Consider the following 72,089-nt stretch of genomic DNA (forward strand, 5'->3'; position numbering starts at 1 on the left):
GTTATTTTTTGAACCGGAAACGTAAAAGAAAACATCTAAGCATAATTGGATAGAAAATTTAATTCTGAGTAGAATGATATAAAAATATTCAAAATTGCATATAAGATGTTAGCCTTTTCCCTTCCAACGTTTTTACCACAAACAAATTTTTAAAATTTATTTTTTGAACAGATAACTTAGAAAATTATATCAAAGCATATTTAGATAGGATATTTAATTCTGAATTCAATGATATAAAAATTTATAAAATTAAACTTAAGATGTTAGCCTTTTCCCTTAAAACATTTTCGCGACAAAAATGTTATTTTTTGAACCGGAAACGTAAAACAATACATCTAAGCATAATTGGATAGGAAATTTAATTCTGAGTAGAATGATATAAAAATATTTAAAATTGCATATAAGATGTTAGCCTTTTCCCTTCCAACGTTTTTACCACAAAAAATTATTAAAATTTATTTTTTGAACCGATAACGTAAAAAAATACATCAAAGCATATTTAGATAGGAATTAATTCTGAGTTCAATGATATAAAAATATTCAAAATTGCATATAAGATGTTAGCCTTTTCCCTTCCAACGTTTTTACCACAAAAAAATTATTTAAATTTATTTTTTGAACCGATAACGTAAAAAAATACATCAAAGCATATTTAGATAGGAAATTTAATTCTGAGTTCAATGATATAAAAATTTATAAAATTAAACTTAAGATGTTAGCCTTTTACCTTCGAACGTTTTCGCGACAAAAATGTTATTTTTTGAACCGGAAACGTAAAAAAATATATTTAAGCATAATTGGATAGGAAATTTAATTCTGAGTAGAATGATATAAAAATATTCAAAATTGCATATAAGATGTTAGCCTTTTCCCTTCCAACGTTTTTACCACAAAAAAATTATTAAAATTTATTTTTTGAACCGATAACGTAAAAAAACACATCAAAGCATATTTAGATAGGAAATTTAATTCTGAGTTCAATGATATAAAAATTTATAAAATTAAACTTAAGATGTTAGGTTTTTCCCTTTGAACGTTTTCGCGACAAAAATGTTATTTTTTGAACCGGAAACGTAAAAGAATACATCTAAGCATAATTGGATAGGAAATTTAATTCTGAGTAGAATGATATAAAAATATTTAAAATTGCATATAAGATGTTAGCCTTTTCCCTTCCAACGTTTTTACCACAAAAAAATTATTAAAATTTATTTTTTGAACCGATAACGTAAAAAAATACATCAAAGCATATTTAGATAGGAAATTTAATTCTGAGTTCAATGATATAAAAATTTATAAAATTAAACTTAAGATGTTAGCCTTTTCCCTTCGAACGTTTTCGCGACAAAAATGTTATTTTTTGAACCGGAAACGTAAAAGAATACATCTAAGCATAATTGGATAGGAAATTTAATTCTGAGTAGAATGATATAAAAATATTTAAAATTGCATATAAGATGTTAGCATTTTCCCTTCCAACGTTTTTACCACAAAAAAATTATTAAAATTTATTTTTTGAACCGATAACGTAAAAAAATACATCAAAGCATATTTAGATAGGAAATTTAATTCTGAGTTCAATGATATAAAAATTTATAAAATTAAACTTAAGATGTTAGCCTTTTACCTTCGAATGTTTTCGCGACAAAAATGTTATTTTTTGAACCGGAAACGTAAAAATACATTTAAGCATAATTGGATAGGAAATTTAATTCTGAGTAGAATGATATAAAAATATTCAAAATTGCATATAAGATGTTAGCCTTTTCCCTTCCAACGTTTTTACCACAAAAAAATTATTAAAATTTATTTTTTGAACCGATAACTTAGAAAATTATATCAAAGCATATTTAGATAGGAAATTTAATTCTGAGTTCAATGATATAAAAATTTATAAAATTAAACTTAAGATGTTAGCCTTTTACCTTCGAACGTTTTCGCGACAAAAATGTTATTTTTTGAACCAGAAACGTAAAATTACATTTAAGCATAATTGGATAGGAAATTTAATTCTGAGTAGAATGATATAAAAATATTGAAAATTGCATATAAGATGTTAGCCTTTTCCCTTCCAACGTTTTTACCACAAAAAAATTATTAAAATTTATTTTTTGAACCGATAACGTAAAAAAACACATCAAAGCATATTTGGAAATTTAATTCTGAGTTCAATGATATAAAAATTTATAAAATTAAACTTAAGATGTTAGGTTTTTCCCTTTGAACGTTTTCGCGACAAAAATGTTATTTTTTGAACCGGAAACGTAAAAGAATACATCTAAGCATAATTGGATAGGAAAATTAATTCTGAGTAGAATGATATAAAAATATTCAAAATTGCATATAAGATGTTAGCCTTTTCCCTTCCAACGTTTTTACCACAAAAAAATTATTAAAATTTATTTTTTGAACCGATAACGTAAAAAAATACATCAAAGCATATTTAGATAGGAAATTTAATTCTGAGTTCAATGATATAAAAATTTATAAAATTAAACTTAAGATGTTAGCCTTTTCCCTTTGAACGTTTTCGCGACAAAAATGTTATTTTTTGAACCGGAAACGTAAAAAAATACATCTAAGCATATTTGGATAGGAAATTTAATTCTGAGTAGAATGATATAAAAATATTTAAAATTGCATATAAGATGTTAGCCTTTTCCCTTCCAACGTTTTTACCACAAAAAAATTAATAAAATTTATTTTTTGAACCGATAACGTAAAAAAATATATCAAAGCATATTTAGATAGGAATTAATTCTGAGTTCAATGATATAAAAATATTCAAAATTGCATATAAGATGTTAGCCTTTTCCCTTCCAACGTTTTTACCACAAAAAAATTATTAAAATTTATTTTTTGAACCGATAACTTAAAAAAATACATCAAAGCATATTTAGATAGGAAATTTAATTCTGAGTTCAATGATATAAAAATTTATAAAATTAAACTTAAGATGTTAGCCTTTTCCCTTCGAACGTTTTCGCGACAATAATGTTATTTTTTGAACCGGAAACGTAAAAAAATACATCTAAGCATAATTGGATAGGAAATTTAATTCTGAGTAGAATGATATAAAAATATTTAAAATTGCATATAAGATGTTAGCATTTTCCCTTCCAACGTTTTTACCACAAAAAAATTATTAAAATTTATTTTTTGAACCGATAACGTAAAAAAATACATCAAAGCATATTTAGATAGGAAATTTAATTCTGAGTTCAATGATATAAAAATTTATAAAATTAAACTTAAGATGTTAGCCTTTTACCTTCGAACGTTTTCGCGACAAAAATGTTATTTTTTGAACCGGAAACGTAAAAATACATTTAAGCATAATTGGATAGGAAATTTAATTCTGAGTAGAATGATATAAAAATATTCAAAATTGCATATAAGATGTTAGCCTTTTCCCTTCCAACGTTTTTACCACAAAAAAATTATTAAAATTTATTTTTTGAACCGATAACTTAGAAAATTATATCAAAGCATATTTAGATAGGAAATTTAATTCTGAGTTCAATGATATAAAAATTTATAAAATTAAACTTAAGATGTTAGCCTTTTACCTTCGAACGTTTTCGCGACAAAAATGTTATTTTTTGAACCAGAAACGTAAAATTACATTTAAGCATAATTGGATAGGAAATTTAATTCTGAGTAGAATGATATAAAAATATTGAAAATTGCATATAAGATGTTAGCCTTTTCCCTTCCAACGTTTTTACCACAAAAAAATTATTAAAATTTATTTTTTGAACCGATAACGTAAAAAAACACATCAAAGCATATTTGGAAATTTAATTCTGAGTTCAATGATATAAAAATTTATAAAATTAAACTTAAGATGTTAGGTTTTTCCCTTTGAACGTTTTCGCGACAAAAATGTTATTTTTTGAACCGGAAACGTAAAAGAATACATCTAAGCATAATTGGATAGGAAATTTAATTCTGAGTAGAATGATATAAAAATATTCAAAATTGCATATAAGATGTTAGCCTTTTCCCTTCCAACGTTTTTACCACAAAAAAATTATTAAAATTTATTTTTTGAACCGATAACGTAAAAAAATACATCAAAGCATATTTAGATAGGAAATTTAATTCTGAGTTCAATGATATAAAAATTTATAAAATTAAACTTAAGATGTTAGCCTTTTCCCTTTGAACGTTTTCGCGACAAAAATGTTATTTTTTGAACCGGAAACGTAAAAGAATACATCTAAGCATAATTGGATAGGAAATTTAATTCTGAGTAGAATGATATAAAAATATTCAAAATTGCATATAAGATGTTAGCCTTTTCCCTTCCAACATTTTTACCACAAAAAAATTTTTAAAATTTATTTTTTGAACCGATAACGTAAAAAATTACATCAAAGCATATTTAGATAGTAAATTTAATTCTGAGTTCAATGATATAAAAATTTATAAAATTAAACTTAAGATGTTAGCATTTTACCTTCGACGTTTTCGCGACAAAAATGTTATTTTTTGAACCGGAAACGTAAAAGAAAACATCTAAGCATAATTGGATAGGAAATTTAATTCTGAGTAGAATGATATAAAAATATTCAAAATTGCATATAAGATGTTAGCCTTTTCCCTTCCAACGTTTTTACCACAAACAAATTTTTAAAATTTATTTTTTGAACCGATAACTTAGAAAATTTTATCAAAGCATATTTAGATAGGAAATTTAATTCTGAGTTCAATGATATAAAAATTTATAAAATTAAACTTAAGATGTTAGCCTTTTACCTTCGAACGTTTTCGCGACAAAAATGTTTATTTTTGAACCGGAAACGTAAAAAAATACATCTAAGCATATTTGGATAGGAAATTTAATTCTGAGTAGAATGATATAAAAATATTTAAAATTGCATTTAAGATGTTAGCCTTTTCCCTTCCAACGTTTTTACCACAAAAAAATTAATAAAATTTATTTTTTGAACCGATAACGTAAAAAAATATATCAAAGCATATTTAGATAGGAATTAATTCTGAGTTCAATGATATAAAAATATTCAAAATTGCATATAAGATGTTAGCCTTTTCCCTTCCAACGTTTTTACCACAAAAAAATTATTAAAATTTATTTTTTGAACCGATAACTTAAAAAAATACATCAAAGCATATTTAGATAGGAAATTTAATTCTGAGTTCAATGATATAAAAATTTTAAAAATTAAACTTAAGATGTTAGCCTTTTCCCTTCGAACGTTTTCGCGACAATAATGTTATTTTTTGAACCGGAAACGTAAAAAAATACATCTAAGCATAATTGGATAGGAAATTTAATTCTGAGTAGAATGATATAAAAATATTTAAAATTGCATATAAGATGTTAGCATTTTCCCTTCCAACGTTTTTACCACAAAAAAATTATTAAAATTTATTTTTTGAACCGATAACGTAAAAAAATACATCAAAGCATATTTAGATAGGAAATTTAATTCTGAGTTCAATGATATAAAAATTTATAAAATTAAACTTAAGATGTTAGCCTTTTACCTTCGAACGTTTTCGCGACAAAAATGTTATTTTTTGAACCGGAAACGTAAAAATACATTTAAGCATAATTGGATAGGAAATTTAATTCTGAGTAGAATGATATAAAAATATTCAAAATTGCATATAAGATGTTAGCCTTTTCCCTTCCAACGTTTTTACCACAAAAAAATTATTAAAATTTATTTTTTGAACCGATAACTTAGAAAATTATATCAAAGCATATTTAGATAGGAAATTTAATTCTGAGTTCAATGATATAAAAATTTATAAAATTAAACTTAAGATGTTAGCCTTTTACCTTCGAACGTTTTCGCGACAAAAATGTTATTTTTTGAACCAGAAACGTAAAAATACATTTAAGCATAATTGGATAGGAAATTTAATTCTGAGTAGAATGATATAAAAATATTGAAAATTGCATATAAGATGTTAGCCTTTTCCCTTCCACCACAAAAAAATTATTAAAATTTATTTTTTGAACCGATAACGTAAAAAAACACATCAAAGCATATTTGGAAATTTAATTCTGAGTTCAATGATATAAAAATTTATAAAATTAAACTTAAGATGTTAGGTTTTTCCCTTTGAACGTTTTCGCGACAAAAATGTTATTTTTTGAACCGGAAACGTAAAAGAATACATCTAAGCATAATTGGATAGGAAATTTAATTCTGAGTAGAATGATATAAAAATATTCAAAATTGCTTATAAGATGTTAGCCTTTTCCCTTCCAACGTTTTTACCACAAAAAAATTTTTAAAATTTATTTTTTGAACCGATAACGTAAAAAATTACATCAAAGCATATTTAGATAGTAAATTTAATTCTGAGTTCAATGATATAAAAATTTATAAAATTAAACTTAAGATGTTAGCATTTTACCTTCGACGTTTTCGCGACAAAAATGTTATTTTTTGAACCGGAAACGTAAAAGAAAACATCTAAGCATAATTGGATAGGAAATTTAATTCTGAGTAGAATGATATAAAAATATTCAAAATTGCATATAAGATGTTAGCCTTTTCCCTTCCAACGTTTTTACCACAAACAAATTTTTAAAATTTATTTTTTGAACCGATAACTTAGAAAATTATATCAAAGCATATTTAGATAGGAAATTTAATTCTGAGTTCAATGATATAAAAATTTATAAAATTAAACTTAAGATGTTAGCCTTTTACCTTCGAACGTTTTCGCGACAAAAATGTTTATTTTTGAACCGGAAACGTAAAAAAATACATCTAAGCATATTTTGATAGGAAATTTAATTCTGAGTAGAATGATATAAAAATATTTAAAATTGCATATAAGATGTTAGCCTTTTCCCTTCCAACGTTTTTACCACAAAAAAATTAATAAAATTTATTTTTTGAACCGATAACGTAAAAAAATATATCAAAGCATATTTAGATAGGAATTAATTCTGAGTTCAATGATATAAAAATATTCAAAATTGCATATAAGATGTTAGCCTTTTCCCTTCCAACCTTTTTCACCACAAAAAAATTATTAAAATTTATTTTTTGAACCGATAACTTAAAAAAATACATCAAAGCATATTTAGATAGGAAATTTAATTCTGAGTTCAATGATATAAAAATTTATAAAATTAAACTTAAGATGTTAGCCTTTTCCCTTCGAACGTTTTCGCGACAATAATGTTATTTTTTGAACCGGAAACGTAAAAAAATACATCTAAGCATAATTGGATAGGAAATTTAATTCTGAGTAGAATGATATAAAAATATTTAAAATTGCATATAAGATGTTAGCCTTTTCCCTTCCAACGTTTTTACCACAAAAAAATTATTAAAATTTATTTTTTGAACCGATAACGTAAAAAAATACATCAAAGCATATTTAGATAGGAAATTTAATTCTGAGTTCAATGATATAAAAATTTATAAAATTAAACTTAAGATGTTAGCCTTTTACCTTCGAACGTTTTCGCGACAAAAATGTTATTTTTTGAACCGGAAACGTAAAAAATACATTTAAGCATAATTGGATAGGAAATTTAATTCTGAGTAGAATGATATAAAAATATTCAAAATTGCATATAAGATGTTAGCCTTTTCCCTTCCAACGTTTTTACCACAAAAAAATTATTAAAATTTATTTTTTGAACCGATAACGTAAAAAAACACATCAAAGCATATTTAGATAGGAAATTTAATTCTGAGTTCAATGATATAAAAATTTATTAAATTAAACTTAAGATGTTAGCCTTTTCCCTTTGAACGTTTTCGCGACAAAAATGTTATTTTTTGAACCGGAAACGTAAAAGAATACATCTAAGCATAATTGGATAGGAAATTTAATTCTGAGTAGAATGATATAAAAATATTCAAAATTGCATATTAGATGTTAGACTTTTCCCTTCCAACGTTTTTACCACAAAAAAATTTTTTAAATTTATTTTTTGAACCGATAACGTAAAAAATTACATCAAAGCATATTTAGATAGTAAATTTAATTCTGAGTTCAATGATATAAAAATTTATAAAATTAAACTTAAGATGTTAGCCTTTTCCCTTCGACGTTTTCCCGACAAAAATGTTATTTTTTGAACTGGAAACGTAAAAGAAAACATCTAAGCATAATTGGATAGAAAATTTAATTCTGAGTAGAATGATATAAAAATATTCAAAATTGCATATAAGATGTTAGCCTTTTCCCTTCCAACGTTTTTACCACAAACAAATTTTTAAAATTTATTTTTTGAACCGATAACTTAGAAAATTATATCAAAGCATATTTAGATAGGATATTTAATTCTGAATTCAATGATATAAAAATTTATAAAATTAAACTTAAGATGTTAGCCTTTTCCCTTAAAACATTTTCGCGACAAAAATGTTATTTTTTGAACCGGAAACGTAAAACAATACATCTAAGCATAATTGGATAGGAAATTTAATTCTGAGTAGAATGATATAAAAATATTCAAAATTGCATATAAGATGTTAGCCTTTTCCCTTTGAACGTTTTCGCGACAAAAATGTTAATTTTTGAACCGGAAACGTCAAAAAATACATCTAAGCATAATTGGATAGGAAATTTAATTCTGAGTAGAATGATATAAAAATATTCAAAATTGCATATAAGATGTTAGCCTTTTCCCTTCCAACGTTTTTACCACAAAAAAATTATTAAAATTTATTTTTTGAACCGATAACGTAAAAAAATACATCAAAGCATATTTAGATAGGAAATTTAATTCTGAGTTCAATGATATAAAAATTTATAAAATTAAACTTAAGATGTTAGCCTTTTCCCTTCGAACGTTTTCGCTAAAAAATGTTATTTTTTGAACCGGAAACGTAAAAAAATATATTTAAGCATAATTGGATAGGAAATTTAATTCTGAGTAGAATGATATAAAAATATTCAAAATTGCATATAAGATGTTAGCCTTTACCTTCCAACGTTTTTACCACAAAAAAATTATTAAAATTTATTTTTTGAACCGATAACGTAAAAAATACATCAAAGCATATTTAGATAGGATATATAATTCTGAGTTCAATGATATAAAAATTTATAAAATTAAACTTAAGATGTTAGCCTTTTCCCTTCGAACGTTTTCGCGACAAAAATGTTATTTTTTGAACCGGAAACGTAAAAAAATACATCTAAGCATAATTGGATAGGAAATTTAATTCTGAGTAGAATGATATAAAAATATTCAAAATTGCATATAAGATTTTAGCCTTTTCCCTAATCCAGTACTCACAATATCGTTATACTTACTATCAATTTAGTTTTGAAAAAAAACTTAAATAGAATATACATATAATTTTAAAAATTCCATTATTTTAAAATAACCAAATATAATTTAATTAAAAATATAAATTAAAAATTAATGAAATTAAATAAAATTATAATCGCAATTTATTTCAAAGAATTAATAAAAAAATTGAAATATTATAATCCATTTTTTTAAAATAACCAAATATAATTTAATTAAAAATAAAAATTAAATAAAAATAAAACCGCAATTTATTTCAAAGAATTAATAAAAAAATTGAAAAGATCTTAAAATTTCCATTTTTTTAATATATTATATTCCATTTTTTTTAAATAAATAAATATAATTTAATTAAAAATATAAATTAAAAATTAATAAAATTAAATAAAATTAAAACCGCAATTTATTTCAAAGAATGAAAATTGAAAAGATCTTAAAATTTCCATTTTTTTAATATATTATAATGTAATATTATTATAATATTTTTCTCGTAAAAAAAGCAATAAATCAATCAAATTACACATTAATCATTTTCTTTGTTATTTTTATTTTCAATATTATTTTTTAGCCTTTCGTATCATGCAGCCTTTCGACTTATAGACCTACCCATTTTTTATGATATTTTATGATATTTTTTTTTGATATTTTTTTATGATATTTTTTTATGATATTTTTTTATGATATTTTTTTATGATATTTTTTTATGTTATTTTTTTATGATATTTTTTTATGATATTTTTTTATGATATTTTTTTATGATATTTTTTTATGATATTTTTTTATGATATTTTTTTATGATATTTTTTTATGATATTTTTTTATGATATTTTTTTATGATATTTTTTTATGATATTTTTTTATGATATTTTTATTTTATCAATTTTTTATTTTTAAGTTATATTTTTGAGAATTTTGCATACAAATTTAATTTTTTTGTGGTAAAAAATAGGAATTATTAATTCCGCATATTTAAGTTATATTTATGAGAATTTTGCATTCCGCATATTTAAGTTATATTTAGGAGAATTTTGCATACAAATTTAATTTTTTTTGTGGTAAAATATAGGAATTATTAATTCCGCATATTTAAGTTATACTTGGGAGAATTTTACATACAAATTTAATTTTTTTTGTGGTAATATATTTAAATTATTTTTATAGGAGAATTTTGCCTACAAATTATATTTTTTATTTAGGTCTACAAATTTTTATTGACCTCCCTTTGAAGTTTAAGTGATTTTTAGGAAAATTTTGCCTACAAATTTAATTTTTTTTATTTAAGATATTTAAAAAAGCTCTTTCTTAAAATTTTTATTTAAGATATTTTGAAAAATTTTTTCCACAAAATGTTGTATTAGGGGTAAAAAAATATAGAAATTCTTAATTCCGCATCGTTTATATATCAGGGAGAGAGGGGGTAGGTAATGGGTGAATTATTATCGAAATTTTGTTGATCCTAATGACAGATCCATCCACACCCAAAAAGTCGAAAGGCTGTGGCGGGATCTAAAAACAAACTATAAAAGACATGGGGATCGCGATAATATTCATGAATATCTTCTTGAATATAGATATTTTAGAAAATATAAATTGTTAAATCGTTCTGACATTTTATTCATTTTATAAATGATTGTATTAACTTTAATAATATATTTATTCAATGAATAAAATTGAGTATTTAATATTATATATCGTGTATAAATTTGAATACTATATTTAATTGCGTCATTTAATACTATATTTCGATTTATCATTAGTAGAAAGGTTAAAAATCACTTAAACTTCAAAGGTGGGGTCAATAAAAATTTGTAGACCTAAATAAAAAATATAATTTGTAGGCAAAATTCTCCTAAATATAACTTAAATATGCGGAATTAATAATTCCTATATTTTTCCACAATAAAAATTAAATTTGTATGCAAAATTCTCCTAAATATAACTTAAATATGCCGAATTAATAATTCCTATATTTTAAATTTGTAGACCTAAATAAAAAATATAATATATGCGGAATTATTAATTCCTATATTTTACCACAATAAAAATTAAATTTGTATGCAAAATTCTCCTAATTTACCACAAAAAAATTAAATTTGTATGCAAAATTCTCAAAAATATAACTTAAAAATAAAAAATTGATAAAAAAAAATATCATAAAAAAATATCTTAAAATAATAAATAAAAAAAATAACATTAAAAAAATAACATAAAAAAATAACAAAAAAAAATAAAATAAAAAAAAAATAATATACCCCCCGAGAGTGGCAATAACCTAATATTTAATAGTCAGAAATCTTTTAATTTTGATCATAAAAATTTTTATTGTAGATTTTTCGAGCAAAACTGGGTCAAAAATCTTATGTGAGCAATAAATAATTTTTCTTCAAATATTTGTTGAGAAATTTGCATCCTTAAAAATAATTTTTTTAGGAATATATAAAACCCTAAATGAGCATTTGAAGATTTATTTACCCAAAATTTAGGGAAAAATATTTGAAGATCAACAAAATTGAAGATTTTTCTAAAATAATTTGTGATTTCATCATGAAAAAATTTTTGTGCGCAAAAATCACTAAAAATTTGTTTATAATAAATTTTATACAAAAAATTCTTAATTTTGGGCAAAATTTGATAAATCTACTTGGACATTCTATATCATTATTTTTAACTATCTTCGATTATGAGCAGTTTGTAAATTTTGTTGAAACTATTTATGTTATTTGTTAGATATCAAATTAGTAAATAATGGTGACATTTATAAATAAAAATATTTTGTCGAATAATTTTTGCAAGTCATTTTTATAGTACCACTAAAAAAAATATTATTTAAATAAAAATTTTATTTTAAACCATTTTCTAAAATTTAAGTAATTATGTAAATATCATCATATCAAGAATAGTTCAATTATATTTTATCTGCAATGAGACAACCATAAATAATATATTTATTGCAGCAGCATATCAAATAAATTATGTTTTAAATACAAATATCATTAATGGTACAGTTTTATTGAGTATTATAAAATATAAATTTTACAAGGATGGGCAAATTAAAAAAACGTATTTAGATTAAGATATAAATACTCTTTAAATAAAAGTATTTAACATGATACTTTTTCTAAAAGTTCAATAAGATTTAAGATACATATACTTAATAAAAGATTGAAAAAGGTATCTAGATACAGATCAAAAAGATACTTAAAATTGACATTGTGAAACTTTATATTTTTAGTCATCGTGTTTAAATTAAGTAATGCTAAACAAAACACTTTATTTTATATTTTCATATAGAGTGTATAATATAGTATATTACAATTATGTTATATATGAAAAAATTTTGTTTATAAATTTTAAAGTAATTTATTAGGACAATGTCATATTCGTATGAAAAATATCCAACTTCATTAAAATTTTATAAACAATTCTTATTTTTTAATATAATCAACTCTAATTTATCTGGTAATCTATGTCTATTTGACCTATTGACAAGATTTGCAAAGCTAATTAGATGTTCGACGGGCATAAAAGGTAAAAATGGTGTGATACATAAAAGAAGTTTCTTTGACGTGCTTATATTTATATAAGTTGTTGGTATCATGAACAAGATATAGTCCTAATACTATTTAATATTTCTAGTTCAATTCCAGTAATCTTATTATTTTTAGAAGGTATATTAAAACGAAAATAATCATCCACTTAAAAAGAATCGATTTAAGCTTGTCAAATGTATTAACTTTATTCTTTAAAATGGCATGTGCTTATTCAAGCAACCGATTTTGCAAATACTTTTTTGATCATCCATATCTTTTTCTTCCAACTCTTTCACGAAAGCCAAAAACACAAAGACAAACAAATATAGCAACCTTAATAATGTTTGCTCCGGTAGTTTCAGATACCTGTAGATTATTTGGACCCCAAGCCCTAAAATTATTCAAAACAATAGGGGAAAGGTTACGTTTAATCACAGGTGATCCAAAAAAGGCTTCTACCTTCGACAGAGAATATCAACTGAAATCTGTCGTTCTAACTGCATATCCATACATGGGTCATTAAGCCCCGTCGATCATACCTATTTAAATGTTTAATTATTATTTTATTTAATATAGTTTTTATATAAATTTTATTTTACAAATAGTTTACATGTTATTTTAAATATATATTTTATTTAAATAAATAAAATGAGTATTTAAAAAAAAAAAAATTGGAGTGTAACTAAACTGAGAATGGACAGGTAAATTGATAATAAGCAGGTAAAATTTATTTATGGCCTATCAATTATATTATAAAAAATATAAATAAAATGTTTTTATTATATAAATCAGATTTATCCAAAATTAAAATTATAAAAAAATAAAATAGAATATAAGAGAAAATGTAATCCATAAATTTATAATATGTATACAGATATATTCTATAGAAAATATAACACCCATAGATTTTTAAATCATTAATAAATTTCCGTTAGATGGCGTAATAGATTAAAAATTTAGTTTTTAATTAAAAATAATCTGAATTATAGGAGCATAATTTTTTGCTCTGGATAAATTTAATAGTACAAACTTATATAAACATAAAATAAAAAAATTTGAAGTTTCCATTGTTGTGATATTCAGTTCAAATTGTTTCAGAGCGTCTATGCAAATGAATATTTTAGTGTTGTTAAACGGCTCGTTTTGAACCGATTTTTTAAAACGGCTAACTCAATATTTTAGCCAGAAAAATATTGCCTAAGCCTCGAGATTTCGATAATATATGCCTAGACCTTTGTTCCTTCTATGAGCAAAATCTTGAGGCTTGCGTAATATATTTCTGGACGAAATATTGAGTTAGCCATTTTTAAAAATCGGCTCAAAACGAGCCATTTAACAACACTAGAATATTTATGGCTTATTCAAATTATTTTGATATTATTTAATTTAGCAGACGATGTAAATGAATATTTAAGAAAAGATATATAATTGAGATTTGGTGAATATCAGACGATATTTTATTTTAAAAATAATTTTGGTTTATATAAATTTTTGATAATGATTTAAAGTTAATCATAATAAGACGATATTTATTATGTTATAATCGTATGATGTTAATTTTATATAAAAGAAACAATTTTTTATAATTGAGTGATACTTTTTTTTTCTTTTTATTTTTTGTTACTTTTTCCTTTTATGTTAATTAATAATTGATTAATTTATATAGAGTTTAATAAAGGAATTGAAATTTATATTATGTTTTAATTTTCTATTTTATTTCTAGGCACGAATACCCCAATTTATCACAGTGGTGCTGGAGTGTGGATGTGTTCCTGGGCAACTTCAACTTTCAGTCTAATTCCAGGCAATGGTTGCATGGGAACAAGAATTGTTGCCAAACTGCATTCTAAGGCAAAAATTCATAAAAATAAAGAAATAAGAAAAATAGTTTGTAATAAAAACATTTCGAGAATTAGAATTAAAATTAAAAGTATTGGGAAAAACAAAAGTAGAAAATTTATCGTTTAGAATTCAATTTGTAAGAAAGAGATTTAGAGTTATTTTTAAAGATTAGGTTGAAAAAAATTTTTTTACGGTAGCTCATTTAAATTTCGAACTAATTTTTGTAAATATTGATAAGATTATGGAAACAAAATTGTGTAGGATTATAATGATATGAAAAATCATGAATTATAAAGGTAGCATTCATAGTAGATAAGATATAAAGAAGTTTGTGTTATAGTTATTTAAAGGTATAATTTATGAATTTATATTTATAAATATAATAGAAACTATAAGATATTTTAGATTTTATCTTATAAGTTATTAAATAATTGATCACTAAAGATAAGCATGACAAAGAAAATGAAAAACATAAATTGTGGAGATTAAATAAATTTATTTGTAAAAATATTTTATAATTGAAAATATGCTAAGATTAAAATTAAACAAATAGTTTGCTTAAATGATATGATAATTTAAAAAATTAGGTGAATAAGATTAGAGATTAAGACGATTATACATTTATAGTAGAAAATATTTGATGTTGTAATTAAATTCTTATTAAAAATTTACGTTTAACTTTTATTTTAAGAGCTGCGAGAGAAAAAACAACCTCAAGGATCTGATATGTGAATAAGATACGCATAAATTGATAATATTTAGTAAAATATTAGGTTGTTGAATAATCAAAAATCTTCATAAAGAGAAACGACTTTCATCATTGAAAATTTATGCCGCAATCGAGCTCAATTAGAGATCGGATTTTTATTTTGAATCATTAATAAGATTTAAGGTCAATTAGGCAACAATTCTAAAAATAGTAAAAAGAAAAACAAGAGGAAAATAGGGAAATAATAAAGAAGAAATGGTAAAGTCTATTGAAATAATTTTTTTTGAATATACGAATTATTTCGAAAGAGAAAAAGAAATTTTTTTTTTGATATTTAATTAATATAAGACTAGTTACAAGAGTGTAAAATGAAAAAAAACTAGATTTTAAAAAAGAATAATTGAGTGTAAAATAGTGATATATAATTATGAATTTAACAAGTTGTGCTAGAGTTATGAGAATCATAAATTTATGTGTTTTAAAATTGATGATAAACATAATCGATTTGTTGATGAACAAGTGACAATTATGAAAATCATAATTAGTGTTGATGATAGACATAATTGATTTGTTTTTTAACAAGTCTGCGAGAGTTATGAGAATTGATAAGTATTGACTTGTTTGTTTTGTTATTTTTTTGTATTTTTTGTAAAATGTTTATTTTCATTATTTTATATATTATGATATGAATTTGAATAACGAATAAAAGGAGATTTTGAAAAATAAAAAATTGCGATTTCGATATTTCTATAAATTACTAAATAGACACTATTGCGATTTCGATATTCCTATTATTACAAAAAAAGACATTACAAGAATCATAATTTTGGTATGATGAAAATTGATAATAAACATAATCGATTTGTTGATTATCAAGTGACAATTATGAGAATCCTAATCTTAAGTGTTGATGATAGACATAACTGATTTAGTCTAAGATAGTTATTAGATTCATAATTTTTGGTGTTGATAATTGATGATAAACGTAATTGAGTTGATTTTAACAACATGTGAAAGACTTATGAGGAGATAGTCAGTTGTTTTTCAACAACAAGAGTGAACGAAAAGAAGAATACAAAAAATATTTACTGTTGATTTTTGAACAATGGGCGTGAACCGAATAAAGGAGAAGAAAAGAAATAGATATTTTTTCTTTAAAGAACAAGCTTATACAAGGATAAATGCATAATACCACAAGAAGACAAAATTTTTTTTGGTAAAAATTAAAACTAAAATATTTTTAGATTCAAGATAATTTTAGATTTAAATTCAGCTTTAGACATGGTTGACAAAAGATGTGAATTGATAGCTAAAGGACAACTATTTGCAAATGGCCCAATGAAGGTATGGGTTTAGGCTTCATTGAGAGTAAATGGTAGATTGATTATATAATTTATTTAGCATATTTTGACTATATATTATAATTTAAAAATTTAATTTAGAGAAAAAGGGTGAGCAAATATTTCGAAGTTAAGCTATTTAATAGATTATGTAAGGAAAAATTTAGAGGCGATAACTTTATACATTAAGACGAAGCGGACATATTATTTATTTTATTGGTTAGAACTGTGTATTTTAAATCTGAGAATAAATATAAGAAAAAGTAATAAGATATTTAAAAAGTTATAAAGGGTTAAATAGAATACTTTAGATAGAAATAGATTAGATGCGATTACCTGAGACATTAAGACAAAGATCAAGTGAGAATAAAGAGATCTTAAGACAAATCAATATCTCGGCAAATGCAAACTGTCATAAGACACGGAAATATAAAAGATCAATACGGTTTCAAGAATTAGATGAAAAGAACTAATCAATTACAAGAGAACGTGGAAACAAGCGACTAGATAAAACAAATGGTCAAGACGTTAATGCTACAATCGTTATTCGCTGACCAATTATCGCCAATTGTTTACCGAAACTTTAGTATAGGATACAAAGTCGGTGATCATAGAACAAGAATTCGAAAAAAATTGTTAATCGCAGATCAAGTATCGCCAATCGTTTACCGAGATAAAGCGCTAAAGAATGATAGAAACAAACAACTAGCTACGATAAATTGTAAAGAAATTCAGATTGGTAATAGAAGAAGCAAAAGTTGAATGCATCGATATTCGTTTAAAAGCAATCGTAATCAATTACCAGTTATAGTCAATTAATTCAAGAATTTCAAGTTGTAATCTGATACAAACGGTCGTTAGAAGCTAAGAATACTAGATAAGGAGCAGCTGTCGTTGGAACTTAGAAGACATTAAAAATTAAGAATAGATTTGGTGGAGATACAAGATCAGTAAAGCCCAAAATCAAAAGAAAGTTGGTCATTCGCAGAATGATGGGTCTAACTTAAGTGGCAGGATGTTGTGATACTCAGTTCAAATTGTTTCAGAACAAACTATGCAAATGAATATTTATGGCTTATTCAAATTATTTTAATATTATTTAATTTAGCAGACGATGTAAATGAATATTTAAGAAAAGATATAATATTGAGATTTAGAATATCAGACGATATTCTATTATAAAAATAATTTTGGTTTATATAAATTTTTGAATAATAATTTAAAGTTAATTATCAGACGATATTTATTATGTTATAATCGTATGATGTTAATTTTATATAAAAGAAACAATTTTTTATAATTGAGTGGTACTTTTACTTTTTTAATTATTTATTTTTTGTTACTTTTTATTTTTATGTTAATTTATAATTGATTAATTTATAATTAATAGATTCTATCTATCAATCTCAAACTCGAATTGGACAACCATGAGATCAGCTATGCTCTATGTATCAGACTAAACATTCCCTTTTCATTACCATATAAATGCAGCAAATGTCATACTAATGATAATATGACGCTGCATCCTTTACATTGCAATTGTAATCCCAGTCGGCAAACTCGAGACTTGAAGTGCAATCAAATCATATCTCTTGCACTCAGGTCAGCTGGTTTTACTACCTCAATGGAGCCTTCTATACTATTTTCCGATGGTAGGCGTCATAATGGGGTCACACGTATTCCATGGTCTCAAGGAAAGTTTCTAATATGGGATTTCTCTTGTCTGGAGACTAACTACCCTCCAATGTTAACAAGGACGCTATGAACAGAGCTCAAAATTTTAAGATCGGCAAATACAGCGCTGATTCTTCAAATTACATATTCATACCCATCATTTGCTCCATCTTAACTACATATGGTGATTTGGCTAAAAACTTTTTTAAAGACGTTGACCGCCTAATCAGAAAAAATTCTGGGGAGCCTCGCGAAGGTTTTTACTTAAGGCAGAGGAACGCAATAGCCATTCTTAGATTATGTTTGTTTTATTTATTCGATCTCTCCTGATGATTAGGTGAAGGAGGTTTTGAATAATTTTGCTGCCGCTTTTATTTATTTATTTATATTTTACATTATTTTATGATCTATGCCTCAATATTGTCCTTTTGTTATTATAAATTTTTTTTTCGCAATCGTTTAATAATTATACTAATTATATATTTTTCATTTTATAATTTATACAATTATAAATTAATTACAAGATTTAAATAAAGATTTATGTCATTTTAAAAATAAATAAATAAAGGAATTAAATTTATATTATGGTTTAATTTTATTTCTATTTTATTTCTAAGCACTAATACTCATGGAAACTTGAAATTTTTATGTTTATATAAGTTAGTTTATATAAAATGAGTGAAAAAAATAAAATATTTTTTAAATCCCAAAAATCTAAAAAAAATGACTAAATTGAGAATGGATCATATTATAACTCCAAAAATAATGATGGAAACTTGAATTTTTTTTCGTTTTATATTTATATAGTTTACACAACTAAGAAAAAATGACTAAACTGAGAATGGACATCATAACTCCAAAAATAATGATGGAAACTTAAAAATTTTTTCGTTTTATATTTTACACAAAATGAGTCAAAAAAATAATATATTTTTTAAATCCCAAAATTGTAAAAAAAATGGCTAAATTGAGAATGGACATTAAAACTCCAAAAATAATAATGGTGTAATGGTTGGAACAAGGATCATTGGCTGTTCGACCATCGGGGAGGGGGAGGAATCGATGGAATTCAATGGTCCGGGATTGTCGGAGATTAGGACTGGAGGACCGGACTTAGTGGGCATTTTGGTCATCGTATCCAACTCCCGTCGCGGGTAGACCGAAAGAAGAAAACATCATTTTATCAAACATACGTTAGTTATAGATAAAAGCGAATTTTATTAGGTTAAAAAAAAGGTTGTCGCCGTAAAACGAAAAACTATAAACTATTCATTCCATATAAGTTAAAATCAAATTTCCACGAAATCAAAAAAAATCAAAATACAAACTAAAAAAAAATCATAATTTATCAAAATATAACTAAAATAATGATTTTTAGATATTAATATAATATATGATTAATATAAATAATTATTATATATTATTAATAAAATAATATAATATATGATTAAATGATTATAAATAATTATTAGATTTCAGTAATAACCACTTCTGTCGGCAAATTACTTTTTTTTGTGGAGCTAATGTTTTGATCATTTTTATAAATGAAGGATTCAACAATTGAAAATGGCTGAATGTTATCTATAATAAAATCAGTTATTAAATCATCTAAAGTGGTCTGGGTTAAAGTCTGAGGTCCCTTGGAAAAAAGATCAATGGACGGTGAGCCTACTCCAATAATTTCTTTAATAGAATTTTCTCCTTTCCCTTTTTTATTTGGATTAAGAGTGTTTGATGTTTTCTCTAAAATTTAATACTAAAATTGTAAACATTTATTTAGTATCTATACCCTTAAATGTTTTACAATGTTGCAAGTTGAGGTAATGCTAACTAAATTTTGCACATTTTTTGCTAGACATGGCAAGCATTTTACTAATAGAGATTTGTTTTCTTTATTTTGAGTTATTATTTTAAAATATGGTCTATAAATTGGCCATGGAAGTAGTGTTTGCAATGGTCCGGTCGGACCGACGGTTCGGTTCAGTTCAAGTCGGTCCCATCATGCTCTTGGGTCCCATGGGACGGTTCGGTCCCACAACACGGTCCTAAGGTCCGGTCCGACCGAAGACCGATTAAAGAAGATAAAAGTTTACTTACTATACTCTGAATTGTTTTTTAGTTAATGTGCCATTGCCATGTACATGAACACATAAAACATGATTATTTAATGCCTAACACTTTATAATATCTCATTCACCTTTTACTTTTTATATTCTTCCGTTTCAATATTTAGTTAGTATTTTACTTATAAATGGATGAAATAATAACTATTGATGAACCACAACACTCATCATTGGAAAAAAATTCATCCAATTCTTTACAGGATGTGAAAGATCTTTATAAATTTTTCAAAAAAGATAAAGCTGGGAAAACATGTAAATAATCAAATATCTATCGCAGTATATATATATAACTAATTAATTATGTAAATCAAATGAAATAAATTATTTTAATATTCTTTTATAATATTAGACATGTATTGTATAATATAATAAAAATGATTTTGATATAATTAAAAATATTGAAATAAATTTAATGCGAAATAAACTTTTGTAGCTTAATAAAAAAATTAGATGGGATCGGACCGACCGGACTTGACTGGACCGATGGTCTCACGGTCCGGTCTCATTTGACTTAATGGTCCATCGGTCCGGTCTTATTTTAGAAAAAAGGGACCGGACGGGACCGGACCGTGCAAACACTACATGGAAGAATGTCGTCATTTTCGTCATCAATATAAATCTTAAAAATTAATATAATAATTAATATAATAAAATAAAATAAATACCAATTCCATTGCAATTGCAATTGAAAATGGCAAATTCGATGGATTGTAATATCAGAATTTGCTTGTTATTGATAACTCGGACATAATATTTAATTAATATTTATATATTCTTTTTTATATATAAGTTTTAATATTTTACATATATATATAATTTTTTAATATATATATTATTAAGTTATATGCTCATATGAAATAAAATAAATTTTACATTCAAGTATTTTTATTTATAATATAAAAAGCGTTAAATAGAAGTTTATCAAAATGTATCTTAAAAAGTATCTAAAAACAGATACAGATACCTCTAAAATAATATCTAGATACAGATACAGATACTTTAATCAAAAATCTATCTAGATACAAATACAGATATAACATTTTTATATCTAGATACTTGTATCTAGATTCTTTAACAACTCTGTTTTTTTGTTCTAATATACTACAAGTTTTGTTTATAAAAAAAAATCCATCGAAGTATCTTTATAAAGAATATATGTGTATTGCTTATCCTCAAAACTGGCTAAGACCAGTTTCAAGTGAATATCATATAAAAACAAGCTCTGTTTATAATTTTACAATCGTGTAAAACAAAGGTAAGAATACATGGAAACTTCAAATTTTTTTTATTTTATGTTTACATAAGTTAATTTACACAAAATGAGTAAAAAAAATAAAATATTTTTTAAATCCTAAAAATCTAAATATAAATGACTAAATTGAGAATGGATACCATATAACTCCAAAAATAATGATGGAAACTTCAATTTTTATTTATTTTATGTTTATATAAGTTTGTAGAAATAAGTTAATCCAGAGCAAAGAAATATGCTCATATAATTCATATTATTTCTAATTAAAAACTAATTTTTAATCAATTACATCATCTAACGGTAATATATTTATGATTTATTAAATTTATTATGGGCGTTATATTTTCTATATAATTTATCTATACATTATATTAATTTATGGACTGCTCTTTTTTCCATATTCCATTTTATCTATTTATCTATTTAGATAATTAAAATTTTAGATAAATTTGAATATAATAAAAACATTTTATTTATATATTTAAAATATAATTGATAGGCTATAAAATAAAAATAAATTTTACCCGTCAATTCTCAGTTTACCTGTCCATTCTTAGTTTACCCCAATGACATATATAATCACTAGACTGACGATTCATTCATTAAAAGTGTACGTCAATGCAAATCAGCTGGAGACGCCATCTTGGTTACACTGATAATTATTAAATTTTAAACGAGAGCCTAATTCCTATATCTAATGCAAACTTTATTAAAGAATTATCGGATCATCGAGATAATAAGGAAGCAAGTTATCAATTTAATAGTAGTTTTTAACATGAGAATAATTACCATATGTGTTACCAAAATGGCGGGTCCAGCTGATTTGCTTTTAACGACGCTTAAAAATGCATTTTAATGAATGAATCGTCAGTCTAGGTATTATATATGTTATTGGTTTACCCTCAGTTTAGTTACATCGAAAAATTGAAATGGCATTTTATATTCATAATTAAATTAAAAATATTTCCAAATCTTTTAGTCAACCTAATTTCGATGGCTTTAACAAGTGGTAGGCAAAAACCTAAATCGGTTTGAAGCAAATCATGTATATACCTCTTTCTATGACAAATAAAATTGGAACCCAATCACTATAATAATTATTTTGGGTTACCGCTTACTTATCAATAGCTATTGCTAATGGATACATTGTTTTTAGTATATTCTTCATAATTATCTTTTAAGCTATTATTGATGATGTAGAAGAAAAACTAGAAACATTTGTTAAAATCTATTTATTAAATATTATTAATAATATATCATCTTAAAAAATTTGAACAAATTATTATTTGGGGAAAGAAATCATTAGTATGTTAATAATTGAAAAATTTTAAAAAATATTTAGGATATACATACTTTTTCAAAATACATAAAAGATAAATAAGACAAGAGTATCTTGTATTTAAGATACAATTGATACTGCCCAACCCTGAAAGCATAATTATTATAGTTGTATAATATAATTAATGAATTAAAATAATATATATGTGGTTATTAAATAGTAATATATTTTATTTTATATCTCGCATTCATTAAATTATCTTTACTTTAATATTCTGATATATTTAACTTATTCAAATTGTACAAATTAAACTTTTATTTTTACTTTTCATTTTATAATTTAAACTTGTCTTATAAATTTGTGATTTATATATTCTAATTTCTAGATATAGAAATGTATATATATTATTAACATTTTAAGAGAAATTTTAGTTACAATTAATTTTTAGAATAAAATTAAATAACTCACCGTAACCATAGTTATCTTTCTATAAGATGGTGCCCCGGCTCCGGGTGGACTGGAAAACCATATTTAAAAAAAATTTCTTCTCTTAAATTTAAATTAAAGATAAACTAATAAACATAAGGTCAAGTTATAGATAATGTTGACATGATTTTAAAAATAATTCTACTCCATTTATTAAACAAAATTTAGATATACAACTTAATGTGATGACCAATAACCAATATTTAACTATGTGATGACCAAGAACCAATATGGAAGTTGGACAATAGGCTATGAATTCTATATAGTGAAACCAATGATGATTTACAAATAATTCTATATTGACGTAAGAAGAAAAGTTATTATAAATTAAAATACTATTCTAAGATAAAGTCATAACTTATAATATAAAATAACATAAACGTAAATCAATAATAATGGACATATTTAAATACATAAAAAGCCTTAAAAAATATTTACAAATGAATTAACAGTTGAATTTCTTAAGGAATTACCTATTGATATTTTTCATATTTTTGATTTCTGGAATAATGACCAAATGTGGGAATTAACTGAATTACCTAAAGATGGATTCTTAGGTATAATTAAAAAATATTATAAAGATAGACCATTTTTAGTTCAATTCCATGATCATTATAAAAATCATATTGACAAAATTCAGACTAAAAAAGGTTATAATACTAATGATACAGGTTATTATAATAATAATAGAAATCATAATTATAACAAAAGTAATTATAATGATTATAAACCTAATGAGTATTTTTAAAAAAACTTTAGACAAAATTATGTTAATAATTGTATTAGAAATAGAAATTACAATAATAATAAATTTAGATATTATGAAAATAGTAATTGTAATGACAATAACAATTATAACACTAACAACTTTAGAGGTCATAACTATAAATCCCATGATAAGAAAAATATTCGTAATAAAAATTAAAATGTTGAACACATTCTTAACAAAAATTATAATAAGGAAAATATTCGTAATAAAAATTATAATGATGAACACATTCATAATAAAAATTATGATAATAAAAATTTCTACTCTAAAAATAAAACTTGTAATAAAATTATGGAATATAAAAACCTACTGATCTAGAAAAAATGGGCTTATTCATTCCTCATAGTAATTCAGAAAATTTTTTAACATAAAAAGATAAAAAAAATAAAAAATTTTTAATAATGCAAATGTTAAAATGGACATTTATCGTGTGAAATAGATAATATGAGAATCACTACTAAAAATTTTGAGATAACCTTAATAGAAGAACTTGTGAAGAAATTAAGGATGCCAATGTTAGAAAGGAAAATAAAACTACAATTTCAAGTCTATATCAAAATGTAATTGAAACATATAAATTAAAAGATATAAATCATATAATTAAATTTAAAGAAATATTTGTGATTAAAGAAGTTAATGTTACAAATATTAAAGAAAATTATAAAATTAAAAAAACTCTTATATAAGTAATACTAAATGTGATAAAAGATTTTTGAAACTTGAAGCTTTGAAGACAAATATAAGTATTTTAAAGAGAAGTTATGTAAAAACTAAACATCTTCATTTTAGACAAATATTTAAAGATATGATGAGATCATTCTCTTAAAATTTGAGGCTTAAGAAATTTTTTACTAAAAGCAATCTTATGAAGAATTATTATTTTAAAATATTTTTTATATTAAAATTTAAATTTTTTTTAAAGAGAGGGAAATGTGCATAATATTTATTAATATATTTTAACCTCTCATGGATTGAAAACATTAATATATAAATAAAAATTATTTAACACTAAGCAACGATTATTCAATTTATCCAATTTGAATCATATTCTATACATTATCCAAATTCATATATTATTCCAAATCCATATATTATTCCAATAATTCACTTATTCTAATATCCAAGATCAATTATTATTCCTAATTATTCTTGACTTACTGATGATAACAATTTTGAAAATTGATAATAATAACGACTGAGTGAGTACTACAAGCAGGCTACATGACAAAATTGCGAACGATGAAAACAACTTAGACAAGGATAATAAAAACAATTCAAACAAACCAACGATAAACGATTTGGACAAGCCAACGATTACGATGACTTATGCAACAACTTGAACAACCAAAACGATAAATCATTTGGACGACAAGCTCTCTATGACATAGATGAACTTATGGGAAGGCTTTTTAGAAGAGGGAGAATGTTATATAATAGGAATTAATAAATTAAAATATTATATATTTGGTTATTAAATAGCAATATGTTTTATTTTATATCACGCATTCATTAAATTGTCTTTACTTTAATATTCTGATATATTTAACTTATTCAAATTGTAAAAATTATACTTTTATTGGATTTAATGGATTCCCTTTGTTGGAAGGGGGGGGGGGGGGTGGATAATGAAATTTGATATGGATATCAAAAGATTATTAAATTTTTTTGACTATAATATTAATATTCCCTCTTGGTCTTAATGGGTTGGACTTGGTTTGGGGGAAGGGATAAAAACAAAAAATTTCATATGGGTATCAATAGGTTAAGAATATTTAGATGTAATCACTCTAAGTGGGTGGGTCTATGTCTGGGGGGGGGGGGGGGTGAGGAATATTCTATAAACACAAAATATTGATATGGGTATCAAATAAAAGGTAATTAAAATATTTTTTAAATATAATATTAAATATCATAAGTAGTTGAATCTAGATATTGGAAAGTCATTAAGTATCAATATAAAATATTGGGCATCACGTCAATTAGGCAGGGAAAATTCGGCGCAGCGACAATTCGACGCGTATCTAATACAGCTGCAATTTATTATAAATTTATTAGTATTAAAAAAAAGGATGATAAAATAGAAGTCTTTGAATATTAGTCCTATTAATTATTTCTTTATATTTTTTTTACAAAAATCTCAATTTTATTTACCACATGTGTAATAACAATAAATATTTTAATAATATTAAAAAAAATTAACAACCAATATTTTTACCGATTTAATTTATAAGGTATACATATTATTTTGGCTAAAATCTTAATCGACAGTTTTTAAAAATTGACCCAAATTGGTCGTTTAACATTTTGATTTGAATTTATAAAGAGAGATCTACTATATACTGAGATTTTTCTAAATCATCTAGAATCAAATTTTTATTTAGAATAATCTTCATACAAAATAGGGCTAATCCATTTAAATACCGGTTATATTTCTTAAATAGGTTTTTAACATTTTTAAAGTTGAAAAGCCTTTAATTAGTGCAGGTGCTAATTGGTAATGTAGCTAATTATGTTTTGATATTAGTCAGGGAATCTAAACTGCAATTACATATGGAAAGGGCCTGCAGAGCATTTTTGGTCTCAAAGGATGCTTTATTCTGTCAAGATTTAAGGAAATTAGACATAACAAACTTATCATATGAGCCTTCTAAATCATCATGTAAAACTCTGAGATTTTTCTAATATCTCTCGTGTTAAGCGTAAGACTCAACCGGCAAAAAAAAGATAAAAGCTTTTTAAAATCAAATTATGACTAATAAATCTTTCCTTAAATTTAATAAAAATGTACCAATAAGGGTTATTTTATAAAAATCCTCAATCGTAGATGCATCAATATTTGAGTATTTGGATTGTCTAGAAATTAATCTAGATAAATTTCAATCCCAAGCATTATAGCAATCTCTTTTACTTTCTCATATATTTCATGAAATTTTTCATCCACATTCTCTCTGATATTTATTAATATTTCAGCAATATCCTTTGCTCTATTCATAACCTCCCTTAAATCCAAATTAATTTTTTATAGCATTTTGCTAAAATCATATGTATAAATAAATAAAAAATAAACACTAATGGATATTAAAAATTGTGGCTTAATAATAGCCTGCAAAATATTCTCAGCATCTGCTGAATCTTTTTACTTGCTTCGTATATAAAATTCTAGTGCTGAAAATACATCATATAGTTCAATAAAGAGTTTCACGGACTATTGTCTTTCAATGAATCTAGTCGGACAAAATCTTTTTGGTTTACTTTTTTATTTTTTAAGTTAATGTCATGATAAGCCACTTATATTTTTTTGTCCATGATAATTGGAATGTCAAATTTCTCATATTTAATGACACTGGAAATTTATATTTTATTTTCAAGTATATTTATAATTTCAATATCCATAATATAAATATAAAAAAAATTGCGCATTAATTCGTCGGGCCGATTTAATAAAGACCTGTATATTATATCAACAATGATTGACCCACAGTTTAAAATATCAAGTCACCTATCCAAGTATAAAAGTATAGACACTCACTCTCATTGTATACCTAACCGAAGAATATAATATTTCTAAAATAAATATATTAAATCAGCAGAATATATAAAGAACAGAAGATAAATCCAAAAAAATTGTCCTTTTATGATAAAAAATATCAAGCTAACATAGTCATAACAATAATAGTTTAGAAATAAGCAAATATAAGATTAGAGATAGAGATCCAAACCTTTCTTTTTCTTTATTTCTTTCTTTCTTCTATGCGCAAAATCTTCAGGGTTACATAATATTGGCTACTAATCAACATACCCTATAATATGGTAAATTGATCCACCAAAGAAATCGGCATAAATATTGGTTGTTAATTTTTTATTTATTATAAATTTTTTATTGATATTACACATTTAGTAAATAAAATTGATATTTTTTTAAAAAATATATAAAAAATAATTAATAGGACTAACATACAACATGACTTCTATTTAATCATCCTTTTTTTTAATACTAATAAATTTATAATATATTGCAGCTGTATTAGACACGCGCCGAATTGTCACCGCACCGACTTGACGCTGCACCGACTTGACGCTGCACCGAATTGACGTGGAACGTGGATTAGATTCGGGATGAGGGGGAAGTGGGGTTAAAAATAAAAATTAGAGTGAAGTCAATTTTGACTATAATTTTTATTATTGAAATTGCGGGGCTCCATTTACAGGTAGAATAGCTAGAGTAGGAGACATTCCCTCCAGGTGCTATTTGAGATTGAGTAGAATTTACCTTATAGTAGTGTAGTTAAATTGCTTGGTTTGGTCGAATTGGCATGATTTTTAGTCGAAAGAATGAACCAGAACCAATTCAACCAAATGGGTGGATCTGGTTAGCCAAATCTATAGACCTAAGCATCGAATCATCGAATAGCCAATATTGTAAAATATTTTGATGGTAGGCAATTTTTGGCTATATATTAGTTTGTCGTAATTTTCATTAGCGAATTATGGTTAAATAACTAATAAATACATTTCGACTCAAAATTGAACTTGAGTCAACTATTGGGCTAACTAACTGCAGTCAAATATTAGAACGAATCTAACTCCTGAGCAGACTTGAGCCAAAGCCAATTCATCTAGTCGGCTTGAGCCTAAACCAATTTTTACGACTTTAGGTCAGACCCTGAATATTATTGGTTAAATAAACATATATTACCCGCATTTTTTGATGATATATGAATTATAAATGCTAAAAATCGATAAATTCCTATAATTAATTTTTCCCGGTCTTAGAAGTTAATTATTTCGAATTTGATGTTAATTATTTAATTAATATGGAATTGAAATACTCGTCCTATAATTTTTAAATTGAGTTATCGACAACTCGAGTTCGAGATGCTAGTTTAAAGTAAACATTATACAATATTTTCAGATTATAAGAAGAGAACAATTTTTTAAAAAAGGAATCTAATATTATTAAACAAGATTATTTTTATGTATATTGAAATATTCGCCCTCTATGCACAAAAATATGATTGAGCAAAATATTCACAATGGTTTGGGATTAAGTTGGTACTCAGGTCTATAGATTTAGCCGACCAGATAGAGCCGTTTCGTTGGGTTGGTTCTAGTTCATTTTTTCTACCAAAAACTGAGGTCATGGTCCGTGTAAAACCAACTAATTAACCACACTACCTTATACTTAATAATCAAGACTGTTTAAACCAGAAAATTTAATAAACCATAAACAAAACTTTTCTATAGACTTATATTGAATTTATAAAATAATAGATTAAGAATCAATTACAAATAAAAAAATTAAGCGTACAAAAAATATATGACATCGTAAACACTGTCCCTTTTATAGGAAAAATAAAAGGCGCAATAATAAACTAATATTAATTTGGCGCAAAGTGAGAAATAGAACGCTTTTGAAAACAAGAGAACAATTAGAGTTAAATTTTTGTAGTTTAATGAGAAATAGAACGCTTTTAAAAACAAGAGAACAAAAAGAGTTAAATTTTTGTAGTTTAATGTAAAAATTTGATCTATCTCCACTTTTTGAAAAGTATAAAAACCACGTTTTTTAAGGAAACTAAAATTAAATATATGATAATTTGTTTGCGCATCACTATAAGCATAATCTTAAAGATAATTTTTTAAAAAAAATTCTAGCTCTTTCCATATTGAAAATAAGATAGATAATATTTTAAAAATGCGCTTCTGAAAAATAACAAAAAATGGACTTAGACCACTATAATCACACGATATATCAAAACTATAATAGAGATTGATGTCAATTTTATTATGTAGATATATTGATTTTACCTTTTTTTTATTAATAACAATTTTTGGCTATTAATTTGATATGAAAAAAATCATGGCCATTAATCTTCGGGCTCCCCTTAATATCTTTTATGATAATTCAATTAAAAAAATTGTCATGAAGTTGTTTCATTATTTGAATAAAGATATGCCTCTACTAGCTTTACTTGTTTCATTTTTATTAGAGACCTGCTGTGGTACCATTTGCACGGCTCAGGTTTTTTAAAATTATATTATATATTTTTGATTTTTATAGCTAATAATGGCGATTTCAAATATTTGGTTTTAAAATATACTACCCGGCCCGGATTTTTTTTAAATACCCGGGCTGGGCAAGGCCGTATTTTAATCAGGTCCAGCCCGACCCGGGTAATTTTGTCTCTGATTTTTGTATCCAAAACTACTAATAGATATACTTTTAGGCTCCTCATATTTTAATATACAGTTCAACTTTAGGAATCATGATTTAAAAATTTAAATAGGATGAACTTTGATTTGGCATAGGTTAAGTTAATTTTTATAAAAAACACCCTTAACCCTAACCAGCTAATTAGTAACTAAAATTTTTTTTTGATTTGGTTTAGGTTAAGTTAATTTATATAAAAAACACCCCTAACCCTAACCAGCTAATTAGTAATTTAAAAAAAATTTATTTTAAAATGATCAAATTGTCTTATTTAAATATTTATACACATTCATAATTAAAAATTAATCTATTTATTCTGTTGCTGACATGTCTCAAAATGATTAAAATAATATATTTTATTCACAACATTTTTTCACATGCATATCTTTATTGTTTCGTTTTAAATTATAGGTGGCAGATTTGAATAGTTCATTGTCTTCTCGTTCAATCATCATCCTTAAAATTAATTAGTTAATATATAATACCGATTATTATTGTGTCTTAATCAATCAACTTTATAGAGGGGATTCGAAAGATAAAAATTTAATTCTAACAAAATTTTAACTATAAATAGAGTTAAAATTTATAACTATAATCTATAATAATCAAGCGATGTCTCAAATAATTAAAATCAGATGAAAAATTATTTTTAAAATAATATAAAAACTTGATTAGGGATTTAAAAACATTTTCAACATTTTTCCCGGATTTTGCACTAGTTCTCCAAAATGTTGCATCGTTTTCCTTAAATATTTATTATTAATATGTATTTTGGAAATTAAATGATTGTATGTATATATTAGCGTCAATGTGGTTTTTCATTAATGTATTATTTTTTCAAATAAATCATTTTTCGAAAGTGTTCTATGATAAATAAAATGATTTTGCTAAAAATGTATTCCAACATCCTGTAGAATATTTACTTTCTGATTTTAGGAAATTTTGCCATAAAATTTTGCAGGGATGCGAACCCGGCAAAATTTTTGCCCGAGATCGGTTTGGGTTCGGTTTAAGCTTAAAAAGATAGGTGGGTTCGGTTCGGGTTCGGTTCAGGTAAATATTTTTTAACTCTGGTTTGGTTCCGGATTCAGCTCTGGTTTAAGAATTTTTGAATTGATAAAAAAAAATTCTATATTTAAATCATAATTAAAAAACTAGACATAAATTTGGTGTAAAAAATAATTTTTTATTTTATTTATAGGCAAAATATAGTTAAAAATACAAAGCATAGTCATGTATAGATTTTAAAAATTCTATTTAGACGTATTTCTTTAAATTAACAATATCCAATATAATAATTTTTACTTTGACTTGTTCACTTTCATTTTCTTTTAATTAATAATCTTTGAGAATAAGTTAAATTAAAATAAATGGCGTAAATGAATTTAGTTGTTTAAAATTTATTAACAATCCAATAGGAATCTTTGAGAATAAATTTAAAAATGGAGTAAATGAATTAAGTTATTTAAAATTTATTAACACTTCACTTAATTGGAAACTTGAAAATATTATAAAATGTCAAGTAAATTATTAATATTTGTATTTACAATTATACAAATATCTTATATTAATTTAAATAATATACTGCGGTTGAACCCGGATTCAAATAAAATTCCCGGGTTCGGTTCGGGGTTTTGAAAATTTTATAAACGGGGTTCAGGTTCGGGTTCAGATTTTTTCCCATAAACCCGGGTTTTCTTCTCCGGGTTCGGGTTCAGTTTGAACCCCTGAAATTTTGAACTTAATATTTGATAATTTTCCATAGATTTTTCAATAAATTATAAATGATTCAATAAAAATATTATAGTAAACTCATTAAAAATTAAACAAGATATTTATGATATGATCCAATACAAATATAAATAAGGTTGTTGTAGATAGAAATAGATAACTAGAAGAGAGATATAAGAGTCTCAATTGACATTGGGAAAAAATAGATATAAATAATAAAGAAAAGGGCTGTGCCGATATTAAATATTGGATCAGATCGGTACCGATATTCAGCGTTTTAAAAAATATGGAATCGAGCCGTTATCTGTAAAAAACGGACCCAATCCGATCTTTTTACTTTACTTTTTTTTATTTTATATATATATTTATTTTATTAATTTTTTTTAAATAAATTTTTTTTAAGCAATGCAAATGCACAACACCCCTTAAATTTTATTTATTTTTTTAAATTAGATTTATAGTATTTTAAAAGTTTTTTTATAAATATTGAAAGAAACACCCTAAGTTTTATTTATTTTAAAACTTTTAAATAATAATGCCAATTTTATTATTTATACTTTAAATAAAAGAATTTTATAAAATATGGCATCTGAATTATTGAAATATTTTACAAAAGACCAAGATAATTTTGCAAAATGCGTTATTGCGGAATTCTAATTTCACGGGAAGAAATAATGAAAAATTCATTTTACTACCAATATCCGTAAACTTTTTTTAATTATTGTAAGAATAGAAAAATTTAATTAAATGCATAATTCGATTTTTTGCATAAAAAAATATATTGATTTCTTGATTACATTTGGTTCAAAGTGAGGTGGTGAATATCGGATCGGTTTTGAACCAATATCGAAAACAATCGGATCGGATTGGTGTATAATATGTGAATCGGCACAGCCCTATTAAAAAATGTGAGGTCGGGAAAATGAGTACAAAATAAATTATCAGGTCGGAGCGGACTTTTCGTAACGGGCCTGGTCGAGTCTGACTTTTTGTTTTTACAGGCCGGGAAAGTACTAGGGAAATTTAAAAAATTTCCGTTATAGAAATAATAAAAATTTAACATAAAAGTTTATACTCACCATAGACGTTTACAACTTATATATATAACAAAAAAGTTTTACCAGAAAAACTATATAAGTTCTGTTCGCTCCATTTAGTGATTTAGAATAAAAGTCGGTTATGGTTCAGAAAATTATAAAGGTCCCTACAACTATAACAGTTTGATTCACTCCAGATCCCTGGTATATACTATATAAAGTAAATTTGATATAGGTTATCTTAAAAATTATCATGAAAAATAAATAGACAATGATTTGTTTTTTTATGGAACGTTTTTTCAAAGCGGTTTCTTAGGAATTTTACTAGCAATTTTTTATTATTTCCATACAAAAATAATTTGTGTAGAAATTTTTTGTAAAATATAAAATTTTAAATATAATGCTTCCGCTTACTCTTCAAGCGCCTAATCGTTTATATAAAAATAAAAATCATATTTTCATTAAAGATTAATGGTGCCTGAGAGAACTAACCATTAGTACAAAAATTAATTCGGCAAATTATCCTTTGTTTGGAAATAAAAAATTTTTTGGGAATATGGTTAGAAAATCGCTTTGAAATACTTTCTAACAAAAGTGTAACAATATTTCATTATTTTAACAAACTTAATGTTAATATATGAATATGATCATACGTTCTTCGCCTAGCTATTCAGAAAAGTTTTGATATTCTTATTGTTATATTTAATGGAAGGGAAAACTTATTTTTAATTATAATTTTATTACATGGATATTTCTTTAATATTTTCATTTAACTATTTAAAAATAAGGTATCTATTTTTGTTCAAAATTTATGTCTTGAATTCATTTCCACATAAGAATTACATTTGCAATATCCACTGCTAACGAATTCAAAGTGTAAATTGATTGATTGGACGGCGATATATCACATTTGTTTGAACATATGACGATAGATACATCTTTTTTATTTGCTGATTCCTTTAATAGTTAGTAATAGAACCGAATTTATTTTTATTCAAATACGATAATACTTTTATAGAAGTTAACCAATAACGTATGTTTATTAAGGATGATTCATTGCTACTATCATATACTAAAATTATTCCATCGGCTCTCCTAAAATAAGATTGAGTAAGACTACGAAATCTGGCAAAAGTAAATAAGATAATATATATGAAATAAAATTATTTTATGCAAAGTATACTATAATAATATTTTTTTTAAATCACAATGGCCTTTTCCCGATTTCATTATAAAAAGGAAAATAATGTCATAGAAATTTGGAATTAGAATTTTATATCAAAATTTAAATGAAAACCTTCATTTTGACTAGGCCTGTGGAAATAAAAAGGGGTATAATTTTCAACAATTTAACAAGCATAACCTTTCTTGTCCAACGGTGTCCCAAATTTTTAACGTAACTTTAAGTTTCTCAAACATTACACTTTTAGTCATACAATCAATTCCTTAATTTCGATAAAAATATTTCACTAATATAAAATTGAATTACCAAGCGTGGACTGAAGATCAGGTTCATATCTATTCTCGCAAAACTGAATTAGTATGGATGTTTTGCCTACCGATGCATCTCCAGCCAATATAACGTTAAAAATTCTGTCGGAAGCCTAAAATAAACGATATTTTGAATTTTAGATATATTAAAATTTGAATTATCATGGAATTATTGATTTTGATCTCTCCTTTTTTAAAAAAAATCAAATTTATATGATAAAAAAAAGATAATTTTTTTGCCCTACTATGTCTCAATTAAAAGACACATATAAAATTTAAGAAAATAAATGGCTAGGATAAATTTAAAGAAAATATATGAAAATGCAGCAATTAGCCTCTTAATGATTATAATTCCCCATACGTGAGATTTTTTAAAAATCTTAAATAAAATGACACATATACATTTAAATTAGGTCAAGGTTAAATTTACCGTATCCAATGAGGCTTCATTTAATGGAGAACACATCGATAAAGATAAATTACCGATTTCTCCATTTGGTGTTTGGGTTTCTTGGTGATTCCGAATATAAGATTTTGTATCAGATTTTTCAGGGTTTTTCCCCCCTATTTTATATTCATGTTCTAATTTTTTATATAAATTCGAATCTGAATAAAATTCTTTTTGAATTAGCAGGTGTTGGGGTCTAAGATATGATATTATCTATATTGTATTATATAAAATCGTGAATTATATGATAGTTCAAAAATTTAAATATTTTGTTAAGCAACATGATTTAACAATTATATCAAAATCAAGCGGACTAGAAATTTTTATGGGGTAGGGAGGTGGGGTTATTTTTTTGGAACAATACAAATTTATAAAAACTTATCATCATATAAAATTTATTTGAACCAATCATAAAATTAACAATTTTCGAACATCAAATAATTAAGAGCAATATAAAATTGTTAAAAAATATAGAATCATAATAAAATATAGAAGTTAACAATAAATGATTTAAAAGTTAAATAAAAATTTAATCGTATGCGCTGTTTTCTATTAGTGATTAGATTTCTTTGCATTTAAGTAGAGCTAGTCTATTCAAGAGATTTTCTGATGTTGTACTACTGAGATAGGTTTTTATTCTTCGTAATAAAGAAAGATCCTCTCATTTGTGCTTGTACAAATATATTTCCAAATTAAACAGTATTTTTAATATATATATATAGAAAAGACTCTAAAATATATTTTATAGAATATAAGGCTTTCATAACGTTTCTTGGAGGATTATTTACTAAAATTAATCATTCATAGATTTAAATTCTGAAATTAATTGGCCTTCGAATACATTTATATCCTTTGAATTAGATTGAGTTAAATATTATTTTATCCAGATTAAATATATTTGGTAGAAAAGGGAAAATATGGGTTTAGCATTTAAATTATTTATTGTTAATATATACTTTTTTATTTTAATGTCAAGATTAAATATATTTGGTCAAAATAGGAAAAGATGGGTTTAGCATTTAAAATATTTATTATTATTATATACTTTTTATATCCAATTTTATTTTCAATTCAAATATCAGGTATGTTGAGTACAATACAATTAATAAAATTGTTATATTTCTAAATCCCATAAATTTTAAGGTTAATTATGTAGACATTTTATGGATATCAAATTATCTTCAACTATATGCCTCCAATTAATTTTTTCTAAAACTTAATATTATATATCGATATACACTTCATTAGACTGCAATATTAAAAAAAATTAAATTTTTTCAAAAACTTACTATTACTTATTTCCATCTAATTGGATGTTATAAAAAATTTGGGGAATAATACGAGGAGCCCTCTATATGTTTGTGAACAAGCTGCTCGTTCTTGGGGCTGATTTTAATTTTAAATTGCTATATATCAATGTTAAATAAGTAAATACTAAATAAATAACTTTTCATCATATTGCTGTTAGTAGTATGAATAAATTGATAAGTTCGAAATTTTTTAGAGTTTCAAAAACCGAACTGATATTATTATTACCGTATTTTCATGTTAAAGGTACTATAAAATATACATAATTAAATAATTGATAACTTTTTGCCCATCGTATCTCATCTTCTATTGTTCTATTGAGAATATTTTCAATTCATTTATTTCACCAGAAGACCCCCCCCCCCCTCAATTAACATTTTAAATTATTTTAACCCTTTTTTAAATAATTTTTTAAAACCCTTTTTTACATTTTATATATTCATGGGGATTGAGGATGTTTCCATTTTTCATAAAAATGCTTTAAATATTAACAATAACCCTTATATTAAGATTAGCTCCTTGGGAAAGAGGCTACCAATGAAGCTGATGTAGTTCGATTTATATATGGCAAAAGCCTTTGTATGGGGTAAAAACCAAAGGGTTTATTTGTAAATTTACAAATGTATGATATAAATTCGAAGAAAGATGAAGCGATGCCACCGAATATGGCTAATGTAGATTAGATTTAGTTATTTGAGTTTCGATTGAAAGGGGCTAAGGAATCAATACAGGAATAGTCCTATATTAGGATTCCCCCCTTTTCCAAGGGATATGCGTAAGGCCATTTGGACTTTTTCCATCATTCGATAGAATTTAAGCAGATTTAAGGGCACGTTAAATAAGGGGCTTGTATTGTTAGTACTTGGACTACGTCCTTTGCAAGAATGGCAGTGCAGGCTGTGCAGGCTGTGCCTTGCCTTTAAATCGACGAGAGAATTACAACCAGAGCAAAGATGCCGTTGAGTAATTGAGCAGACAGATACCAATTTCATGTGTAAGCTCATTTTTAGTAAGTTGCGAAGGTGAATAGAAGGTTTAGCTTCTAGGAATTATCACAAGGTAGTTTAGTCTTAACAGTAAATTTTGTTAATAAGGAGCTTGAGATAAAAGTATTTACTGCTAAATCAGAAGGGGATCTGATGCCAAAACCGCCAAATTTTTTTAGGAGATAAGCTCCAACATAAAAATTTTTCGGTAAGCGTTCTGATTCCAGTTTTATAAGCTTTTAAAGAAGTAGATATTTAAAACAGGGGTAGTCCTATAGGAGCATAAGAATGCGCAATATATAAATTAAGTTTTTTAAAAGGAAAAAAAAACGATTTACTAGAGAAAAGTAAGAGTATATCATACAACTTGCACAGAGTTTCAAGAGTTTAACGAAGAAAGCTGTAAATAGCGTGTCTCTAACCGGAGATTTTAAATGTGTTAGTTAATCTTTCTTAATGATCTTTAAATTGTGGGTAATAGGTTCAGAATAGTTTAGTTTGATGAATTCCTATTTTCTCTGATTGAAAATGAGACCTGAAGAACAACTGATTTCCAGGATTATATCAATCGCTTGATTAACAACTTTAGATGACTGGTAATTATACTATTGTAGATGTACCAGACATCAAGGGAGTATGAGACATTGATTGCCTTGATCATTTATTGATTCCAAGACAAGCAATGATCCAAGAGAATCACTGTTGAATCCCTTTTATGGAAATTAAGAATCATATTGTAATGTGGAAAGATATTGAGAGCTGGAATGGAAAAATCTGTATGTCCAGGGAAAAGAGTTCTCAAGGAAAAGAAAGGAATTTCGAGGTAGAGTATTTAAAGCATTGGCGAAGTCGATCCTAATCAGGATTTCAAATATTTTAATGAATTTGGGTCAAGTGAACCGCGGCCTCATTCCTACTACTCCAACACCAAATTGAAACAAACTCAAAATGAGGGATGCATCGTGCCTTTTTCTTGAAAAAATAATTTTGTTAACAAGACGTCGAAAGTTTGATCCTACAGCTATTGACCTAATATATAATTATTGGGCTTTTATAAGGCAATGAGTCGCGCCAAAATGTATGTGGAGTAACGATGAAATGAGAGGGAGGACATTTATAACTTTTCCTGTGTGTAATCAGTCTCGCGAATGGAGAGGTCGAGGATCAATTAGAATGATAACGGAGTTAGGATATTTGGAACAAAGTTTAATTTAGGATCAGAGGATTCAGCAGGTGAATCATAGGTGGATGCTCACCTTTGTTATTTAAGTAATCAATACTTTGGAGATAGGTTTGGCCTTGATCTCAATGGGAGATGCTTTTCCTTTTGAAATAATTAGTAGATTGTAAAGACACCAAGAAGGTATGGATTGGTATTAAGAGCAGCATCTTTAATTTGTTGTGTTAGATTTTGTATAATGTTTTATCAGGCACCTTGAAAGTATTGAAGCCATAAAAAAAATCAGAGCCATTTCACAGTTAAAATTTTGCAAGATGGAGAAGATGCAATCAGAGAAACCTTTAGCCACACGAGAAATCGTGTTCCATTTGGGGTTTAAGTAAAAATATTATTGGCATGGGAGTATCAAAGAAGAGAAGGGTGTTAATGGGTCGATGTGAGATTAAATATTGTGATTATCAGTAAGGATATAGTTAATATTTAAAATTATATCAATATTTATCTACATATTGATCTATTAAATCCTGGATAGTGAATTCTTTAAGGCGATTTGGAAATTTTTGGAATGGTTTAAGAATTAAGATTTAATTAATGGTTTCTAAAATTGCTTCTCACTGGTAGAAAAATTATTTTTTTTACAGATTAGTCGTTCATTTTTGGGAACCAATATCACAATAAATAATATGTTTGTTATGGCCATAAACTTAGAAAATAATCATCAACTGTAAAATTTTTGCATTTTTTGCTAAAGATAGTAGGCCATATCATAAAGTTAGGATTATTTATTGTGGTCGTTAGCCTTATAGGATTATTAGTTTCAATATTAAATAATTGGTAGTGTTGAGTGAGGAATGTTAGCTATTGGTTGAACCAATCTATGAGAACCAGGGCACCTAGATGTGTTGGGCCATGAATTGCAGAACAGTTATTTCTATTTATGCAATATAACCGTCTATTTCATTTATTATAAAGTTCTATAACGTTCTTGGAACTATGCATACAGCAATTAATAAGATTGTAATCTGCAACTATATAAATAATTTTAATCTCTATTAGACCTTTAGAATTGAGTAATGCAGATATGGATAATTATGCTGATAAATTATTTATTTTATAAGGTGAATACTATTTATATTTATTTTAAAATTTCCCCCAAAGGTACCCAGAGTGGTGTAACTTAATGGTATAAAATTGAGATTTAAAAGAAAAGGATATTTTATTCGTATCTGCAATTAATGTGGAACTGTTGTTATTATTTTTTATTAATTTTCCAGAAGAGGGTAAAACTACCATAAAAATCAATATAAATTTTTTCTAGCTAGGGGACCTTGTTCTCCTCTCCAGATTTCCCTGGTGATTGGATATTTGCCTTATTTTTACACTGAAATACAAATATTTTATTTACCTCAGAACATTTAGGTTCTAATCCAGACATAGTAAATCGATTTCGTATCAATTGAAGATTACAATCTTTATCATTATGATCTCTGGCCCTAGGATTTTTTTTATGTTTCATATCATGGCTCGGATTGGAATTAACATCAATAATATCTTTTAACTTTTCGCATTCTTTCATTTTTCTAATGCCAAAATATTGTTTTAATAAATAGAAATTTGTTAATAAAAATATTTGAAACAATTATTAGTATCTTACCATTTTACTTTATATTACATTGCATTGGCGTACGCAGCGGGGGGGGGCAGGGGGACAACCCCCCCCCCCCCTCAAAGCCAAAAAATGCAGATGCCGGATAAATTTTTCAAAAATATTATTGTTTTGTATTTTATAATATTTAATCCATTCTCTTTCGTTTTAAATATATTTAATTACATTTATTTATCACATTCATTTACTAAGTTATTTTATCAATTAATTTCGATTTCAAGTTTTTCTTGGCGTAATATTTGTCTATTTTCTAGTCACATAATAATTATGGACATAAGAAATTTTTTAAACATACTGATGATGATGAAAATCCTAGTCATCTTACAAAAAAGCAAAAAAGTACAAATAATTTTATAACATTTCATAATTAGCCTAGAAGTAAAACATAAGCTTCTTAAAAAGGTAATAAAGATACCTAAGATTAATATTTTATTTAATAATAGATTTATATTCTACCCCTCAAATTTCAAACAAACTTTATGTGCTAATTGAAAGTTAAAATTTCAAAACAGCTATTTTACTAGATGATTGTGGCTAGAATTCTCTACCGAGACAATGGAGCTTATTGCAAGTTATGAGTCCTGTTAGTTAAGTCAACAAGTACAAAGATGCTGGATAAATCTTTGACAATAAAACAAATTATCACAAACGCGGTAAACCCATTATTTCTTCAAATTAATTGTGGGGATATGATTCCCATTTTATCACATATTGACAAAAATAGGATTAAAATAGCAAAAGAAAATAGAGATCAAGCTAACTATTGAGGCTATACTATATTGATTGCAGGGCCCGTTATTACATGGTCATTGGATTCAGGAAGCTTGAATTTCTAATAATTATAATGAAGGTAATTTTCGTGGTCTTGTAAAATTTCAAGCATTAGGAGATTCTGTAAACAGAATTATTTCTGAAACTCCTTGTACAACAAGGAGAAAGACATTGCAAAAAGCTTGTCCAACGAGATGGAGTCTTTGCCATCAAAACAGCTTCTATAGAGTTAGAAGAGTTGATTATTATGCTCTTACTGAAAAATCACACCTGAAGGAGATATATCCTCAGAAGCAAGCATATCATTGGTTTCAATACTTACTTTTTTTCTCATTAGAATATATATTATGTATTTTTAATAACATAACATTGACTTGATTAAAATGATGAGAATAGCGGAGAGCATATTATTAGAACTCAGGGAAATTAGGGCTAATGTTATTGAAGAATTTCATATTTTATATGTTATTTTTGAGTCAAAAGCAGAGCTATATGAGATTAACATTTGCTCCCTCGGCTTGCATCGAGGCAAGCTTATCGTCCTAACATTAATATAGGGTCAGTAGAAGAGTATTATAAAATAAATGTCTTTATCCCTCTCTTAGATACATTTATAACCCAAATAGAACGGGTTTTAATTCATCAGGCAGCACTTAGTAGTCTGCAGATATTACTTCCACAAAAGCCTTACCAACCTTTTTCAGATAGTAATAGAAAAAAAATAAAATATTTATCAGATTTATGAAGATGTTAAAGTATCTTATGATGCCTTATTAGCTGAATGCCAACTATAGTATATAAAAGATTAACTATGGTTGATATAGTCCCAAAAAATGCTATGGATGCTTTGCATCATTTCAAACATCTTTAAGATTATTTTCCCAATGTATAATAAATTATATATATTAGCAACACTTCACATTAGTACTGCAACTAATGAGAGAACATTCCCTTCTTTAAGAAGAATAAAAACATACCTAAAGGAGTGCAACTTCTGACAATATATTGAATGGTTTGGCCCTTTTGAATATTCGTAGGCATTTGAGGCCAAGCACAGATGAGATAATTGAACAATAAACCCAATCTCAATGAAGATTGGATTTTACATATAAATTTATAATATGCTTCTTAATTATTTTATGTGCGAATTAATATTTTAATTATATTTTTTCATGAATACTTTTTAAGTTATTACATACAAAATACAATTATTCCTAAGAAACTTGTGTAATAATTTATATTTCCAACATTTAAATTTATACTTTATATATAAATTTTAAAGGCTTAAATTTAAATTTCTATTTTGGGTCATTTATTTTATAGTGATTTCTGATTTATATGCTGGTTATATTTATTTATAATTCACATTTATATTATAGTTTTTCATATGCCGCCGGTTATATCCGTTTAATATTTTTTTAATTCACATTTATTTTATAGTTTTCTATATGCCGGTTTATATATTTATTTTTTATAATTCACATTAATTTAAAATTCTGTATTAGAAATTGTTATTAGTCCTAAAAAAATTTATGCTTTATATTTTTAAATAACAATGATTTTATTTAAAAAAATTTTAATCCCCCCCCCCCCCCCCACCAAATTCCTGCGTACGCGCATGTTACATTGTTATAAATAGAAACTAAGAAAATATTTTTTAAAAAACTTCCTTAATTAAGAGTATGCTATAAAAAAATTTTGTACTCATTATACAAAGTCGTAAATTTATTCAATTCTTGTTTTTTTTTTCTATAATCTGTTAATATATTATAAAAGATTTCTTCAAATAAGTGTTTGGCTTCGGAATTTATGGACGGAAGAGATAAGATAGAATTTGATCTTGATCGCAAGTTATCTGCCGAATGTGATGTATCTGAGTTAATTGCCTGAGAGGGATCATTTGTGAATAATTCTGGGTTAGAGACTATTTCGTATAATCGATAAATTTCACTCTCGCTATAGTTAAAAAGGGGATTAAATTTATATATTTCAAACTAATAATAGAATACAAAATATTTTATCTTTATTTGGATTAATAACAAATTCTACTATTTTTTTGGGAAAGAGATGGGGGATGGGAGAGTGTATAGGGGATAATTAATTAGCTTAAAATGATATTTACGAAAACTAAACCCATGCATGGAGATTTATATTGACAAATTATTTGGGCAATTTTTTATAAGAAATGGACAGTGAAATTAATCACAATGGGCACTATTTAAATTAAATGAACATTAGAAAAACATTTGGTAGGTATGTTAAATTTTTGGTCAGTGTGTAATTAATTTTCAATTATTTTATTTATTTGGATATGGATAGTAGTTAAAATAAATAGATAGTTATAAAATAATTTGGTTGGTATTTTAAATTTTGGGTCTAATAAATAATTTTTAAGTTTTTTTATTTGAAGCTTATTTTGAAAATGGATAAGTATGTAATGGAACCAATTAAATACTATTCAGATTCATCTGATTACTATGAAAAAGCTGGCAATAGTAAGGATGAAATAAATAAAAATTTTTTAAAAATGCTAAAGTCCAACAATATTTAAATAGTAATGATTGAGGACAATAATCAATGATATACAAGAGGGTAGGAAGATTTATTTTAGATGTAATTTAGTTTTTAAAAAAAGAGAACAATGTGCAGTAAGATTTCATTTTATTTATAATTCTAATGATGATTATGTAACATTCATATTTGATTATTAAACAAACCCGAAAAAGAATAAAGCGATAATTTTGCAAAGTTTTAAATATTAGATTAAAAATTTAAAAAAATTTTCTATTTTTTAGATTTGCTCAATGGCACTATGCAGACGTTAGCCAAAAATTTCCTATAGAGATGGTGAGGGGGAGATAATTATTTATATATTAAAATAATTTTTTCTGGAACATAATTTATTATAACTAATCTATATTAAATTTATTATAACCAATCATATTAAAAATGACAATTTGGAACATAAACGATGAAATATTGGAAAATCAAAATATTTAAGAGCGAATAAAATATTGTTAAAAAATATTATAGCTATAACCGGTATGTATCACAGTAAAATATAGTAAACATTATATGATAGTTGATCAAAATATAGTTCATAAATGACAATTAAATCATGCGATCGCCCCTTTAAAATAGTTTCTCGATGCATATTAAGTAAAAAACTAGCCCATTCAACAGAATGTCGTACTTTTGAGGTAATATTTTATTTTCCTTAATAAAGAAAAGGTCCTCTAATTTGTCCTTGTTGTAAAAATTATTTAAAAAAATTGGTATTGTTGCCAAAATATACAATAATTTTCTTATATTTAGAAAAACTCCACAATATATTTTAAGGTAATTTTATTTTCCATAATAAAAAAAAGATCTTCTAATTTGTCCTTGTAATGAAATTTAGATAAAATAAATAAAGTTGGGAAAATTATTTCAAAAAATTGTTATTGTTGCCAAAATGTACAGTAATTTTCGTATTTTTAGAAAAACTCCATAATATATTTTAAACATTGCGTTTTTTGAAGGATTATGGATTATCTATTAAATTTAATCTTATGTAGCAAGATATAAATTCTGAAATTAATAGGCCTATAGATATATTTATACCATATGGATAAAATTTAGGTAAATACTTAATTTGTTCAATATCAAAATTTAATATATCCTGAAAAGGAACATAGGTAACAGTATTTGTAAATTAGATAGAGCCATTTGATGAATCACAAATCGTTCATTGATTTGAGTCAAAAATATACTCAAAAGTGGAATAACAATGGTAGTAATTCTCAATTGAGTCAACGTTAATATTGGAACGATTGTTTGTCTAGGTACAAGTATAGTCTAGCAGATTTTGAAATCATAGAATCTCACTTTCGCTTCAATAATCTAAGTGAAATTTTTTGTAGATATTGTCTCTTAGTTTTCAAAGTTGTAATATAATAATATTCGTGTAACTACAGCCAAATCCATAACAATTGCATAAAATTGTTATGCTATTAAATAAAATTTATTAATACAATGTTCCAATGCGGAAAAATGGCTGTCTTATTAAATCTAATAATGTATCAGCTTCAGATAAAATATCTGGTTTAGGCCATTCTGAAATTTCTCCAAGGTCATTAAATAGGCCCTTCGAGATCTAAAAATTAACAGTTTGATGTCGAAAGCTCCATCGTTTCGGGCATGCTTTTGCAGTTATTCTTTTCTTGTATACAAGAAGTCTTAAAATAATTCTATTTAGCAAATTTGTCTAAAAAATAATTATTAACCTCCGGAAGACTTTATTTTTTATTTAGATTCTTTTATTTATAATCATTGTTAATTAGAAGGTGAAGATGAATACAGTTATGTTGAGTTTAAGTTATATTTATATATTAAATTATATTACTTTTAGGTTCTTGGTTGATAAAATTTTTTTATATCCATCAATGTTTAAGGTTTAAAAATTTATAAAAAAAATATACTTTAATGATAAATTTACTTCCCAAAAATTTATAAATACTACATAAAAGATTAATTTTTTGATAATAAAAATAATGCCCTTTATTGCTAAGAAAATAATATCCATTTATATTTTATTTAAAGTCAAATGGTATATTTCATTCTCATTCTCGAGTGGTTTATACTAAACGGCTCTAAAAATATTAAAATAATTTCAAAATCTATTAATATTTAGAGATCACAAAATTTTAAAATGAATACTAACAATAACAACTATTTATTTATCGATAAAATATTTTAATTAAAAATGTCTTTGAATATGATATGTATAAAAATAATTATAAATTGAAAATGAAACCATAATATAATGATTTGAATATAAAATTTCAAAATATAATATTATTATTTAATTAGTATTTTTTAAAATATATTTTATTTTTTGCTAGCGAATTTTAATAACCTGTTTTTTACGTTTATTAGATAAGCCAATTCTATATTTCTAATAAGGCTAATAAACACCAATAGCATCACTAGGGTAGAGGGTATAGGCGCCCAGAGGCTCAAATTCCTGAAAAATATGGAGCCCCTTGAAAATTTGAATTATTTATAACAATACTTATAAATAGAAGATCATTTTGAAATTATTAAAATTAACTAAAAAAAAAGAAGGCATATCAGAAATACTAACTAAAATAAAATTAAGTTAATTTTAAAAAATATTTAGGCCACTTGAGATTATAAAGGAGAGTAACGCCACTGCTTATAACCCTTACAACGCAAGTTTACAGTGGACTTTCAAATAAATTTATCTGTATTTGAGGATAATTTTTACATACAATAAAACCTAATCATAAGTTTTGGGAAATGTATTTTCCTCCATCGAAAATTTGTTTGCTTTCATAGATATCATTTTATACTAAAAATGATCACTCACAACCCCCTCTCCTCCTACACCTAAACCTCTCTCCCCCTAAAAATGTGTACAATATCACTGACAATAATTTAAAAGATAAATATTAAGTTACTAATTTATTAAAATAATGATTATTTCAAAATTTTCATAAAAAGGTCTTTAATATAAAAAAAGTAAAAACTCAAAAGTATGTTAGAAATGTTTAAATTAATTTTAACGTTTTTAGATATAATTTTAGATTACTTTGTGAAAAACTTTTATATTTTTTAAATGATTTTTGCTACGGTGGGAGGAGGAATTCCTCGCTAGCCACGCGCATATTATAAGAAAGTATGTTTTCTACCTAATATATTTACGATATACTTGTTTAAAAAATGTAGAAAAAACAAACGCTATTTCGAACTTTTTTAATATAAAGTCAATAAAATTTGTCTTGATTTTAAAATCAATAAATCATATTTTTATTAAAATTTATTTTGCTGTTTATAACTTATTTAATATGTGACTAGTTAAAAAATTATTTAACCCGCCCGCTCTTCCGATTTATAAAATTATTTTATTCTCCCGCCCCTCGGGTGTGGACTAAAAACCCGCTCGTTTTAAAAAAAAATTCAAAAAAGCTTAAAAATAACGATTCTAATTGTCACTTTACTATAGTACATCAAAATTGAAATTCTAATTTAACAAGTTTACACATTATATTTCTACCCATTTGCTTCAAAAAAATTCAAAAAAGTTTAAAATTAACTATTTTGACAATTGTATGATACATTTTCACTGAAATTTTGGTAACGATTATGACAATTGTCACTTTTTTATGGTTCATCTTCCCAAAAATCTAAATTTAACATGAAAATTTATTTATTTAAAAAATTTTAAAAATAACGATTATAACAATTGTCACTTTTCTATGGGTTATTTTCCCTAAAAGCTCAATTTAACCTGTTTACCATTTATTTTTATCATGTCAAAAAAAAAGAAGATTATATGACAATTGTTACTTTTCTATGGTTCATCTTTATTGAAATCCCAATTTAACATGTTTATACTTTATATTTTTACCCTGACTATATAGGGATTCAAGCAGCTCAAAAATTCGATTTAGTCGACTAAATGGGTCAACTAAGCCGACTAAATGGATCGATTAAGCCGACATATTGATCAACTTAGTCGACGAATCGACATATTTAGTCGCTCGAGTTTTTAGTTGATTTTTGACTATGACTATTAGTTAATTGTCTTTTAGCCGACTAAATTTGGCTGATTAACAAAACTGCTAATAATGACTATTATATTATGAAATATTTATTTTTATGATCATATTAATTGAACAATATTTTAAAAAAATAGGTACAAGAGTGATTCAATGATAGAGTTTTTAATTTTCTTTTAGCCTTTATAAATTTATAAAATTTGGAATAAAATATTCTTTGCTATCCTACCCTATTCATTTCCTCGAAGTCTAATTTAAAAAAACGCGCAAAAATAATTCAGGCTTTATTAATATATTAACATTGAGTTCATTAGCTAAATTTATATCCTTATTGGTGAAATTGATATCTGGGTTGCGTCAATATTTATTGTCTGAAATCCTTAATATGTAAAAATTCATCAATCAGTTGCCAGTCACTAACCAAGATAATTAGACTGTTTTTATAAATTTTTGAATGGTTCATAAATAAATTCCATCTAAGTAAAATAAGGGATTTTTCTAATTCAAAATATTTTGAATATTATGATTTTACGATCTTTATAGATATTTTATCTTTCCTCTAAAATATTAGTTCAAAGTTTTATATGAATTTGAATCTAATATTGAGACGCAGCCTTAAACATGAAGTTTGCCATACCTTTCATACCCTAATTCTGTATTTTAAGCCAATATGTAATGCTTAACTACAATACATATAAGTTAGTGCTACAGCATATATATTTTTTTCTCTTAATTACTCAGAATTAAAACTTAAAATAATGAATACTGAATTTTCAAAAGATGATTTTGGTAAGTAAAAATTTTAATTTTCTCAGAATTGAATTTCTTAAAAAATAAATATATTGCTCAGAAATATTTACTATTTATTCTATTTAAGTGCATAAGCATGATTTTTTGAGTTTTAGGATTAATCATTAGAATAAAATAATTCTGAGAAAATTAAAAAAAAATTACTTAGCAAAATCTATGATTTTTAAAAATAATATATTCTTAGTTACTATTTTTTATCTTGATTGGAGAAATAAGCATTTCAAAATATTTGTTCAAATACTTTTAATAGCATAAAGAACATTTTAAAAATTTATGTTGTAGGGGAGGGGGGTGGGTGAATTTATTAGGGTAAACCAAATATCCACTTCGTACTTACAACTATGCGCGAGAAGAGCCCAGAAAGATATTAATTAATTAATTTTTTATTAATCATATCAGATAAAGGTTACATGCTTACTTAATAGACAATAGGTAATAAAAGATCCAAACATTTCACGTTTATGATTTAAGGAACTTTTATCAGTAAATTAATATTCAATATGTTGTTTTCCTTTAAATAAATGCATTTCGCAATATATTTATTGTTTCGCGGTAATGTGTTCGCGATAATGATTTCGCTCGAACACATACGCGGAAAATTTGCTGTAAGGGTTCGCGATTAAAGCTTCGCTATAAGGGGTTAGGCATAAGGGTTTTGCTATAATGTTATCGCTCTATTGAATTCGCGGTTAACGTTTTGGGGAAATAAATTTACATGGTTTACCTTCACTATAAAATTCTTTCTCGATAAAAGTATCGCGATAAAAGTTTCGTGAAAGAGGGTTTCGCGATAAATGTTTGAATTGCCATACGAATAAAATCATTATGTTAATCTATCTGGTGAATAATATTTTAATATTTAATCTATTTAAAAATTAGGTCTTATTTTTCTCTTAGATAACCTATCTCTCTACACATTCAATTTGCATATTCTACTTGTATAGGCTTTTTGAAAATAATTTAGTCCTGTTTACAGGTACTTTAAATGCTTTTATATAATAAGTAAATTATATTGACTTTAAGTAACATTGGTCTCATTTCTGGGGATATGGTATTTTTGCCCAAATTATTTATTAAAATATGTTGTAATAAAACCAGCTGTATAATAAAAATCGTTTGTTGTTTGGAAATAAAAAAATATTGTGAAAAAGTGCCCTGAAAAAGATTTGAAAAAACATTTTGTTTGTAAATGAAATGACCTTCCATGGATTTATAAAACCCAAAATTAACATTCAAATTTAGTTCCATGAAGTTGGCCGAACATTTGGAAGCACTAACGATGAATCATATGTTATTTTTTAGTGCTTCGTTAGTGCTTATTAGTGCTTCAATCCGTATAGTAGCCGAATTTAAGGAAAAAAAGTTATAGGCAAAAATAAAAATTTGTGCCAACTTCACGCTTAAAAGTTGATTGAAAGCACTAACAATGAAACTTATATCATTCTTTAGTGCTTCGTTAGTAGAGGTTAGTGCTTCAACCAGTTTTGTTGCCGAATTTAAGAATAAAAAGTTATTGGCGAAAAAAACAAAAATAAACAAAACTATAGTAGTAATAAACATCCGGTTTTCGCCATTATCTAGTGCTTAATTAATTTATTTAAATTCCGTTATTAATTTAGTTAACCGCCATATGGAAAAAAAGTTATTAGCTAAATAAAAATTATGACGTCACGATTTAAGCGTGAAGTTGGCAGAACTTTTGGAAGCTAACGATGAAACTTATATCATTCTTTAGTGCTTCGTTAGTATAGGTTAGTGCTTCAATCACTTTTGTTGCCGAATTTAAGAATAAAAAGATATTTGCGAAATAAATAAATAATGGCGATGTGCCAAAACAAAAACTATAGTAGTACTAAACATCCGGTTTTCGCCATTATTTAGTGCTTAATTAGCAAATTTGAATTCCGTAATTAATTTGGTTAACCGTCTTTATAAAAAATTGTAATACGCTAAAGAAATGTTTAGAGGTCAAATTATGGCCAGAAAATTATGAAAGCACTAACGATGAATTTTATACCCTTCTTTAGGGCTTCCTTAGTAGAGGTTAGTGGTTTAATTACTTTTGTAGCCGAATTTAAGAATAAAAAGTTATTTGCTAAAAATACAAATAATGGCGACGTGCCAAAACAGAAACTATAGTAGTACTAAACATCCGGTTTTCGTCATTATTTAAAGCTTAATTAGCAAATTTGAATTCCATAATTAATTTGGTTAACCGTCTTTATAAAAATTGTAATACGCTAAAGAAATGTTTGGTGGTCAAATTATGGCCAGAAAATGATGAAAGCACTAACGATGAAATTTATATCCTTCTTTAGGGCTTCCTTATTAGAGGTTAGTGCTTTAATTACTTTTGTAGCCGAATTTAAATATAAAAAGTTATTTACGAAAAAAACAAAAATAAACAAATAATGGCGACGTGCTAAAACAAAAATTATAGCAGTATTAAACATCCGGTTTTCGCCATTATTTAGTGCTCAATTAGTAAATATGAATTCCATAATTAATTTGGTTAACCGTCTTTATAAAAATAGTAATACGCTAAAGAAATGTTTATAGGTCAAATTATGCCAGAAAATTATTAAAGCAATAACGATGAAATTTGTATCCTTCTTTAGGGCTTCCTTAGTAGAGATTAATTCTTTAATCACCTTTGTAGCCGAATTTAAGAATAAAAAGTTATTTGCGATAAAAACAAAAATAAACAAATAACGGCTACGTGCCAAAACAAATACTATAGTAATACCAAACATCCGGTTTTCGCCATTATTTATTGCTCAATTAGTAAATTTGAATTCCGTAATTAATTTGGTTAACCGTCTTTATAAAAAATTGTAATACACTAAGGATTATGAAAATATATAAAATTATAAAATATGTAATAAAACCTAATTAAAAAATTATAATTTATAAATTTATAATTATATAATTAAAAATAAAATTCTATAATTAAGTCCCCATGAACCATAATTGTGTCTATAAATTTCTATTTGAATTTTTTGTCGAATAAAATAAAATTCTCTGGGTTCATTTGTGAAAAGTCGTATTTTATTACGCAGATTTTTTAAAAATATAAATGTTGAAGGCGAAACCGTTAGTAGAAGTCAATATTGGAGTGAATATGAAGTTTTTAAAATTTTTGTATTTGTTTGTCTTTTTAATTTCTGCCTGTGTTATTAAATTGAAATTTATGTTTGAAGGGAATGATGAGACACACGTGTAGCCCCAATGAGTGATTTGCTGAGGGCCCAAGGTATGGTTGTCATACCATCAGGTCTTAAACCATCTACTTGAGATAAATTTGATCGTTCAAGATTGTTTGTAATGTGTGCAGCTGTTAGGCTTTTATTTATTATATGGTTTACAGCTGAGTGTTGATTTATTAATCACATGTGGGAAATTCTGTGGTTAATTTTTTATATTACTCAAAAAATTTTGATTACTTGTAAATTTTTATAGTATGTAACACATTTCCATAATGTGAAACATTCTTATACAGTTAAATAACTTTCCATAATTATTGTAAAAAACATTTTGATATAATTTTTTTAAAAATTTTTTTAATAAATACGAACGTCAAATTTATAAGTCGAATATAATTTTTTAATGTTTTGGTCTAAAATTTTCTTAGGCGTCGAGAAAGGTATCAGAAAATTTGAAAGATTAATATGGCAGTAATTTATCGAATCAGGAACTCTCAGAATTCCTGCATAAGTATTAGTGATTTGCATCGGGCCTAATTTTTCAAGCCCGGACGGTCAGAAATTTTTTTAAAAAAGTTTTGCCGGCCCGCCCGAACTAGAATTTTTTTAAAAAAATTTACGACCAGCGGTCTTGCCCGAATTTATTTAAATATAGAAAATAATTTTTAAAATTACTCAAAATAAAAGACATATGTTATATGTTGTCTAGTTTCTATAAATAAAATCAAATATTTTTATTTTACATAAAAAATTTAATATATAATTGATAAATTTAGATGTATTTAAAAAAAATTTCTAGGCCCAACCCTACCCGGCCCTTTTTTTAAAAATATTAGGCCCGAACCAGATTTATTTAAAAAAAAATTAGGTCAGAGTACGGTTCGACGGGTACTTCATAATATTGTGATATTAATATAACTAAAATTTATGATAGGAATAAATATATGCGTAATTTTTTCGAATAAAATAAAACTATGTAAAAAGAACAATTTGAATTATGAATAAAAAATTTCTGAGAATGTTTTTAACCATATCATTCAATGACACCTCAGAATAATAGATGCTGGAGAAAAAATGTAGTTGTTACAATAAAATAATAAAAATTATATAATTATTACACAAGAATGGGGTTCAATGGACCCATTTAGAAATAATATTTTGTGACTTGGTTATAGCTATTCATGTATTTTGGGAACCTTAATATATAAGCTTCTGAAACATTATATTACTCAAATATGGCAGATGATCTACGGAAACAATTGATAGGTTAAGTGCAAAAAGACAATATGCATTTTTTAATTACTTGGGGTTTTTAATCAAACTAATTAGGGTTTAAATTTTACAAAATAAGTACTAAATAATGGTGAAAATAAAATGTTTGTCGCTGATAGATTTTTTGTTTATTTTGTTAATAACTTTTTTATTTTAAATTAGGCTAATAAACTGATTGAACCACTAACCTCTACTAAGGAAGCCCTAAAGAAGGATATAAAATTCATCGTTAGTGTTTTCATAATTTTCTGGCCATAATTTGACCTTAAAACTTTTCTATAACATATTACAATATTTCATAAAGACGGTTAACCAAATTAATTACGGAATTCAAATTTGCTAATTAAGCACTAAATAATGACGAAAACCGGATGTTTAGTACTACTATAGTTTTTGTTTTGGCACCACGCCATTTTTTGTTTTTTTCGCAAATAACTTTTTATTCTTAAAATCGGCAACAAAAGTGATTGAAACACTAACTTCTACTAAGGAAGCCCTAAAGAAGGATATAAATTTCATCGTTAGTGCTTTCATAATTTTCTGGCTAAAATTTGACCTCTAAATATTTCTTTAGCGTATTACGATTTTTTCATACGACGGTTATCCAAATTAATAACGGAATTTAAATATATTAATTAAGCACTAGATAATGGCGAAAACCGGATGTTTAGTACTACTCTAATTTTTGTTTTGGCACGTCGCCAATATTTATTTATTTTTGTTTTTTTTGCCAATAACTTTTTATAAATTCGGCAACAAAAGTGATTGAAGCACTAACCTCTACTAACGAAGCACTAAAGAATGATATAAGTTTCATCGTTAGTGCTTCCAAAAGTTCGTTCAACTTCACGCTTAAATCGTGACGTCATAATTTTTATTTAGCTCATAACTTTTTTCCATATGGCGGTTAACTAAATTAATAACGGAATTTAAATACATTAACTAAGCATTAAATAATGGCGAAAACCGGATGTTTAGTAATACTCTAGTTTTTGTTTTGGCACGTCGCCAATATTTGTTTATTTTTTTTTTCGCCAATAACTTTTTATTCTTAAATTCGGCAACAAAACTGATTGAAGCATTAACCTATACTAACGAAGCACTAAAGAATGATATAAGTTATCGTTAGTGCTTTCAATCAACTTTTAAGCGTGAAGTTGGCACAAATTTTTATTTTTGCCTATAACTTTTTTTCCTTAAAATCGGCTACTATACGGATTGAAGCACTAATAAGCACTAACGAAGTTCTAAAAAATGACATATGATTCATCGTTAGTGATTCCAAATGTTCACCCAACTTCACGGAGCTTTCAAATTTATTTATGAATTCTATTTGATAATAAGCTTATATATATATATACTACAATTTCATAACAATAATTTACACACCATTGCCTAAAACTCTATTTTTTTACATTATGGGGATGTTTTTTTTAGAGAAAAAATATTATAATAACATTACATAAGAAACGCTAGTTTATATAAAATAATAATATTTTAATTATGAAGGCACAAAAAAAAGCAGTGTACAAAAAAAAAAATTTGGGAGAAAATAATAATAATTTTTAGTAAAAATAAATACAAAATTGATTAATAATGGAATAGTTCATTTAGTTTTCGTTAATCCTTTAAAAAAAAATGAAATATAAAGATATTATAAAATGCTAAATTAGCCCATTAGGTATATTGAATTAATTCATAATAATATTTAAAATTTTTGCCCTAGGATCTAATATAAAATCTAGACTATGGAAGCGCGTATTAAATTCATTTTAGATTCTCTCACAAATATGGAATTTTTATTACTTATTTATCGATGAATAGGGGAAATCGATTAAATTGATTAAATATGTCAACCTAAGAAAATCAGCATTTTGGATAAAAAGTTAGTTCATCAAAATATATACCCACACCATACATGCAAGTAAATAGATCACCTTGCACTGGAGGGGATACGAAATAAAACCCCTCAAAAATCAAAGCTTTTAAATACAACCAATCTCATTTAGAAATTCTGGTTATATGCCAATAAATTACTAAATTTTAAAAATAGCAACTCTTATCAAGTAATTATTACAAAAAATTGCAATTACAATTGAAATTTGGATACTTGATTTTTATGTCTTACTTTAACATTCGAAAATAGATTAATATGCCTTGATAAATTATTAATGTGGGAAATCTAATAAAATATTTATGAATAAATAGAATAAATGATAAACATAATTATTATATTATAAAGATTATATGTAGTATTAAAGGTTGGTATTTCAAAGATTATATTAAAATTATATACAACATTATCATATCTATATTGCCTATTTTATACTATATAATATAAAAATCTCTATGGTATTATAATAAATCTTAAATTAGTTTGGTATTATTATTTTCTTCAAATATCATAATTTTTAAAAACTAACCTAGATATAATAGTGATAATACACTGTGATGCTTTGCTAAGATCTCTGCCTGGACACTCGATATAAGCAAAAGGCTAAAATCCGGATGAATTTGAAATTTTTTTTTAGAAAAGGGAGAGAATTTTTTATAGAAAATATATTTTTCATTATTAACTGCCATAATTGACGTGTATGGTTTAGCAAGCCCCAGTAGTTCTAAATTGACAAATCATAATTGAAATAATATCTAGATATAATAAATATTCATAAAACTTTCCCAAATTATAGAAGAGTGTTTAAACTTTGTTATAAAATTTAATTTACATATAAATGATTATATATTTTAATAAATATTAAAATTGTGTCATGTAAAAAATCTTTTGAAAATTTCATCAAAATTTTATTTCTAAAATAAAATTTTTAATAATAAATTATTTCAAAATATTTTTTGTCTATAGATGTAAACTAATAAAAACTATATTAGGATAAAATTAAACCATCTAGTGTATTTAATTTTAAAATAAGATTGCCAAGCCCCGGGGTTTACCTAACCCCAGTCTCCCCTACATACAAACACGATTAATTTATAAAACGGTTGTAGGAATAGATAGCTATAGAAATTGTAGCTATTTTTTTAGCATCTAAAGTCATTAGTCTTCATTACTAAATAGAATTCCGTTAATAATTCGATAAGTCATTTAAACCACTTAGATATTTATTGTTAATATTAATTAACTTCCTCCCGCATAAATGATTGATTGGCATCTTTCAGCTGGAAGCAAAATCTATTAATTTTTCCTACAAAGAATTTGAAGAAATGAGATTAGAAGTTTTTAGACCATTTTTAACAAATAGTCCCCATTATTTTTTTTTAATATCAGGCAAACTATTGCTTTTTTCAGAAGCTTTAAAATAAATAGTTCTGACAAAACATCTAACACACACCAAGGCTAGATATGACAAGAACTTGAAGCTTTCTAACAAATGGAACAACCCTAACTTTGAATTCTCTCGTAGATTTAATTTCACGTATGCCTGGATTCGCGGGGGGGGGACTAGGGTCTTGCTGTGCCGTTTCTGTAAGCCGATCTTATAATAGAAATTTTACACAAATAATTAAGGCTGTGAGCATTATGGGGAAAAATAGCGATTGACAAACATAAATTAAACCAAATAAAACATACAACTTAAATTTTATTGAATAAAATTGATAATTAGTAGGAATTACATTAAATTACAAGTAAAAATTAAATAACTGGGTGGATATAATAGGAGTCATTTTTAGCCACGGGTAATTATTCGAACACTTGTAAAATTCATTCTTCTTCCTTATTGCTTTTTTTTTAAATTTTACAGACCATGCAGAAACATTCATTTTTCTATTTTACTTAACTTTTCATACTTTATTCTATTTTGAATTTCTTTATAAGGGGATAAGGTTTTTTTTGGTTTGCCAATTTACCTCTAGAAACTCTACTTTATATCGCTTTAGAACTTTTGTATAAGCTAAAAATCTGGGAACAAGCTAAAAGGAACGGTAGGTAATTATAGTATATTAGATATATTATAAAATTTAAATATTTATTTTTTGGTTCAAAAAAAAATTCAAAATTATAATTAGGTGTTAAAATAGTTTTTTGCAATTAACTGCTAATGACTCTTTTCCAAAAATAAACATAGTCCATAGATAACACGCATAAAAACAGACAAATTTGAAGATATTTAGCCCAGGATTAAATAGTTGCGTTTTCTTCTCCCGGTTTGCAACCCGTTTCCGATCTCTCCTATTCATTTTACCTAATTATAGAAAAATATTTATAACAGATGGAAGTAAAACTAGCATTCTTAATTAAATTATTCTTGAATATCACATCACATCACATTTTATTTGATAATGATTTTTATTTATTTTCTACCTGACACTGATATTTATAATTTTTATTAGCGCTTCCTTGGCAATGCAGTTAATTTATATTTATAGCGCATAATGCAGCCAATATCTAAACCATCATGCTCTTGAAAATCTATGAAAAACCCAAATTCTATGAATGGGCGAATCATTATAAAATACCAACTGGTTTTATTTTATCAATGTTAATCACTAACTTTAAAGCCATCTTGGAAAATAAATGTCACTTAATAATTTTCACCTTTAAAAATTCACAAATATAGATATATTATATACATAAAAATTTTATTTTTTTATGATAAAACATTAATATGAGCTTATCATATATATTTTTTTATATTATTTATATTTTTGTAAATTTTTCGGAGGGAGCACCTTAAATTACTATTATAACTTCAAGGGTACTATGTGCCCTCGAACATCACTGGTAACTGGTAATGTAATAGAATACTTTTTTAGAAATAATTAGCGTCCTAAAATATAAAAATTGCATATTTTGGCTAATAAAATTATATTTGATAACTAAAATATATTTGAACAGGTGCGTATTTTGTATTTGAAAATATAAATTAAATCATATACAAAATAAATTTGAAATAGATTGTTTGAACCAAATCGATATGAAGTTCAGTTTAAACCAAATCGATAAGATGAAGTTTAGTTTAAACCTGAATCAAACAGCTCATTTTTAATCTACATAAACAACTAATTTATGTTTATTGTCTAAAAATTTTCTTTTCATCCATAAATAATATTTTTTTTAAATGTCCTAAAATAAATTATTTGTTATTTAATCTAAAAAAAAATCCTAAATATTTATTTTGAAATTTTATTAAATTTTTTTTAGAATAAAATATACGATGATAATTCATACTGAATCATAACTCAATAGATTAAGGTACAACCCATCATTTGTTGATTTATTCATATCTTAGTTTAAAGGATAAATAATTAAAAAAGAGGATATTTATTAAAAATAACCATGGTATTTCGCTGAGAGTATCCATAAAGAATTTTTTTTGGTCTTCGATTGTCCTTAATTCATCAATTTGATTGGGATCATTACCGGCCTGTAAAGATGGTCTTCTAGCCGATCGCTGTTTATGTGTTTTTTCTTGTTCTTCCATCAAAGAAGTATCTTCTGTAGAGGATGAGGGGGTTACATTTAATTTATCTGAGATGTTGTCTGATTCAATAATATCTTTGTTGGCTTTCATTCGATTAGGTTTCATATTTCTGAATTTTGACTTTTTGTAAGATGAAGTAAAACTCCGAGGACTTTCTTTTGAATCTTTTTTTGTATAATATACACAATATATTTTAATAAAATATATATCGATATATTATTACATGTATAAATAATGATCAAATTACCTTTGGTAATAAAAGTGTCTTTATCGGAGGTAGTCAAAATTTCGCTGTTGTAATATTCACCGTTACAATCTCGATTATGCAAATTATTTATTTTCAAAGATTTATCTAATGTAGGAATGCGAAATCTATTTGTCTTATTTCTTAATGCTTCCAAACGATCACTAAAAGGGAAGATAGATGTATCAATTAAGGAACTGCTTTTTGTTTTAATATTTGGAGAATAATGTTCAGGATTTACCATGGAAAATCTTTTGCTATATTCGGTACCATTAGATATTTTATTGTTTTTCTTTACTTTTGTTTTCGTATTATGAATTAATGTCTGGTCAACATTTGGATCAACGGTCTCTTTATACGCAGTTTGAACTCCTAAAATATCCTCTCTCTCTTTATATGCTACCGCGAATTCAGCTAAACTAATCAATCCATCTTTATTTTTATCAATATGGTCATAGATATCATTAATATCTTGCATGCTCAGATCTGGAAAATTATGAATCAAATCTTCTCTCTCGATGAAGCCACTGTGATTTATGTCGCATTTCTGAAACATTTTAACTATTTTATCCCACTTTTTTGTATCACTTGACATCATGACTATTTTCAAACCCTATATAAGTCTAAATTCGAGAAATAACATAATCCATCATTGGTTACAATAATAACGATTATGAAGAAATGATTGAGTTATAAAGCTAAGAAGCAAAATATTTCTAAAGAGATTTACATCTTAAACATTTAAATATCGGAATGATATAATATAGAACCAAATTTAAAATAAAAAAAAATGAATTTAAAATTAAAACAAATTAAAAATGAATCGTTAAAAATTGCAAAATATTATTTCAAAAATAAATAAATATTATTATAATATTTAATTATTGTTTTTAAATATAATATCGACGTTGGTTTAGTTTATTTAGACTTAGAGTTATAAATTATTATTTTTTAACCATATACATTACATTACACTACACAATGACAAAATACTACATTTTTTTGGCTAATAGATAGATTATGGACCATATTTAAAAACTAATTATTAAAAATAAATAAATATATACTTCTCTATTAAACCATGAGTTATACCAGGCCTTAGCTCTTTAATTTTGGCAAATAATTTAATGATAAAATTTATTTAGTAAATAACAAAATTAAAAAAAATATATAAAAAATACGTTAGAAATCATTGATTTTTTTATATAGGGCATATAATATTTATTTAGGTGTTTTTGGATATCAACACTCATTAGCATTTCCTAAATAGAATACCCTAAATTTTTTAATTAAATTTTAATTTCTTACCTTTTACAATAATAATCATTACCCATTATTTATAAACATCTCAAATATAAATATATATATAACAAATAGAATTAAGACTACAGACGAAAAATATAATTAAACGCAAAAAGAATATATACGTTATTATCTAAGGGGGAGGGGCAAGACAGAATTCCTCCGTTAGTTTTTCAATTTCAGATGAGATACATTTTTCCCTAAGCCTTTTTATAAAGATAATATAAGAGCTCAAGGTTACTAAAGTAGATACAATAAAGCATAAACAAGTTTCCAGAATGATAAAAGGTCATCGAATGTTAGATTCCCTTAGATAAAATTGAGTTATTATGACGAGATGAGCGTTACTTTATTTGCATTACCAGTCAGTTTATCCCATTTGAGTTGAGGGGAAAAATTTCAAATAAATGGAATGCGATGTCGCTGAACTCCGATCACAATAAACTAATGTTTTAGGAAAAGCCAGGGATCAGAATCTTTATCTATAAAGGTGGTTCGGCTACTGTTCGGTTACAGTTCAGCTGCTTAAATTTTAAAAGATTCTTGCTTAAACGCTGAGATTTATCAATAAAAGGTCTTAAATTACAATTTATAAATTTTATAACAACGGTTTTACTGTTCAGAAATAATATAGGTTTAGTCTGCTTCTTCTAACGATTATATATAATTCAATTATTGTTTGAAAGATTAGGTTTAATTCGCTATAACCGCTTAGTTAGGCTTACTTCGGGTCCCTGGCAAAAACTAACAAGAAAACAAGTAAATATTTTTTTATTATATATATTTTCAAGTTATAAATTTAGTGTTCTCATTTGAGAGTTACTAAAAGATATTTTTTAAATTTGTATAGATATCATTACTAATTTGTGGAGAAGTTATCTAGACACTTATTATAATGATATACATTGGCGTACTACCCCCCCCCCCCCCCCATGGATTTTTTTTTTTTAAATTTACTAATTTTTTATAAATAATAATTGATCTACAGTATTTGATTATTTTTATATTTTTTTAAAATAAATTATATGACGTTGTATTTGCAGCACTGGAATTTTATATATCAAGCAAGGAAAAAGATTCAACAGATGCTGATAATCTTTTACAGACTATTATTAAGGCACAATTTTTAATATCAATTCAATGTGTTTATTTTTTATTTAATTATACATATGATTAGCAAAATGCTACAAAAAATTGATTTGGATTTAAGGGAGGTTTAGAATAGGGCAAAGGATATTGTTGAAATATTAACAAATATCAGAGAGAATGTGGATGAAAAATTTCATGAAATATATGAGAAAGTAAAGGAGATTGCTAATATGTTTGGGATTGAAATTTTTAAACCTAGAGTAGTTTCTAGACAATCCAATCGCACAAATATTGACGCATCTAGGATTGAGCATTTTTATTCCCCTTATTGATATTTTTATTTTTATTTCAATTAAAGAAAAGATTTATTAGTTATAATTTTATTTTAAAAAGCTATTATTCTCTTTTTTTGCCGGTTGGGTCTAAATTGTTGATTAAACTTGAAACACGAGAGGATATAAATTAAATCTCAGAGTTTTACCCTGATGATTTAGAAGGCTCATATATGGCAAGTCACTTTGTGATGTCGGATTTTGGTAAAAAAATCTTGACAGAATAGAGTATTCTTTGAAACCAAATAATGTTCTGGCGGCCCCTTCCATTTGTAATTGTACTATAGATTCCCTGCCTAATATTAAAACATTATTTATTATTTTAGCTAACTTACCAATTAGTACCTGCACTAATAAAAGGTCTTCTTTCAATTAAAAAGGTTAAAAACCTATTAAGAAATACCATCGGTAAAAAACGTTTATAGATTCGCCCTATTAAATATTTATAAGAAGATTATTCTAGATAAAATTCTATAAGAATTAGCAAAATCTAAGAGAAAAGTAGACCTCTCTTTGTAAATTCAAATCAAAAAATTGCAATATGATTATTTTAGTTTAATATATAATATTTATAATTAAATTTTTTCGTAAAATGAATTCTTAGTTATAACTATTATATAATTTTTGTATTAACTCTTAAAATGCATTAATACTATTTTTAATCAAAGTATTTATATTTTGAAAATAACGGCATATTTATTTAAATATCAATATTTGCATTAGAGATCTGCAAAGTTAGGCCCGGCCCTAATTCTATTTAAAATCTTCGGGTTCGGGCCGGGCCGGGTCTAATATTTTTAAAAAAATTACGGGCCGGGTCGGGTCGGACCTTGGAAATTTTATTAAATATATCTAAATTTATCAATTTTATATCGAATTTTTTATGTAAAATAAAAATTTTTGATTTAATTTTTTGAAACTAAACTCTATATAACATATGTCTTTTATTTTAAGTAATTATAAAAAGTAATTTCTATATTTAAATAAATTCGGGCCTGGCGGGGCCGGTAAATTTATTTAAAATAAGTTTCGGGTTCGGGCCGGGCCGGCAAAACTTTTTTAAAAATATTTTCGGGCCGATAGGCCCGATGCAAATCACTAATTTGCATACTTATATTGTAATTGTTAAATTACATTTTTTCTAAATATAATTTTTATACAATAAAATTTTTACTATTATAATATTTATAAAATATCTACATTTTGAAAATTATTTTAAATAATAAAATAATGATTAAATAAAGGAATGTTATTTATGGTAAAGCAGATATCTGCAAGGCCCTAAGCACGGCCCGGGTTTAGGGCAGGGGCGTATTTTAATTTTTAAAATATACCCGGATCGGGCCTAAAAAATTTTTAAAAAATCCGAGCTGCACCGGGTTAGGGTCAAAGTTAGGGTTATTTAAAATCAAATATTTGAAATCGCCATTATTAGCTAAAAAATTAAAAATAAATAAAATATATTTTAAAAAAATCCGGGCCAGGCCTGAAAAACTCTTTTTTTTTAAAAAAAGCCGAGCTGGGCCTGGCCTTAAAATATAAAACCCGGGCTGGCCTTAAAAAATTTTTGAAAAAAAATCCGGCCCGGACCGTGCAAATAACACCTCTTCAGGTCTCTATGGTAAAGTATTTTTATATAATAAATAAAATCTATAATGAAATACTCTCTAAAATTTTGTTATATGCAAATATTTAAAATAATTTTAACATAGCCTAAGATATAAGCAATTAAATATTCATAAAAAATGGGAGGTTTGGGGGCTTCATGATATGATATTTCTTAAAACTATATGTAAATTTAGATATATAAATTAAATGTTAAATCTTAAATCTTCATGCTAACTAAAGAATATTTTAACTATTGAAAATGGTTTAAAAATTAATTATTCGTTAAGACGAAGAGCTGGATGGTTTTACATTTTTATTAGATTTGCATTTCTTTTCTAATTTTACTCTCATCAAAATTGTCCTATGTTTTAACAAGTCCGTATTTATGGGATGGCAAACAGGAGCCTGGGCACCGTAAAAATTTTTTACACCCACCCTCTTCCAATTTACTTGAGAATTCAATTTTTCACATCTTTCTCTTATGTTGGCCACAATACTAGTACAATACAAAATAAAATCCGATAAAAAAATAATATAAATATCTAATATTTTATATTTATTTTTGAAAACGTTTAATGTAAGTTTGATATGGTTATTGCTATTTTTTTTACATTTTATATGTGAAGTTTTGATTCTTTTCGATGGTTGTATATTATATATTATATTCTGATTATTTATCTTAACTTCTCTCGCAACATCCTCTAATTGTTCTGACGATAATCTTGATCGTCACATTATTCATCTTTGGTTTCTCTATAAATATTAAAATTCAATTCCATAGCTAAAAATATATTTAGATAACGATCATTTAATAGAAAGATAGGAAAGGAAATAACTATATAAATACAAAATTAACTTATCTATATATAGTATCTGCATGTATTATCCAGAAGCTTTAATAACTCTGGTCTTTTTTTCTGTTTCTAGAGTTAACTAGTGCGCCTATAATTAAAATTTTATCTACTATTAAACTAAATCAATTTATCATAAAGAGGAAGATTTATTTTATTAAAATAGAAGTTAATTTTTCAAATCTTTTTTTATCATTATATAATTATATATTAATCTATCCAAGGTTATGTCATCATATTAATTCTATGACATTATTTATGAACCAACTAAAACTAATGTTTAAAATAAATATATAAGATATAATTATTATAATATCTGATATTTACAAATCAATCATGAGACCAAAACACAAAATAAATAATCAAATAGTGAACAGTAACTTTTCTACGATCTACTAGCTAATTGTAATTAGATATTGAATTTTAACCGATATATTAATCAAATAAATTTATTCTTTTCTTTTATTATATTACATATTAAAGTTAATATGATTATTTAAAAAAGAAAATTGAAATGCCAACCAAAATAATAAGTAAATTATCTACAAAATAATTTTTAAACAAAAGTATAATATTTTAAATACCCAATATTAAAGAGTAAGGAAAAGGATAAAATATAGGTATTTATTTTAGTTTTGAACATTCTTCAGAGTTGAAACTTGATAACCTATCCCATGAATGCTTATTTCAATATTTAATATAGTTATGTATTATATTATTGTCTTGAAAATGAGAGTGTTAAAAAAATTATAAGAGTAAAATGCCAGCAATTTAAAAACTAATTGCTATACCAACTCAATCACCAAACGTATACTAATACTTTAAAAGCTTTATAATAATTTGGATTAGGTCATTTAGGCCGAGGTATAATTAATTTATAAAGGGCTCAAAAAATAAAATCACAAAGATTCATACAAAAGGTATTAAAATAAAAAAGCTTACTGTGCAAAAACTGTTAAGGAGATCTTTTTAGAATAGGTCCCTGTAAATAAAATTGTGCCCTCTCCGGAAATGTAGTGACCAAAATGTGATATATGATTTATAATTAATAAAAATAAATTATATCTTAATAGATTTTTGGCAATTATTTTTTTTAAACTAAATTATATAAAATATTGTAATAGATCATGAGGATACTAGTTACCGCCTTTTCCATTTTAGAAAGTGAAGATAATATGCATCGGGCTATTTGGTGCCTACATTCATCACGATAATATTATTCAAATTAAAAAATTGCATGTTTAACTTTACGTTCATAAAGTGGATGATTATAAATGTTAAATCATCGTTTACAACTCACTTGAACGTATATAATTTTTTTAGATTTGGTGTATATATATAGGCGAAATTGTGCCATAAACGGCCATGGGTGAAGACTGGCCACCACCCTTTAACTTTTTTCCTATTAGACCAATTTCTCTCAAAATTGGTCAAAATGTGTGTATTTATGATATGTATCTTACCTAAGTTCATTTATTATAGCAATTCAATAAAATAATATTTCAAATAAACTGTTATTAATACCTCTTTCTGGAAAAATCACCTTACACATTTTTTTGTTTGGTGAAAATATTACTAATTTAGATTATTGATATTTTATATAAATATTATCATTAGGCATTTAACATTATTCACACAAAAACTTATTAAACTTTAAAAGCTTTATTTAATAGACATATAAAGCCTTTAATAATAATAGAGAGGTGGGTATTGACTGGCCATGTATTGATTGGCTACAATTCGCTCATTCATACTCATATTAAAATAAAAAGCTCTTGCAAAACAACATTTGGTGAAATAAAATGATGAACAAACTTAAGAATGTTTAGTAAAATGATAATTAAGATATTAATTTATAATATTATCATTAAATAGATGTGGTAATAAATTGAGATTCTAATACTAATTAAATTAGTGTATAATTAATTTTTTATATAACTAAAAAATTTAGAAATATCAATATAAGTCTTTTACAAGTATTTCATATTGTATTATTTTATATTTATAATAAAATTCTTAAATAATATATTATGGCCAATTAACACATAGTATATGGCCAGTCAATACATACTATGTTTTGACTGGCCAGAAAAACAACTTTCACATAACCTCATCTAGCTCATAAACTTATACATAGAGCTTTGTTTCTAATTTTATTTTAAAGATTAATATTTAGGCTACACATTGATATAAAATATGTTTGGTTAAACATAAATTTTAATACCTTTTTTTCAAAAAAGCAAAAACATGGCCATTCATGGCACATTTCCCCTATATATAAATATAAAGCTCGGTACTTTATTTCCCCCCATAGTATATCCTATATTTAATCTAGCTGGATAAGGTTTTCAAAGAATGAAATAATTTTAAAAAATCATTAATAACATATTTTTAGAAATTCGTAGATAAAATCGAAAAATGTTGTAGATCTAAAACAGAAAGTCTATTCTGAGTGGATAATTTGGACGATGATTGTTTGTCCAAATTTTTTGAAACAGATAATAAATCATTGAATATTTCAAAAAATTTATAGAAATAAGGCCGTAATTTATCCAATATAACACAATCATATCTTCAGCTCCGCTAGAATCCCTTTAGAGTAGCAAATTCGGTTTTAACTACACAATCGCTTTTGCTTATCATATAAAAATTTCGAAAAATTTCTTATCAAAAATTAATTTAAAAGAATTGAAAAAGATTATTTTTTAAATTTATTTTATAGCTTTATACTTTTGTTTTGCCATTACAAAATAAAAATCCCGTTCGAATAGATATTGGATTTTCAAATATGGATTATTAATTATCTTTAAGGCGGGTGTTAATATAATAACTAGTTTTATTGGATAATCTTTGTATTAGTATTTTTTATTTTATTAAATCTAATTTTGTTCTAGTTTTTCACACATTGCTAAATTAGAGTAAAATTAATATAACCAATAAAAATCTCTCTATAAGCAAAACTTTTAAATCGTACATGGGCTTTTTTATCTCTCCGATAGGAGTTCAAATAAGTGACTTTTCCGCATACAGGAAGCTGCGACCTGCCCAAAAAACGTTTTCATTATTATTTTATTTAATCCCATTTCCCTGCTTAATTAGTTTTTGGGGAGAACCACTTACTCACATATCATTTATATTATATATTGATATACACGGACACTTTCATGAATTTCAACGCGTTCCTTTTTTTGAAAATATTTTGAGCTTGAAAATATTCGATTTTTTTAAAAAATGTTTATACAACACTACTTTATTTTAAATACTATTTATAACTATAGTCATTTTTATTTAAATTATTTTTAAATTTATATTTATTTATCATTTATAATTTTGGAAAGTAAGGGAGGCGGGGTCGGAGATTATTTTTATTAGTTTAAAATGATATTTAGTAAAACTTGAAAATTTGTATTATAAAAGGCTGGCTTTGATAGGATTTACAGACCTCTAAAATAAATGGAAAAAATTATTTTTTAATTAATTATTAAAAACGGATATCAAAAGCTAGTATAAATTTTGTTGGAGATACAATGAAATTTAGGAAAACAATGACAAGAAATCCAAGTTTATTTCATAAATTCAATTAATATTTTTATTTGAAAAAATGTTTTGCTATTAGTGATTATTTAGATTTAATAAAAATTAATTTCCTATTAATTATTATAATAATAAATAAAAAAAAATCGATATTTATTCATAAAACTTTATTTAACTAAATATATATATATATAAAATTTTTTTTATATTTATAAGGTGCACCTAAAACAACAATTTAATTTGTAAGATTAATAGTTATTTATTTTAAATCAAAGCTAATGGTCAATTTGGTATTGGGAAAAAATCTCTTGGAAAAAATCCCCTGAAAAAAATCCCCCCGTAAAAATGAGTAAAAACTCATAAGAAAAAAAATGCTATGGAAAAGATTAAAGTTTTTAGCAAAGTATGTAAATTTATATTCTTGTTATGAAGATAGAACGGAAAATATAGATAGGGCCCAACCAAACTTGGACTAAAATCTTAAACCCGTATTCCTAATATTTAAATTACCAAATTCTAACATCAACTATTAAAAATTTGGTCAACCTAAATCGAACCTCTAAAATAGTCTGGAAGCGATTTAAAACTTGTTATTTATTCTAAAGGAGGTGTTTATTAAACAATTTTGATTAGTAAATATCAACAGCTACTAGAGATGGTGCCGGTCTACACAGTGGCAAAATACAATTCATGCCCTTTCACGCTTGAGGCTTAAAATGTTTAAACCTACCCATCCGCTCACTAAGACAATATTTTGATCACGCTCGTCACACCGACAAGTTTACGGGTTTTAATTTTTTTTCTAAATTTCTCAAAACATTATCGTTTACTTTTACGCTTTTTTGAATTAATTAAATCACAGTTTTTTATTTCTTTAATCCCATATTAATAACAAAGAAAAGAGTTACCACTTATAAATCTAAATTTTAATTTAAAAAAAGAAGAAGTCATTTTTTTATTATTATTTTGTTCGTCTTTTAATTCATAAGCCTTTGGCTATAGAAAAAATCTTACGTTGGAAATCGAACTTGTCGGGGCTAATATATATCATACTAGCAAATTTTTTCAGAATTTGCTTGCCTCCAAAACTTCAAAATATTTTTATTTTTATTTGTTTTATGAACTATGAATCTTTTAAATTTCACAACCTTCATCGGTGGATGTTGTCGCCTCATCAGAATCAAAATAATATAGAAATTCTCGTGTAGGATAAATTAGAAAAGTCAAGAATGTCATATTGTCGAATTTTAATTCATTTAACATTTTTAAAGTTGTTATATATATGCCTTTATATTCTCTGTTTAAAAACTTAAGACATTTGAAATTCGGATTTAGATTTAAGCCTACTTTATGTAGTGGCCGCATAATAAATCTTTCCTTTAAAAGATATTGTCATGTTCTTAGGGTTTTGATTATTCATGTATTATCTTATGAAGGTTGAAGAAATTTCAATAATTTTTGTTTCCATAAATAAACTTCATTTATAAAGGGATGAGAATCTGCAATCAGATTATCCGAGATTTCTTCAAATAGTGATAAAAAAAATAACTAACTGGTGTATGATATTTAAATCAATGGTAATCTATTAAATTTTGTGTGTTAAGCAGGTAAACTAGTATTTCATCATATGATTTTTGCGTATAGTAAAGATAAATAAAAATATAATATATTTAAGTTTAATTTATTATAAAATTTTTATTGCTGAACGAGATTTGAGGGACTTTAAATTATTTTTCATTCAATTGAAATTTTATAAATTTTATAAGACGGGGGAAAAAAATGTTGCTTATTAAGTGTGTTTTTTTTGTCAAAAATTATCCCTTTTTCAAAAGAATCAAATTAATAAGTATATATTATAATTATAAAATTGCTAATTTATATTCATAAAAAAAAACAATCTTAAAATTTCCGTAAATGGGAAATTTATGTTCACGCCCAATCACGCCCGGCAAAAATTTTGGGAAGGCCAGTCATGCCCAGTCGCGCTTAATAATTTTAAATTTATTCACACTCATGTCGTGATCCACCGTGAGTCACACTCCTCTCCAATTATAGTTTAAGCTATTAATTTATAAGACTGGAAATTTAAGATAAATATTGATAATTACGCCATACATGATTGGCAAAAAAAAATCTGAAAAATATGTAGTATTTTTCTTTTTACAGAGGAAAATGTATTCTAACCAATGACATATATAATACCTAGACTGATGATTCATTCATTAAAATGCATTTTTAAGCGTCGTTAAAATCAAATCAGCTGGACCCGCCATTTTGGTAACATATAGTAATTATTCTCATGTTGAAAACTACTATTAAATTGATAATTTGCTTCCTTATTATCGATCCGGTAATTCTTTAATAAAGTTTGCATAAGATATAGGAATAAATTAGGCTCTCGTTTAAAATTTTAATAATGATTAGTGTAACCAAGATGGCGTCTCCAGCTGATCAATGATGTACACTTTTAATGAATGAATCGTCCGTCTAGGTATTATATATATCATTGGTTTTAACATATAAAAAGTAACCAAAAATAATTTCAAACTTTATCTTTTAAATTTATAATTTTTTATTTGACAATTTTTCAGAATCATAAAATATGTTAACATGATTCTGAATGTTATTTATAAAGTTAGTGGGCTAAATTGGTCAGAATATAGTTGGCCCTATTAATTAATGCATATTAATTTTTTATTTTGATTAAAACAAATGCAAATAATTGTCAATGAATATTTATCAAACTAAAATAATAATTTTTATTATAATATATTTTAAATAATATTATAATTACAAAAATTCCTAAAATTTAAATTCAATTTAATATACTTAATTATTGCGTATTATGATATTATTAATAAATTAATATTTTTTAAAGCCTTTAGTATTATAACAACATAAAATAAAATTAATTTCACTATTTTAAGTGTGGACCAAATATCACATATCGAAGTAACCAGATTATGGAATGATTGGGCTAAAATAATATTTTTTCAGATTTAATTTTCTAAAATTATATATTTTAAGCTATTTCAAATATTTTTATAGAATATATTTTATTATGATAGAAAAGACTAATATTATTGAATTTATTCAGGTTTGAATAATTTCTTACCATTCCCTACTGTTTTTTATTTGTTCTAATTTATAAATTAATATATTTGTACTTGCAACAATAAAATCAATGTTAGTTGCTTTGCTATACTTTTTAGTAATAAATTTTTTCTAAAAAATACTTTCTATCAACAATCCTAATAATTATTTATTCGTTTAGTTCTAAAAGATTTCTATAGGTTTTAACCCGCTCGATATTTTTATCAAAAATTATTATTTCTATCTGAACCCAAACCTGAACCAAATTGCTCTTTACATGATGATGCAGATCCTGTAATATTAAAAATTTGCCATTATCAATTTAAAAATTAACATTTTATCGTTCAAAAATATGGACAGATCTCATTAATATTAAAAAATTACCATTATCAATTTAAAAATTAACATTTTATAGTTCCAAAATATGGAACAAATTGATATCTCTGTTGTAACTTTGCTACTTTAATTAGCATAAATAAGTAGTTAAAATGACTTGTATGTGAGAAAATAGAATTATATTTTAACATCCTCTTCTTCCTTGATCAAAATTTTGATCTGCATCTATATTGGCTGCCTCGGTGCTATAGATCTCCCAGAAAGTATCGATTTCCTTATAAGATTGATCTCGCCTAGAGTATATACCTTGACTAGGGGAGAAAAGACCTAGTGAGACGAAAATTCGAGGGACTTCAAATTTCTTTTGGTTTTTATTACTTTTTTTAACTTATTCAAGAAGGTCATCAAGCTTAAGGAAGATATCAAGAGATAATTGGATGCAGGTACGATTGCAGTGAATGTGCTTACATTTTGAAATTGTGGAAATTTTGATCCATAGGAGTTTATTTACACAAAATCGGATTTTATGTGTTTGAGAAAAAGACCACATCTCATTTTCTTGATGGTGTCTACTGCCTTATAGATCTCCAATAATTCCTTCATCTATTTACCAGATATGGAGTGAAGGTGATCATTCTGAATTAATGTGTTGAATTATCTTATTGAGTGAAAGAAAAAAATAAAAGGGCTAGTGGATCATATATTAAAAACGAATAGAATTTATAAAAATTTAATAAATTACATTATCTTTTCTATTTCTTCCATAACATTTCAATATAACTATTTGCATTAATTTTAATAAATTAAATTTATATACTGTAGCATATATATATATATACCTTGGAATTCATGTAATTCTTTATTGCAGTCAAATAAACTATACAAATTATATTAATCATAATTAATCCGATAATAACATTATAATAATACAATCATAAACATCCAATTAAACAACCTCATCCCATTCCATAATCCCCGGCAATCATTCTCGAACTTTCATCCATCTTCAAAACCATATGATGTGAATGATTATTCTTGTCTGTCTCCAGTACGGTAGCTAATAATTACATCTTTATCCAAAACATCATCATGCAGTCGCAAACCTTGAATGGTAATAGCGTTAAACTTTGACCGGTCCTCGAAGATCCCGTTATCTGTTGGACGGTATCGCGGTCACAATATACAATTCTGCATCCACCATTAACACCAATCGTATCCACGTGAGCAGTCCACAAGGAGTTAAACGTTTAACGGTCCAGGAACAATGTTATGGCTTGCACCACCATGAGGTCACTATAACCACCCCCCATCAATTT

General features: G+C 25.3%; 1 protein-coding gene across 1 annotated transcript; it reads right to left on the reverse strand.

The window, feature by feature from the left end:
- Nucleotides 1–30,794: 30,794 nt before the first annotated feature.
- Nucleotides 30,795–59,334, reverse strand: LOC135931867 (ras and EF-hand domain-containing protein homolog). Its single transcript, XM_065469172.1, has 11 exons — nucleotides 58,632–59,334; nucleotides 58,239–58,548; nucleotides 42,803–43,054; nucleotides 40,067–40,241; nucleotides 35,170–35,400; nucleotides 34,738–34,852; nucleotides 34,612–34,693; nucleotides 34,259–34,373; nucleotides 34,092–34,205; nucleotides 31,148–31,224; nucleotides 30,795–30,936 (listed from the first exon to the last, which is right to left on the reverse strand). The coding sequence occupies exons 1-11, from the start codon at nucleotides 59,224–59,226 to the stop codon at nucleotides 30,837–30,839; spliced, it is 2,166 nt and encodes a 721-aa protein (XP_065325244.1). The 5' UTR covers nucleotides 59,227–59,334; the 3' UTR covers nucleotides 30,795–30,836.
- Nucleotides 59,335–72,089: the final 12,755 nt, after the last annotated feature.

Source organism: Gordionus sp. m RMFG-2023, chromosome 1 (assembly GCF_954871325.1).
Source record: "Gordionus sp. m RMFG-2023 chromosome 1, tfGorSpeb1-WG-v2, whole genome shotgun sequence".
Taxonomy (NCBI): domain Eukaryota; kingdom Metazoa; phylum Nematomorpha; class Gordioida; order Chordodea; family Parachordodidae; genus Gordionus; species Gordionus sp. m RMFG-2023.

Excerpts from the sequence above, each read along its gene's own strand:
- LOC135931867 (XM_065469172.1), bottom strand. The coding sequence starts at position 59,226 with ATGATGTCAAGTGATACAAAAAAGTGGGATAAAATAGTTAAAATGTTT. Across the intron at positions 40,242-42,802 it reads TTTACGACTTTGTATAATGA|AAAAATGAAAGAATGCGAAA; the intron begins GTACAAAATTTT and ends TTTTGGCATTAG. Across the intron at positions 34,694-34,737 it reads TGATCTTCAGTCCACGCTTG|GAATTGATTGTATGACTAAA; the intron begins GTAATTCAATTT and ends ATCGAAATTAAG.